General features: G+C 35.9%; 3 protein-coding genes and 1 pseudogene across 8 annotated transcripts; 2 read left to right on the forward strand and 2 right to left on the reverse strand.

Moving 5' to 3' along the window:
• Positions 1-1,459: 1,459 nt before the first annotated feature.
• LOC117713995 (prolactin-8A9-like) lies at positions 1,460-6,603 on the forward strand. 3 transcript variants are annotated; one of them, XM_034510571.2, is made up of 6 exons: positions 1,460-1,490; positions 2,755-2,933; positions 3,645-3,683; positions 4,493-4,600; positions 5,305-5,484; positions 6,415-6,603. In XM_034510571.2, exons 1-6 carry the CDS (start codon positions 1,460-1,462, stop codon positions 6,601-6,603), a joined length of 726 nt encoding a protein of 241 aa, XP_034366462.1. The 3 variants fall into 3 exon arrangements, with proteins under 3 accessions (XP_034366462.1, XP_034366463.1, XP_034366464.1); XM_034510572.2 differs by having other exon boundaries at positions 2,758-2,933; XM_034510573.1 differs by lacking the exon at positions 4,493-4,600.
• A 17,303-nt stretch (positions 6,604-23,906) lies between these two features.
• On the reverse strand, positions 23,907-29,384 carry LOC117713361 (prolactin-8A8-like). The gene is made up of 6 exons (XM_034509587.1): positions 29,354-29,384; positions 27,987-28,162; positions 27,232-27,270; positions 26,340-26,447; positions 25,105-25,284; positions 23,907-24,113 (listed from the first exon to the last, which is right to left on the reverse strand). Exons 1-6 carry the CDS (start codon positions 29,382-29,384, stop codon positions 23,907-23,909), a joined length of 741 nt encoding a protein of 246 aa, XP_034365478.1.
• A 19,524-nt stretch (positions 29,385-48,908) lies between these two features.
• On the forward strand, positions 48,909-54,502 carry LOC117714020 (prolactin-8A8-like). Of its 4 annotated transcripts, none has more exons than XM_034510612.1 (6): positions 48,909-48,957; positions 50,282-50,451; positions 51,201-51,239; positions 52,012-52,119; positions 53,166-53,345; positions 54,314-54,502. In XM_034510612.1, exons 1-6 carry the CDS (start codon positions 48,909-48,911, stop codon positions 54,500-54,502), a joined length of 735 nt encoding a protein of 244 aa, XP_034366503.1. The 4 variants fall into 4 exon arrangements, with proteins under 4 accessions (XP_034366503.1, XP_034366505.1, XP_034366504.1 ...); XM_034510614.1 differs by having other exon boundaries at positions 48,909-48,943; positions 50,280-50,451; XM_034510613.2 differs by having other exon boundaries at positions 48,909-48,939; positions 50,273-50,451.
• A 7,045-nt stretch (positions 54,503-61,547) lies between these two features.
• Positions 61,548-61,799, reverse strand: LOC117714409 (mitochondrial import inner membrane translocase subunit Tim8 B pseudogene; annotated as a pseudogene).
• Between the last annotated feature and the right edge of the window lie 10,290 nt (positions 61,800-72,089).

Genomic DNA, 72,089 nt, shown 5'->3' on the forward strand with positions numbered 1-72,089 from the left:
CATCAGTAATAGTGTCAGGCCTTGTAGCCTCCCCTTGAGATGGATCCCAATTTGGCCCAGTCACTGGACCTCCTTTCCCTCAATTTCTTCTCCATTTTTGTTTCTACAGATCATGTAGATAGGAAAAAATATGGGTCAAAGTTTTTAACTGTGGAATGGCAACCCTATCCCTCCATGATCTGTCTTTCTACTGGTTATGAACTCTACAAGTTCTCTCTCCTCATTGTTGGGCATGTAATCTCTTTAATTCCTGAAAGTCTCTTACTTCCCAGGTCTCTGGTACATTCTAGAGGGTCCTTCCTACCTCCCAACCCATTTGTTGTGTATTTCTATTTCCTCAGGGCTCCTAAGAACGCTATGTTTGTTTAATTAAATCTTTGTATAAGGGTGACAAGGAGATCAGACACTACTTCTCAAGAGATATTGGACAGCCAGGTTTCTGAAATCCCTCATGCCATTTTTGTGGCTGTATCACCTTTTAAATGAATATTAGACATGATAGATTTTCCAAAGATTTTTTGGCGGCAAGTACTCTATTTCAACAATATGAGAAAATTTTGGTGGCATTGAGTTAGAAGATCCATCAATGTTGACTAGCTTCCAGAGTCTGGAAGCCACTATGCAGTTGACTTTTGAAGAATTTTCACCAGTTCTAATACTAGAAGCAAGTGTGTGTATACAGTGTACCCATTAGAACAATCATGGCACAGTTGTTACTGGTACAGTTAACAAACTTCTGACATAATTAAAGCAATTGCAAGAAAATACCTTATATTTGTTATTTTAAAAGAATGTCCAATAATTTTTGAGAGATTATACTCTCTAAAGAGAAGTTAATAGAGGTTTTGAGTTAAATATATCTGATCTATTTCAGATTGACTTCTAATCACCTAATCTAAGCATGCAGATTATTATAATTGTCAGCATAGTTCATAGAGAAACATTCTTCAGAGTAGGCAGTGATTACTGGCAAAGATTCAAAATAACACTATGAATAATTTACTAATGCTTTGACATGGTAGTCAAATATTCTATAGAGAATTGCTCTTTGCCCATAAAGAATAGGAAAAAGATAAAACAAAATGTAAAATTCTAAAGAAAAGAAAGCAATCATGGGCACCAATTTCTTCATGGTTTGACATTATCATCCATGATCAGGCAGCTGAGAATGGCGTCAGAGATTTCAAAATTTTTCACAAGAATCAACATGTAGAAACAAGCAAAGAGAAATCATCAAGACTCATATATGCATGTTGTAATAAAATGCTTAACATTCCCTGGAGATACAAAGACTTGGTTTATGAATGAGTGTTTCTGTACATGACTTCTTGCTGTCTCATGACTGTGCGTGCCTTGGAGTTATCTGCTAGAATATATAGGAGCAGGAAACTAACTGAATGTATGATTCCATTGAAGCAGATTTCCAGGGACAGAGATTCTGCTTAGGATCTACTCAGTGATGGAGCTGCCATTGAGCAGATCTCACTTCTGTAAGTCTCTTTTAGTAAAGTCTCTCAGTAAAGGATTCAGTTCAGAGGTTCTATGAGTTTGTTCTAATGGAATTCTTTCTTTGGAATCCTTGATGTTCCAGCTGATTTGAAGAGATTCAAATGATTCATATGATTTGTGTTCATAGAGTATCAGGAGAAGAATTCTGCATAGATTTTATATTAACTTTTAAAATTATTTTTCTTGAAAGAAATTATACAAGGAAACAATAGACAATTGGGTTAGTAGTTCTCATCACCCTCCAAGACATGTTACAGTGTTCAAAGAGAGTCTGTGTTGTTTTCTCTCTTGAAGAAAGAGAAGAAGGATGAAACTGCTACTGGTATAGAATGAGTAGAACTGATGGAAATCATTAGGCAGCTTCCAATGCATAGGACACCTTCCAGAACAGAGAATGCATCTCAAATGGACAATGTTTTGGAGTTTTAGAAATTGGAAAATATCAAAGGTATAAAAATCAGAGAATCAAATTAATCTTATTTCAAGAATTGTGATTGTGAATAAAAAGTACTGATGGTTGGTGTTTTTACTCCTACCTTAGCTAATAATAAGTCATTAGAAACATGACTTGAACATGTAAGCCTTTTCCATTATAAATATATTCAGATTACATTGAGAATCTAATCTACTGACAAAATTATTGAGCTGATGAACTTTAGAGAGAATGATCTGAAGTTTTTGATGAACAAAATCTCTGATGGGAATTTATCATATGTTATCAGCTCTAAGATGACATCATATATTGGACTACATCACTTCTTGTTAGTAATCATTATAGTTTTATTTATTGTCAAATGTATAGAGAAAGCAAAGTGGTAAACTGTGTTACCCCTGTCTCACTTGTGTCCAAAATGATGATATCAGACATGAAGATTAAATATTAACTAGTCGTCAACAGTTTGGTAACAGAAAAGGAGCTTAAGTTTCAAAGGCACTAAGCCATCTAAAAATGACTTAAAAATATAAGTACAGAACTAATTTTAAGTTCAGATATTTGTAAAATTCAGAAAACTTTTGAAACAATACAAACAATGTAAAAACACCTGCTTCTCTAACTATTAATCAGAAAAATTCTATTACTTCCCTAAGTACTTAATGTTACTTTATATGCCATTCTAGGTATTGAATACCAAATCATACAGAAAAACAAAACACCTTTGAACAAACACAACTTTCCTAAGTCGATTGGGTCTAGGAGAACTCAGAGTAACACACCATCTCTAAGTGGATTTTGTTTCTATGTAGCAGGTGCACTCTTGCTGCTGGTAGTGTCAAACTTTCTGCTATGGGAGAAAGCTGCATCAATTCTTCCATGTCAGGCGGAAGAGGGAGGCTGCTGGAACCCACTTGAGGAAGCATTTAACAGTGCCATGCAGCGAGCTGAAACCCTTCGTAATCTTGCTGACCAATTTTACAAAGAGCTTGTAAGTACATCAATCTCTATACTATTACTTGACTGCACTAGAACCTGAGACATTAAGCATCATAACTCAAATATCAGAAAATACATCTTCATAGGCAAAAGATACCCCAACTACTGAAACAGGGACAGCGTCAATTGGACAGTGACATGAAATTTCATAGAATCTAATGATATTCTTATATTTTCTTTATTTTATTAAAAATAAAAACAACTAAACTGTGGTAGAAACTTTTAAAGTGTGACTGGGATATAATTCCTGTTGTTGCATTCAGGATCATGAATTTTCATTGGTCATGTTCATTTAGCACACTGCAGGTAAACACCATAGAAGATATGCATTACAATATACTTACTATATAGTTCTAACAGAGGTAAAGTAAAACATGTAAGGAAGCAAGAAAGAAGAAAAGAAAAAAAAGAAAGAAAGAAAAAGAAAAAAGAAAAGAAAATTTATCAAGAATCCCATAAATATTATAAATTGTGGTTTAAAGAGTTTTAGTGATAAAAGTTTGTCTAATATCAGGGCAGGAATATAAGTATATCCATTCCTTTCCTGGTATCTGTAGACTTTTAAGGTCAGAAAAGAAGAAATTATAGAAGCAGCAAACTTTCAGTAATATGGTCATCAAAAGAATGTTTTTCTGTTTGGAATAAACATGTGGTCATAATTTTATTGACTAGATGTTATTTTTCTACCCTTAACGTGACTCAGTATCGCAACAAATTCTCATCTGGACAATTTTTGGCTCTTGTAAGTACCTCACTTACTTTCAGCTGCTTCCCAATAAAAGCCTCATGTCAATGATAAGACTTTAGACAAGAAAGTATTTTATAGTATTTGTATTTCTTGTTCTTAATTTGACAGCTTTTCAGCTTCTTAACCTTCACAATTATTCACTAACCTTTGATGAATTAACTGATTATTTGAAATAAATAAGATATTATAAAGTATATATTTAAGTATACTAAATATTTTATTAATCATACAATGACTAATATAATACATGGCATTAATTAATATTTTTATGTTTTGTTGATGTTGAGTTTGCATAGAATTTACTGTAAAAAAGTTTATTTTGTGAGTCAAATTGCACACAACTTCATTCTAAAATGATAGTAAACATGCCAATCTATATTCTTTAGTATTAAATTAATGAATTTGTAATGAATATATAAGGAAATATCCAAACTTATTGATAGAAAATAGGAAGATTAATAATTATATGCCATAGTTTTATGAGGAAATGCTAAACAATGGTAATTACATCACTAGGTCTTCATAAATTTATTCCTTTCAGTGTTTGCATTCCATAGAGTAACCTTTGAAAGTGAAGAAGAAAAGAGAGTAAAAGAGGAAGGAGTTAAATATTCAAAAGTTAATGAAAAGCCAAGTTAAACTGTAGGTACAATGAATAGACACAGAATTACAGGACAGGCAATTTCTTATTTCATAATATCTGTATTTTATGAAGTAATTATTGTTAAAATTTACAAATCTTCTAAAATGCATTAATATTCTGGTCATGAAGCTATGAATTCTGTTTTTTGTTTTATTTGAAGAACTCAAAACTGATTAGGCGGGACAAGACTGTTGTCAGAGCTGGAACTTACTGCCATTCTACTCTCTCAAATCCCCCAGATAGGGGAACTGAGCATGCAGATATTGAAGTGAGTTTCCTTCATTGGTTTTTCACAGAACTCCAGAAGCAGTATATTGGGTTTGTGTACTGTCAATTATTATAGGCATTATGATAGATACAGCAATCATGTATGCAGAAAAATGAAAATAAACTATAGGAAATAATCACAATATGAAATTGATAAATTATAAATAAAATCAAATACCCAATAATAGTGTAGCAATGCTTAAATAGACCATTTAGAGGGAAGAATGAAGGAGCTTCATGATGAGAAGGTCTACATACCATTTTAGGATATTATACATGGTATAAATGAATACCTTATTGAAAATGATTTTAAACATTTACCCCTGCCTCTTTATATCATGAGTCAATCTTTATTTGTTCTTATTGAGTATCAGGAAGACCTGTTTTACAAATTGATAAACTAAACAAATAACCAAATAATAAAGATCTCACTGGAAAGGAATCTCTTCAACTTGCATAAGAAGAACAAGATATAATGACCTAACTTCAGATAACTGCTAATTGACAAGTCCCACAACTGTTTTATTTTGCAGAAATTACATAAGTTGTTTAAATGTTATACTTCTAAACTATGTAACATCTATACATGTGTCTTATATGCATAGTAAAAACATGTTTCAGTTCAGATTCTTTACATGAACATTATAGGTAACAAACCTGCTAAACTCAAATTATTTAATGAAATGGTACTATTTTGTTTCTCAGACTGAAAATTATTTAAAAACACTGATCAATTATGTGGGTTCCTGGATTAGCCCTCTATACCATCTAGTGATTGAACTGAGTACCATGCAAGATGTCCCTGAAACAATCCTCTCAAAAGCCACAGAGATTGAAGAGAACAAGAGAGAACTCCTCGATGACCTTAGGTGGATATTCAACAAGGTAAGAACTTCCCATTAGTTATTCTCATTCTTAAAACAAGTAAAGTGTGTAAATTAACAACACCAACACCAACAACTAAATAATTCTGAAATACCTCATCTTTCTAGAATGAAAGATAGGTATCTGATCTTGTTCACAATCTTCCCATAAAACAATGTTTCTCAAGTTGTGGGTCATGACTTCTTTGGGCATCAAAAGACACTTTTACAGTAGTCATATAATAGATATCTGCACATAAGATATTTAAATTACAATTACTGAAATTATCAAAATTAGAGTTATTAAGGAACAATGAAAATAATTTTATGGTTGGGGTTCCCTACAGCATAAAGAACTAAATTAAATGATCACAGCATTAAGAAGTTTCAGAACCACTGCTCTAGTAAGTTGATGGCATCTCCAACATTTTCAGATGCTTCTTATCTCTTCCCACCCTGGGGATCTGAATGAAACCTATTTGTTCCTCTTAGGACAACTTTATTGGTTGGAAGAAATGCACTCTGGTCCTTTGATCACAGCCATCCCTTCAGTCTGAATAATAAATCAATATCTGGTCCTTATCACATGTGAGATTTTCATACATAGACATTTTGGGTAATGGATTTCATAGAATAGTGGCACATGTCAGCTTCTGTGAAATACATATGAAAGGACATGTAAGAATTTCCTGAATGAGTAACTGATATGAGCTTTTCCATTGGCCCAGAGTCAAATAAAGATTTTCTACATTTCCTCTGCTTCTGAAAAAAAAAAAAGATTTTAGAAGTCCAACTACTTGAGAGTCTCTTAGTTTAGATAAATGAAAACTCATAACTTTGATGGAAGCAGCACATTTGTGAATGTAGTTCTCTGATTGGACACAGAATAAATAAGGAGAAAGGAACACTAATGATATGATCACAAGAAGCTCATTATCATTTTGATTTTCAGGTCTATCCTACAGCAGAGATAAAAGAAGAATTTTCCAGTTGGGAACATCTTTCATTCTTAAAATCAATTGGCAAAAATCATAAATTTTTGGCAATGTTTAACCTTTCCAACTGCATATACAAAGAAACATACTACATTTTATTTTATCTCAGAACATTGAGGTGCCGTATAACTGGGAAAGATTGCTAAGTGCACATCTACCCTGTCTATTTTTTAAATGTTCCACAACAATCCATTGCTGAGAAGTTACTTTTAATTGTATATCTTTTGGATGCAAATGTGGGTATAATGGGTCTCTTAAAAAATAAAGGCATTATCTTTAGAAATATCTAAATCTAAAAAGCCTCTTGATCTTTTGTTCATTGAATATAATACATATGAGGAAACTAGGATACCCAAATCAAATATATCACAAACAACAGATGTTAATTTTGCAAATAAAGTTAAAGTTTACTTCAATAAAGTCACAGTTATTTCAACAAAAGTAATGAAAGTCAGGTTATTAATATCAAAGTGTAAAAATCATTACATAATTCATGTACTCAAATCAGAAATATAATTTTTAATCCTTCATGAATTTGAGATTGTCCTTAGACAACCATGTTAATAGTGAAGGCATAGTCAATCCAATACAATTGCTACATGACTCCACACCCTCAATAGGACTTAGAGGAAAGGACTCAAGGACTGGAAGTGATAAAGATACAGTAAGTTCATTTGTGGAATTTCCAAAAAGCTGATTTTGAAAAATATAAAATTATTTTAGAATGTAAATGTCAGTTAGTGATGATCTTTTCAATATGTGTCATAAGCCCAACTATAACTTTGGTCCTCCATAGAGTGATCATAGATATATTCTGCATGTTTCAATTGTCTGTGTCTAACCAGTATTTAATGCTCTATGGTATTTTTAAAAAACAAGACACTTCATATGATGTGTATATTAAAACAATAAGAGTTTACAATGGACAATCCCTTGAGATGTCTGCGATAAAACTCTGATGAAGCAACCAGTTGTCTGTCATCCTGCTCAGTATGAAATTGGACCCATGCCATTTTTTATTATCAACTGGTTGTTTTTCTTCTTCAGTTATACCTTAAATATTTTGATAAGCAGCACTTTGATTTTTTTTTTGATCCTAGGAACTTTTGAAATTATATCTCTGCTTTTTCCAGTGACATGATTGATAATTCAACTTCTATGTATTTGTATAGATGGTGACATTTTCTTGATATTTATTTCTTGTTTTATTGTACCATGAACTCATAATGTACTGTATGATTACTACAGAAAATTCTAACCAATCAAAATACACACTTAGAGCTCAGTCCAAAATCATCCAACTATATAATGTCACATTAGCACTGGAGGTTCGGAATTCATTGTGGAATAATGGTGGATACATTGTAAGAGCCAGGCAATGAGGGCGTTGTCTTTGAAATTGGGTCTATTGGGAATGACAGAAGTTAACATCTACAAAGTATCACCAGTATGACAGCTGAAACATGAGCTAAAGAGCAATGGATGTACTGAAGCCAAGGACCCTTAAACCCACACAAAGGACTTCAGGCAACTAAAGGACTTCCCTTTTAAACCACCAGCCTGGGAGCACATAGGGAGGGATCCATGACTCCATCTGTACATGAAGGGGAGGATGGTCTTGTGGGGCAAAGGTGGGAGAGGAGATTCTTGGTCCTGTGAAGGATAAACACCGAGTTGTGGGGGGGAATTCGAAGGTGAGGCGGTAGCAGTGGGGGGATAGGTGGGGGCACATCCTCATAGAAGCATGAGTGGGGGGATGGGATAAGAGGTTTCTGGGTGGTTGGGGGAAGGGAGTTAGGGAATAAAATCTAAAATGTAAATATAATACCCAATAAAAATAAATTAAAAAAAAAGAAAATATTTGATATGTCCAAAGTTTCATGGCAAAAACAAGAGATAATATAAAAACTAGAGAAAAACTATTGAGAATTAATGTTGCATTACAAAGTGTGATATATATCAATCTTTAAGTTTTGTATATGTCACAGAACAACACAATATAGCACATTTTATTTGAAAATGCAATGTGGCCAAATTGTAAAATAAATATGGCTTGGGAAGCTGTAGTAATAAGAAAAGCTACAACAAGTAAGGGACTAGAAATAATTTTAAATACTGCTACAATACTTCCCAATAAAAATGGAAAAGGGCTCTGGAATAACATAAAAAGAATGTGAGATATCTTAAGACATGAACTATTCAATATTCTATAGAGGAAATGAAAGAGCAGAGGAATAAAGGGGACACAGAATTAGGACTGGACTCAGGAATGAATAAGATGTCACATGTATGGATGCAAAAAATATGAGAGGATTAAGTACATTGCACTTCCACAGAAATTAAAGTACAGTCAAGTGGATCTGTTTCTACTGTTGAAAGTACTAGTAATAATAGAGGCTTACTTACAAAGAAAAGATAGGTGCACTGGAAAATGTACCAAACCTAAAAAAAAAAAAGGCTAACACAAATCTTCTTCAAACTATTTAAACATGCAAAAAAAGACACAATAACCAAATATATTTTATAGAGCCAGCAGGACCACAATACCAAATACAAGTAGAGAAACAAAAAAGAGTAGCCATGAACTTGAAAAACAGTAATGAGAGATACAAAAGAGGGGCTGTACTGCTGAAGGAAAGGGGATATTATGTAATTATATTATAATCTCAGAAAAATAAAAACAATAATTAAAATCACAAATTATAAGTCAATATTTCTGGTGACCACAGAGACAGAAATATTTAATATACTACATATAAGCATAATTTAGCATATGATAAGATGATTGTTGACCATGATTAAGCTATTTTAATTAAGATTCTATAAAGGTCACTCATACAACCTCAAAGTTATGATACCATGTAGAAACCAAGGGATACATATGACATTATTGTCATTATCAATTAATATATTTATTTATTCACTTTACATCCTGATATCAGCCCACACCCTCCTCTTCTCCCAGTCCTACTTTTACACTTTTCTCCCTCCATTCCGCTTTCCCCTTCTCCTTGGAGATGGGGAAGCTCACAGTATTTACCACTCTTCCCTGAGACATTAAATCTCAATAGGACTAAGTGCAACTTCTTCCACTGAGGTGCATCCAGGCAGTCCAGCTAGGAAAAAAGAATCCAATGTAGCTTGCAATCAGAGATGGTGATACCTCTAGAAGTTCATTTATTATAGAATATCCATTTAACTATACTAGGTTTTTCTGATTTTCTATATGAAGCTGAGACTTGCACATTCAAGGTCCAAAATTCTGATGGAATTTTGTTGGGAATTGTATTGGCTCTGCAAATTGCTTTTGGTAAGATGACCATTTCTACTATGCTAAGCCTACCAATCCATGAGCATGGGATATCTTTCCATCTTCCTCATTGATTTTCTTCATAGACTTGTGTTGGGGGCCAACTTTTAGCAGAAAGCAGCTATCAGCTTTGCAGCCATCTTGAGCCATATACCCTGACATGTGACTTGTATTACAATAGCCTACAACAGCTGAGCACACTCCAATAATCTTGGTTTAGATACCTTGAGATTAAAAGTATGTGAGATTAAAGGTGTGTGAGATTAAAGGTGTGTGAGATTAAAGGTGTGTGATTTAAGAGTATGACTTAGAAGTATAGAGATCAGAGTTAGAGACAAGACCTAAGGGCATGATTAAAGGTGTAACTTAGAGGTGTGGCTTAGAATCAGACTATAGAAGACAGAACCAGACATCAGACTATAGAGGGAGAATCAGACAGGAGACACTTAGAGGAAGAGAGACTGAAGAATAAATGGGATTGAATCACACCCTGTCTGGTCTCCATTTTTTGAGTCTGCCCTCACCCTCGCCCTTGCTGAACCCCGACCCGCAGACCGGAGCAGCAGCTTGGGCCGGGATACAGTGGCCGCCCAAATGTGGGTCGGCCCAGGCCTCAACATTTTGCCTGGGCTGCAACATTTATTTTGGCCGCCCCAACGTGAGGCTAGTGTGGACCCCAACATTATTTTGGCACCCGAACAGGGACTGGAGCTTGGGCCTCAACAGACTTGAACTTCATATTTAGTTAGAGTAACATCAATATATTTTATAATATTTTGACTGCTGTAAAAGGTGTTAATTGCCTCATTTCTTTTCTGTCTTCTTTAAACACAAATCTGCACTCAAGTATCAGATTTCTGGACCTCTAGGTGACATGTCACAAAATAATGTACTTCATTCAGATTGAATTTTCTCTAAGGAAATGTCTAATTGCAACCTCACCAATAGTTTTTAAGAGATTAAGGGATATGGTACCTTTGCTTGAGGGCACAAAATCTCTTTACTATAGCAGAAGTTTACCTGGTTGACATTATATTAATATAAACCAACACTTATAGTCATTTGATCGACATTTGTAAGTAGGACACTAATCCTAGTAATACTCAAAACAACAGTAATACGTTAAATATTTGAGTTTTTTCAATCCAAGGGGGTTGTGTTTTGGTTAATGGGAGCTCAGCTTTACAAATTTATCTTAAGCATCTGAGGTTAGGAGTTCATATCATTTTCATATTTCCTTAAAGGAAACTGTGTTACAGAAGTTTACTTCCAACATTGTCAGTGATTGCAAGGATTTCCAGACAGTGAGTGTTAGTCACAACAGCATCCTGATAAATGAAAAATACAAAACATGAGTTGAAATGAAAGACTAGAATTGTGTAATATGGATCAAAAAAAGGAAAAGCTAAAGGGGTGAAATCAATAAAAAAGACATGGTATAGAAGATACTGTTCTTGTTAGATTTGATGAAGAAACTAAGTTGAGACAATTCCTCTTTAATATTGGATTGGAGGCAAGTCTATAGAACATTTTCTTGATTAATGGTTGATGTTGTCACATTAAGGCATATGGTCTAGGATATTATGCAAAGGAATTCTGAGCAAGCCAGTAAGCACTACTCCTCCATTACTTCTGAATCAAGTCCTAATTCAAGGTTTGTGTCATGAGTTCTTGACATGAGTTCTATCAATAATGAACTTTAAACTGTACCTTTAAATCAAACCTTTCCTCACTGAACTTCTTTTAGTCATGGAGTTTTGCAAAACAATAAAAACCTAGAAAAACAGAGACCATGACTTTAGGATACTAAACTAAACTGCACAAATACCTAAGTCTACTTTAAATTTTAGACACACATTTTAAGTTTTTATTCCATTTTCTTTCCAGTGACCTTTTTCCTCTCACTTGCTTTCATAACACTTTAATTGTATTAAAAGTAGTTCTTCATCCCTTGAGTGTTTATAGCTCAAGAAAAAAATCAAAACTACACCACTGTAGCAGTTTGAGTAGCTTTGGTCTTGATAGATTCCTGTGTTTGAATGCTTGGCTAGTAGAAAGTGGCAATCTTAGGAAATAAGATTGTTTATGTAGGTGTCACCTTTCTGGAGGAAGTGTGTCACTATGGAGGTGACCTTGGATGTTCAGGCTCTGCCTGATAGAACATCACATTTATAGTCCCAAGCACAGTAAAAGCAGAATGTGTTCCCATTATATGTAAAGAGCAAAATTTACCAAGAATTACTGATAATAGAAGACCCAGAAAGCTTAATTTTTATTCACTTCTCCTATTCTGTGAAACATTCATCTTTAAGATTTTTGACAATGACCAGTCTTGTCCTCAATTTTATGTTTTAGCAAATGGATAAAGGCTGACTATCAAAATGTCAACAATTCAAATCCTCAATGTGATAAAAGCATGTTTGTATCAAATAAGTTACTTTTTATTTAATTATAAAACCACTACAAAAGCATGAAATTATAAAAGAGTGTATCTGAACAAACTAAATGATGTGACACTTATCTTAAATGATGTTAGAAGACTCTGGTATGAAACTCAAGTAATGTTAGGAGTTTAGCTGGAAAACTGCCTATAGTAAAATACTCAAAATAATGTATTCCAAAGTTCATAGAGTATGTAATGTATGAAAACAAGAGTTTAATTGCAAAATTAAGTACATATAATTTATATAGGTTTTCTATACTGTTTTGGTTCCCAGTAGATCTCATGCCCATACCCATTCAGAAGCTATCTTTGGATCCACAAATGAAACAAACACACACACACACACACACACACACACACACACACACACACACACACACAGAGTTACTTTTTTAAAGGCCTTGGTCATCACAAAGGCTGGGCACTCTCAGCCTTTTTCTGTTATACCAGGCTCAATTGGGGAACAGGTCATTGACCACTTACCTGAAATCTCACAGGCTGGTTGGCTTTATCTCTGCCCCCTTGCTTCCAGTCATAGCAATTCTGCTCCATTCCTCTCTGCATCCTACCTGTGCAAAACTAAGTATCCCACTCCATGCCCAGCCATTTGGCCCCTGGCATCTTACTTGATTGATCAAAATCCAATTGGGGACAAGGACCTTCAGCATCTACACACAGATTTCTGATTGAATCAAAGCATCAGAAACAATGTCCAAACCTCCAATTTTCTGTTAAACTTAAAAAAAGAAAGAAAGAAAACCTTGTCTCTCAGACATAAAATGAGTACAACCATAATAATAATATAAATCATTGAGTATGATATACAATTAACATCAGGTCCCTTATAGTTATCAATTAGATAATTTAATTTACCATCATTACTAATAAAGTATTCTATACCTGGATTATGTTTGGATTTTAGTCTGTAACACCATGTGGATTCCATGTTTTAAACTCTATAACATGTCTTTTAATGTTAAACAACTTATCTTTGCCTATGGGATTTTAATTAGTCTTCAACACTATCAAAAATCTAAGAATGAATTAAATATTACCTGAGTATATTTAATATATAATATTATATTATAATATTGGAAGGACGCAACATTGCTTCTAAAATTTAAACAACTGTAGAGACAGAAGACTTGGATAGTCCCCTAATTTCTTATAATGTTGGAGCATCTTCCTTCAGCCTTTTGTCCCACAGCCATCTGGCAGAAACAGCAATGAAGTAGGAATATAAAGGACTAGTTCATCCATTCTTGGAAGAGCTTAGTAGTTGAATATCATACATCTGGGTGGGTCTGTGGTCTGTGAGAGACAGCTGGGTAGCTGGTCAAGCACAGGCTTTGAACCTCAAGCTCCTCAGGGAAGGTAGGATTTTGGCCTTGCTTCTGGGCCCCTGTCTTCTTTCACATAGCTACAGCCTCCCCCACCCCAGAGGTCTGTGGCCATTGGTCACATAGGACAATGCCCCTACTACCCTGCCACAGGTAGAGGGCATGATTACAGGCCACAGATCCTCAAGGAAGATCTCCATATTAATGAGATACCTAAAGGCCAGAGGGCATGGCCAATTAAGCATTCCTTCCCAGTCCCTCCTCCTTGCATAAGATATTTAACCTCAGGCCCACCCTGAGAATACCAGGGTTTAGCTGCATCCATTTTCCACCATGACAATAAATATCTTAAGACCATATCTTAAGACCATTGACTATTTCTCTTCCTTGGGGCCTACCGTGGGGAACTGTGGAGAAGGTATTTAACTGAAGAGCAGCTACCCTATAATCTTCCACCGCTGACCTCTCTATGGTCCAGCCACAGAGGCCATCATCTCAAGAAGTGAGCCAAAATCCAGCCCAAACCCAGCCAAGTGAGTAACCATGACCAAGAGTCTCATTCCCACAGGACACAGCTGGAGCTTCTCTCACTTCCCCCTTTGATTGCAAGTCCAACCAGCCTACATGCCCCTATTTTGGCCCTTCAGTGGCTTCTCAGCAGAGCCTAAGAGTCCAAGGGCTAGAGAACCTGTTGGTTCCTGGCCACCTCCTGGCCTGAGGACCCCCTAACTCAAGAGCTCTGCTCCCAGCTGGACAACAGAATGTGTTCTCTCACCCCCTGAGTGAAGCCCTTCAGGTTCCTACACCCCAGCATCTACCCAGAGCCAGAATGGAGTGAACACAGTCAACTTCCCATGCCTCTGCCTCTAGGAGCCGAGACCCTAGCCCCTTGGGGGCTGCAGACACAGGACCCAAAATTCAACCCACAAGACCTATGCCCACGCAAGCCACAGCCAAACAAATCTGTTTTCCTCTTGAACATTTTTTTTTTTTGTCTGTAAATGAAATAGGCAATTTCTGCCTTGTGGCTACCTCACCATAATAATCAAACTTGCTTAGAGGTAAACATGCTCACCATCTGCTTTGAGCTGTGAAGGGGGTTCTATCTATCAGGAGCAGCTATTTTTTAGTTAAGATTTCTAATAATAATGAAATGTTTAAATGTTAGCAACTCTTAGCCATTTATATTTGAGTAAATTGAAAGCACTTTATTATAATTAAATTAGAATCTAATCTAACCATGAGTTTAATATCTGGTCCTTACCTTTTGTTACTTAATCTTTCTATACAATTTGTAAAAGCCGTTATCACAGGACTGGACGCCTTGTGTTCTTAAATAAATTGCATAAGCACAATACCTATCTAATAGTAACAATATTAATTTCAAATTTTTGTATCAACATACAAATTTATACCAATGAGACTTTAATAATATAATGCTATATAAATTGGTTACCAATGTAAGAAATTATAAGTTCAATTTTAAATCAATTGCAAAGAGTTCTACCAATTAAGATTATGGCTACACGATGCTTTTTCATAAATAAATTTAGTAATTCATCCCATCTATTGCCTCCCTGTTTAAAACTATGACCATTCCCAAATTATCCTTGAAAATGATAACCTATAGATGATTTGTAAAATAACCATAACCAGACCTCCAAACCCAAGAAATTGGGCTGACACGTCTCCATGGCTTCTTCCTGCTGAATAGAGATATTGAGAAATCATTTAAAGGTGTGGGGAGGGCTAGGAAAATTAGAAGATTGGTTAGACTTAAGAAATATTGCTTTAGCATCTGTTATCTGTTGAGGCCCTCTCCACTCCATGCTTATCAGCCACTGTATCCCGGCCCAAGCTGCCCTGCTGGTCTGTGGTCTGGGTTCAGCAAGAGAGCGTGAGGACGGACTTGAAGAATGGAGATCAGACAGAGTGTGATTCAATCCTGTTTTTTCTTAAGTCTCTCTTCCTGGTCCAAGTCCCAAGTCTAGCTGTACTCTCTAAAGAGTCTCCCTAAAGAGTATATTTCTCTGCTGTCTGCCTCTGCCTTTTATATGTCTCACTTCTAAACCATGCCTCTAAGTTACACCTTTAATCATGCCCTTATGTCTTGTCTCTAAATCTGATCTCTAGGTCACACTCTTAAGTCACACACGTTTAATCTCATATACCTTTAATCTCACACACCCAAGGTATCTAAACCAAGATTATCAGAGTGTGCTCAGCTGTTGTAGGCTGATATAAAATAAGTCTCATATCAGGGTATATGGCTCAAGATGGCTGCAAATCTGATAGCTGCTTTCTGCTAAAAGTCATTTCCCAACAGTTATCCAATCTTTGTATGCTTACCAGACTCAGGTCTTGCCTTAAGTTCTTACTGGATCCATCTGACAGTTTCAATGAGGCAAGATCATGTGGAATCAGCAGCAATTCCTGAAGCTGTTCTGGAAGGAAGTTTAGGGACTGCATCAGGAAATACAGGACTGGATCAGCTGGTCAGTTCTGCATCTCTGAGGATGAATCTTGTCAAAGCTATAATTCTGTAATGAATGAATCTCACAACAAAAATTATAGTACCATTAAGTTATTCATAGGAATTGTGCAGGGTGCAAAGATTTCTTAAGGACAAAGCGTTGCTCCTTGTTTAAGCAGGGAAAAGAAAACTCTTCTTTATGAGTTGATTTTATCAATAACCAATTGTAATAAAACTTCATTCATGCTATATGAAGGCGGGCATGAGGAATCTTAAGGATTCCATAACCAACAAGATTTATTATCTAATTTTAGCTAAAGGTTGTGTTGGAGACATTATATGTCTAAGCACTTTATAGTGCTGTTTCCATATCTAAGAAAAAGGAAGAAAATTCACTTGCCTTTTTGATTTTCTTGAATACATCAAGATCCTCAGGAGAGCTTCCCTTGCCATATCTGACTCAGATCACTCTCTATGGGGTCCAGACCCTCTCCTCCTTTTCTGTCAATACAGAACCTCTCTCCCCAAATAGTCTTTGTTTCAGTAACTGAAAATCATTAAAGGTATATCATGACCTCTATTCAGAGAAATTTTCATATAACCACCAAACTTATAACCATACACATTTCAATAATTAAAATAATTCAAAGCAATTAAGGTAATCTAAACAAATATTAACTTTGAAATAGTGCTTATTCACAACCTCCTGCTGTTTGACCTATAATTTAAGTCAAAAGCCTCAATATTTTATACATCTATGTAAACTTAAATCTTCCTTTCCACTGGAGATTAATGCCTCTTTGAATATATATTATAGTATGACCCTTTATTTTTAATTCCCAAGGCCTAAGTTTCTACTGGCTGATAAGTTGGGTTTCTTACCCACTGCTTTCCATCTAATTATATTTTCAGATCAAATGCCTTTAACTTTAATTAAATTCCCTTTGACTTATTAAAAGCCTATTTACTGGCTTGAAATTTTGACACATAAGGCTGACAATCCCAGAAATCTTATGTTGACCACGTTTGCTCTAAGAATTTGCCCTTGCAAGACTTTTACATATCTTTAAAATATTCGTTCATGCATTCAATATGAATTTTCTCTTCTGTGGAGCCTAATATTTGCTGCATCTATCATGTGGCTATCTGCCTTTCATAGTCTTCCTCCTGGAAGCTATCCTGGTCTTTGCACCATAGGGTCTTCCAGCTTCTCAGCATAAGCTATTTGTATCAGTTTTGAACTATTGGAAGAAACTCCCAACTGTCTCATGCAAAATGTGTATATTCCCTCCTATCATTAATAACAATTAAACCTATTATAAGTAAGGCTGTTATGAACATAGTGGAGCATGTGTCCTTGATATATATTAGAGCATCTTTTGGGTACATGTCCAGGAGTAGTATAGCTGGGTTCTCAGCTCGAACTATTTGAGCTTCCTGAGGTAATATCAGATTGATTTCCAGAGTGATTGTACCAGTTTATAATCCCACCAGCAATGGAGGACTGCCTTTCTACATATCTGTTGTCTTTGTCCATTGTTATTCACATAAAAATTTTGGCCTAACGACAGACTGGTGCCACAATTAGCTTTGCCCTTCTTATGGCCCTGAACATTTATTATTATTGTCGATTTAATAACCTATTTTTTCTTAACTGAGATTAGTGTACATATGATTTGTATAGCAATTCCCAGACCCTAACTCTCCGAACCCTTCTACAAGCTAAGGCTGGTTCTTAGCATCTAGATACTATGTTTAATAATTATAATTAACCATCAAAACACTTATACATATGACACATACATATATAGACAGTGAATATCTGTTGATGATAATAAATTTTATATAGATAATATAGAACATAAATATGTGATTTATGATATATAGAAACAAGTGATAAATAAAGTAGATGATAGATATGACAGAGAGATAAATAATAGACTGATCGATAGATGATAGAGATGGATAGATAGATAAATGGTGGATAAGCAGAAAAATAGATAGATGGATAGACAGATAGATAAATAGATATAATTAATAGGAAAATAAACATAGATAGATGATACATAGATGGGGAGATATAATAAATATATAGAGCTAAATTCATAGATACATAGAAGATAAATGGTAGATAAGAAGATAAACTATAAAAAATAGAAGGATAATTTGTAGATAGATAGCTAGATGATTAATATGTAGGTAGATAGATAGATAGATAGATAGATAGACAGATAGATAGAGTCTTAGTGTTTCTTCCTATGATGAGAAACAATGACCAAGGCAAATCTTATAAATGACTACAGTTAGTTGGAGCTTGCTTAGAGGTTCAGAGGTTCAATCCTTAACAATATGGGAAGAAGCAAGACAATGTCCTAGCAGGCATAGCTCTTGAGGAGCTGAGAGTTCTGCATCTTTCTTAAAGGAAAACCCAAAACAGAATGTTGTCTGAGAAGCATCTAGAAATTTTAGTTTGTAATAGATAATTTTCTTAACATCTCACATGGCAAGTTGCTGGAAAGAGATACCATGACTACTGCAATTCTTATAAAAGGAAACATAAATTGTGGAAGGCTTGCAGTTCCAAAGGTTCAGTCCAGTATCATCAAGGAAGAAAGCATGGCGATGTATAGGCAGAAATGTGGCTGCAGGAGCAGAAATTCCTACATCTTGATTGACAGAAAACAGAAAGAGAATGTGTTTTGCACTGGGAAAAACCAGAGCATAGGAGACATCCAAATTCATCTCCACAGTGACAAACTTTCTTAACTAGGCCACACCTATACAAACAAAGCCACATTTCTGAATACTGCCACTCCCTACTGGCTAGGCATTCATACATAGGAATCTATTAAGACCAAAGCTATTCAAACCTACACAGTGATGTAGTTTTGTTTACCCTGGAGCTCTAGAAACTCAAGGGATGAAGAACTACTTTTAATACAATTAAAGTGTTATAAAAGCAAGTGAGAGAACAAATGTCACTGGAAAGAAGATGGGATAAAAATTTATAATGAATGTCTAAAATTTAAGGTAGACTTAGGTGTGCATGCAGTTTGGTATCCTAAAGCAATGTTAGTGATTTTTTATAGGGTTTTATTGTTTTGTAAAAGAACATGATTAAAAGACTCAGTGAAGAAAAGTGTTATTTAAGGGTACAGTTTATAGTTCATTATGGATAGAACACATGTCAAAAACTTATAGTGCAAATCTTGAATTAGGACATGAATCAGAAGTCATGGAGGGACACTGCTTACTGGCTTGCTCAACTTTCCTTTGCATAATATCCTAGACCACATGCCCTAATGTGACATCGCCAGTCATTAAGCAAAAAAATGTTCTATAGACTTGCCTATAATCTAATATTAAAGAGACATAATCTCAGCCTCAGTTCTTCATCCCAGATTACTCTGGCTTGTGGAAAGTTGACATCAAATCTAACAAGAACAGTATAAGTATTGATTTATATTAATATAATGTCAACCATGTAAACTTCTGGAAGAGAAAAGAGATTTTGTGTCCTCAAGCAAAGGTAACATATCCCTTAATCACTTAAAAACTATTGGCAAGATTCAATTAGACATTCCCTTAGAGGAAATTCCATCTGGATAAAGTACATTATTTTGTGGCATATCACATTGAGGTCCAGAAAACTGATACTCGAGCAAAGACTTGTGATTGAAAAAGCAGAAAAAAAAATGATGGAATTAACATCCTTTACAGCAGTCACAAATAATATAAAATACCTTGATGTAACTCTAACTAAACAATGAAAGTCCCATATGACAAAAAGTTAATGTCTCTGAAAAAAGATATTGAGGAAGATATCACAAGATGGAAATAACTCCCATGTTCATGGATTGGTAGGATTGGCATAGTAAAAGAGGACATCATACAAAAATCAAACTGGAAATTTAGTGTAATTCTCATAAAAATTCCAAGAAATTCTCAAACTGGAAAAAGCAATTCTCAATATGATATGAAAAAACAAAAAACACAGGATAGCTAATACAATCCTGTATAGTAAATGAACTTCTAGAATTATCACCATCTATGAATGCAAGCTATAATACAGAGCAACAGTATTTCAAACCACATGGTATTGACATAATACTAAACAATTGAATAATAAAATTGAATCAACTGAAAACCTTTTGCACAGCTAAGGACACCTTAGTAGGACAGAATGACAGCATACAGAATGGGAAGAGATCTTCACCAATCCTACCTCTGGCAGAGGATTAATATGCAAAATATATAAAGAACTCAAGGATCTAGAAATTGATAAATCAAATGATCCAATTTAAAAATGGAATACAGAGATAAACAGAATTCTAAACAGGAATTTCCAATGACCTAGAAGCACTTACAGAAATGTTCAACAATTTTAATCAACACAAAATGCAAATCAATACCAATCGGTGACTCCATCGAACACATTTCAAAATGGGTATGGCTAAAAATTCAAGGAACAGTACATGCTGGTGAGGATTTGAAACAAAGGGATCACATCTCCATTGATGATAGGAGTCCAAACTTGCAGAACCACTTTGTCAGTGTCTAGGTAAATTGAGAATGTATTTAACTCAAGACCCAGCTATACAACTCCTGGGCATATACCAAAAATACTCCCCATAATACATTAGGGACACTTTTTCAAACTATTTTCAAACCAGCTTTAATCATAATAGCCAGCAACTAGAAACAACATACATGTTTGTCAACTGAAAAAATGGATAAAGAAATTATAGTACATTTACACAATGGAATAATAATCTATGATTACAAACAAAGACACATAATTTTGCAGGCAAATGGATGGAACTTGAGAATATCATCCTGAGTCCGTTAATGCAGACAACAAAAGAAATGTATTGTTTGCTGTGGGGAGCCAACAGAAGGCGGCTATCATCCTTGCAGCTATCTTGAGCTATATACCCTGACAAGAGACTTGATTACAGTAGCCTACAACAGCTAAGCACACTTTGATAACATCTTGTTTTAGATACCCAGGATCTTCTATTGGGTGTGTGAGACTTAAAGGTGGGATTTACAGCCGAGACTTAAGGGCGTGACTTAGAGATCAGATTAGAGATAAGACTTAAGGGTGTGACAAAAAAGTGTGGCTTAGAAATGAGACATATAAAAGGTGAGAGGCAGACAGAAGAAATCAGTAGGCCTTAGGCATTGAGGAAGGCGACAGACACTTGAATTAGAGAACTTGGAAGGAGAATTATTATTAAGTATTAGGCTCTTGTAGTGGGCACTTGGAAGGGAGCTTGGGAAGAAGCTTGGAACTTGGAGGCACTAGGGACTAGGAACTAGGGACTAGGAACTCAAGACTTGGGACTTAGACTAGGAAGAGAGACTGAAGAGTAAACAGGATTGAATCACACTCTGCCTGGTCTCCATTCCTCGAGTTCATCCTCTCTCTCTCTCTCTCTCTCTCTCTCTCTCTCTCTCTCTCTCTCTCTCTTGCTGAACCCCGACCCATAGACCAGAGCAGCCGGGAGCAGTGGGGGCTCTAACAATTTAGCTCCCAAGGCTTTTGGCAGTGCAGGTTCCAACACTGACAGCTCGCTGGCAACATTTTGGCCCCCAAGTGTGGGGCAGCTAGGGCTGCAACAATTTGCAATCACTTAAAATTGGACATTAGCTGTAAAGTCAGCATAACCTTGATATAATCTACAGATCCAAAGAAACTGGATAATAAGGAGGAAACAAATGAGGATGTATGAATCTCACTCAGAAGGGGAAACAAAATAGCCTTTAGAGGTGGTTGAAGAAAGGGAATTGGTTGAGAAAGGTAGTGGGTAGTGGTATCCATACTTCCAAATGGCAATCAGATATGGTGTCTGGGGGATCCAAGAGAAGGCTGATAGTGAGAAAGGAAATCAGTGGGGAGCACTGAAAGAGTTAAAAATTTTTAAACCTTCCACAGATGGAGTCAAGAGTGCAGATCAGCTTGTTCTGCGCTCTGGGTCCTAGGAAACTAGCTATCCATAAGACAAAATAAATAAGAGTTCAGAGCTGGGAGTTCAGGACAGTGTGACCAAGCGCTATGGGTACCAGGAACTAAAAACTGACCATAAGATAGATTGAATAGGGTTTGAGCTGGGAGTTCAAGTTAGCATGCCTATGCACCCTGGATACCAGGAACTTGGCCGACCACAAGATAAATGGCTGATTACTTATAGACTCTTAGAGAATAGCCTGTTCTTTGTACCCTGTCACCAACTGAATAATGGGCTGGGACTTTCCACAGATGTTCTCCAATAGCCATCCTTTACTCCCCCTGGGTTGTGGTTTCGCCCCTGAGTTGTGTATTTGGGCTTTAAATTCTCTCTGTCTCCAAAGCCCGGGGGTCAGACCCCACTGCCCCTGCATGGGTCATGGGTCTTGACCTCAGTATACTGATTAAAATATGCCTCTTGCTGATTACATCAAGTTCGGTGTCTTGCAGTTAATGGGTGGCCTCAAATTCCCGAGGCTTGGGTGAGGTCCTTCATTCTTGGGGGCCTTACAGCACCACTCTTGCTAGCAAAGACACTGGAGGCCCTTGAATGTCCATGGGAGTCACCCAAGCTGAGAATCCTATCAATTCAGGTTATAGAGACTGAATTAGCCATCTCCTGTAGCCAGTTGTGACTTCCAGTGGAGGGAAGGGAACATCAACCCACCCACAAAACCTTTGAATGCACGCCCCCTCAAAAATATACTACAATACAAGATAGGGATAATGATGGAACAGAAATTGAGGGAATGTCCAACCAATGATTTGCCCAACATGGGATCCATCCTATTGAAGTAGAGCAAACCCCTTAGACTATTAATGTTATTCTGCTATGCTGCAAACAGGAACATACCATAACTCTCTCCCAGAAAATTTCATCCAGTAGCTGATAAAAACAGATACAGAGACCCACAGTCAAACATCAGGCAGAGATTGGGGAGTCTTGTGCACAAGTGGGAAAATGGGTGAGCCGAAGGGGTCAAGGACATCACAAGACCTACGAAGTCAACTAAACTGGGCAATGAGGTTCCATAGAGATTTCACCATGAACCAAAGAGTGTGCAGGGGCTGAACCTATGTATCCTGCATATTTATAGCAGATGTGCAGCTTGGTTTTCAAGTGAGTATCCATACAATTGGAGCCAGAATGACAGACCCTTGTTGCTTCATCAGAGTATCACGGCAGACATCCCAAGGGATTGCCAATCTTAAGGCTATTGTTTTAACACACACATAATACGAAGTGTGTAGTATTTTAAATAAAGTACCATAGATCAACAAAATACTTGTTAAACAAAGAGAAATGAAAACATGTAGAACATATCTATGATCATGCTATGGCAGAGCAAACTTAAAGTTGGACCTATGTCATCTTGGAGAGATCATCACTAACTGATATTTGTGTCCTAAACAAATTTTAGTTTTTAAAAATCAAGTTTTTTGGAAATCTCACACATGGCTCTGCTTTCACTGTTAACATTGCTTTTTAAGAACAATCGGAATGTCATGATACATTAAAAATTATATATTAAAAATTTTATAATTCTAATTAGGATAATGTATCAGTTAATGAGTTTTATACTTTGATTATAATAACTTGACATTTATTACAATTCTGTGAAATAAATGTTACTTAATTAAAGGAAAACTTAACTTTATTTGCTAGATTAACAACTATTATTTGTAATATATTTGATTTGGACAACCTAAATTTATTGATATATTTTATACTCAGTGATCAATAGATGAATAGGCTTTTTACATTTAGATATTTCAAAGAAGGATATTTTTATTTTTTTTCAAAACAAACACACTATATAAACATATGCATTTGGAATGTATATAATTAAAAGCAAAAGTTCAGTGATGGCTATTATGGAATATTCCGAGGAAAACAATTATCTGGAATCATGCGACACTCCACCATTTGGAGATGAAATAGAATGTCCTGTGCATCATGTCTTAGGCATCTGAAAATGTTAAACATTGCCAAAAATTTATAACTTCTGCTACTTGATTTTAAGGATGAAAGATATCCCCAGTTAGGAAATTCTTCCTTTTTCTCTGCTGTAGGATAGACCTGAAAATCAAAATGATAATCAGTTAATTGTTCATTTTATTGTTAGTGTTCCTTTGACCTTATTTCTTCTGTTTCCATTCAAAGAAATACATTCAGAAAAGTGTTGCTTCCATCTGTTATGAGTTTTCATTTATCTAAGCCAAGAGACTCTCAAGCAGTTAGACTTTATAATCTGTGGTGAAGACTCATGTGCGTTTCTTCTATCATGTAATTAATTGCAGAGGAAATTTGCCTTTTCAGAAGCAGAGGAAATATAAGAAATTTCTGTTTGATCCTGGGCAAATGTAAGAGCTCATATTAGTTATTCACTCAGAAAATTCTTACACGTCTTTTTATGTTTTTTTTCACAGCAGCTTATATACACCACTCTTCTACTAAATCTAACATCCATAAGTTCTATGTATAAATATTTTATAAGTGATGAGGATCAGATGGTGATTTAATACGCAGACTGTAGGATTGACTGTGATTGAAGGACCAGAGCTCTTTTCCTCCAACCAGGAAAGATGTCTTTTATCTGACTAAGAGGAACCTCTGTGTTTCATTCTGATCTCAGAGTAGAAAGAGATGAGAAGCATCTGAAAGGGTTGGAGATGCCAGCAACCTATTAGGGCAGTGGTTCTCAAACTTTCTAGTGCTGTGAGCCTTTAATATAGTTCCTCATGCTGAGGTGACCCCAACCATAAAATTATTTTCATTCCTAGTTAGTGAATGTAATCTTGTTAATTGAAGTAATTGTAATGCAAATAGCTGATATGCAGTATATCTGTTATACAACCCCTGTAAAAGGGTCATTTGACCACCAAAGGTCTAATGACCCACAGGTTGAAAAACACGGTTTTATGGAGAGATTGTGAACAATATCAGATATTTATGTTTCGCTTTGGAAAGATATGGTATTTAAAAATTGTTTTTTTTGTTGTTGCTGCTGTTGTTAATTTCCACAACCCACATATTTTATGAGTGAGAATAACTAATGGGAAATGCTCACCTGGGTGAATATCCATCGAAGGTCATCAAGTATTTCTCTGTTGTTCTCTTCGATCTCCTTGGCTTTTGAGAGAGTAGTTTCATGGACATTTTCCATGGCACTCAGTTCAATCACTAGCTGGTATAGAGGGCTAACCCAGGAACCCACAAAATTTATCATAGTTGTTAAATACCATTCCATCTGTGAAACACAATTGAACAATTGCATTAACTAATTTCAGTTTAGCAGGTTTGTTACCTGTAATATTCATGTAAAGAAGCTGAACTGAGACATGTATTTCCTTTGTTTATGTGACATATGTATAGATGTTACATAGTTTGGAAGTATAACACTTAAACAACTGCTATATTTTCTATATAATATATTATAAAAAATTATAGTTTTTGTCAGTTAGCATTTTTCTGAGGTTAGGTCATCATACTTTGCTCTCCCTATGCAATTGTACAGCTTTCTTTTCAGTGAGCTCTTTATTATTTGGTTAGTTGTTCATCAATTTATGAAATGGTTTTTCCTAGTACTTAATAGGGAATAATAATGTTTGATGTATGACAGAGGCAGGTGTAAGTAGTTATAATTCTTTTCAATAAGGGATTCATATATATTATGTATGAGGGAAGTACTACATCACAACCTAAAATAGAGCTGCTATGGTATGTAGACCTTCTCATCATGAATTTGGGCATTGTTGCATCCTAAGGAATATAAATTATTATTTCACAGTACTATTCTGCTACTTAGGCTTTCTGTAAAGGCATAAATAATAATAGAGTGATGAAGAGATAGGTATAAAAGAAATAGAACCCGGACAGATTTGGAAATCAAGAAGGGGGATAGTGTTCAGTAACATAGAATGCTATCATGCAGAACTAATTAATAACATATAATAAATACAGCAACATTATTATCACTAATGGAGAAGTAAGAATATATCCAATAAGTATATGAATAGTTTATTTAGCTCAAATAATTCTAAAAAATATATAGTAAGTAATATTTGAGTGTTTGGTCATTTCTAAAATACCATTCTCTAAATCTTGTATTTAAGCATTTCTTACACTTTTGTAGTTCATTTTATTTATAATTTATTAATACTATAATGTGATTATTTTTCATACTTCTTCATTTTTTCTGCATGTATGGATACTGTTTCTATCATAATGCCTGTAATAACTGACAGTATAAAAACCAATGTATTACTTCTGAAATTCTGTAGAAAACCCAGGAAGGGAACTCACATCAACAACTATGCTATCTTTGTCCAATCTTGGGAGTTTTACGAGACTAGAATGGCAGTAAGTTCCAGCTCTGAAAGCAACCTCTTCCTTCATCATCAGTTTTGACCTCTGAAAATAAAACAAAAACAGATTTCAGAAATCATAAATAACTACATGACCAGAATATTAATGCATTTTAGTGGATTTTTAAATTTTGAGATATATAATTCATAAAACACAGATATTAAGATATTAAGAAACCATTTGTCATGTAGTTTTGTCTCTATACATTGTTCCTGTAATTTAATTTGGTTTTTTATTAACTTTGAATACCTACCTCCTTCCTCTCATAAATGCTTATCTTCTTCACTTTCAAAAGTTAGGCTAAAGAAGGCAGACACTTAAAGGATTAAATTGATAAAGAAATAAGTGTTTTAATTATTACCATTGTTTAGCATTTCAACATAAAGCCATAGCACATATTTCTAACCTTTCTCTTTTCTGTCAATAAGTACTGATATTTCTTTACCCAGACAACAAAATTATAAATTCATTAATTTAACACTAAAGAATATATATGGACATGTTAATAATAGTTTTGGAATTAAATTGTATGCATTTTGACTCACAGAAATGAACAAAATGAACTATTTTATGGTAAATTCTATGTAAATTGAAAGTCAATAAAATATAAAAATTATTAATAAATATGAATTAGTTTTGAATATTTTATTTATTTCAAATAAGCAGCTATTTCATGAAAGCTTAATGAATAATTGTGAAGGCTAAGAAGTTGAAAACTCTCAATTAAGAACAGGAAATACAAATATTGTATAATGCTTTCTCTTCTAAAGCACAGTCACTGACATGAGGATCTTAGTGTGAAACAACTAGAAGAAAATAAGGTACTTACAAGATCTGCAAATTGTCCAGCTGAGAATTTGTTGTGGTACTGAGTCATGTTTAGGGGAGAAAAATAGCATCTAGTTAATAAAAATATGATGACATGTTTATTCTAACCAGTGACAAATTCTTGTGTTGCTCATCATATTGACAGGTTGCCTGTTTTTATAGTGTCATTTTTTTTTTCTTTCCTTGAGAAATGACAATCACCAATCAGGGAATGTATACACTTTTATTCCTACCCTGAAGCCACAATTCCTCATATTTATGGGCTTCTAAAAAGGTTAGATTCTCTCTCTCTCTCTCTCTCTCTCTCTCTCTCTCTCTCTCTCTCTCTCTCTCTCTTCCTTTCTTCCAATCCTCCTTTCTTGCCTGTTTACGTTTTACTTTATCTCTGTTACAAATATGTAGTTCAATGTAAAGCACATCTTTTACAGTGTACTGCAGTGTGCTAAATGAACATGACCAATAGAATTTCATGATACTGAATGAAAAAATAAACAGGAAATGAGAGTTCTTCCCCCCCCACCACCACATTTTAAAAGTTTCTACCATTGTCATATTTTAATTTTTAATAAAGTAGAGAAAAAATTAATATTGAATTCTATGAAATTTTATGACCCTGTCCAATTGGCCCTGTCCCTGTTTTAGCTGTTGGGGCATCTTTTATCCATGAAGGAGAATTTTTTGAAGTTTCAGTCACAATATTTAGTGTTTCAGGTTCTAGTGCAGTTCAAGTATTTGTATGGTGGTTGAGGTACTTACAAGCTCTACATAGAACTCGTTAGCAAGTTTTCGGTTGGTTTTCGCTCTCTGAATGGCACTCTTAAGTGTTTCCTCAAGCGGGTCCCAACAGCCACCCTCTTTTGTCTCACATGCAGGAATTGATGTAGCTTTTTCCCACAGCAACAAGTTTGAGACCACCACCAGCAGGAGTGCCCCTGTTACAAGAAACAAAACACAATTGGAGATGAAATATAAACCTGAGTTCTCCTAGGCCCAGAAATGTTGTATCTGGACAAAGATTTTTTTAGACTTGTTTTTTTTTTCCTGTTTGTTTTTCATTTTTTTCCTGCATGAATGTGTATTGGATATGTGCTATGATGGCATAAAAAGGTACTCTAAGTACTTCTGCACATAATTTTTCTGAATAACAGTTTGAGGAGGAGGTGTTGTCACAGTTTTTGTATTGTTTAAGAACTGCTTTTTAATTTTACAAAGGTATGAAGTTAAAATTAGTTTTATCCTTGTATTTTAAGGCATTTTTAGATATTTTACTATCTTTCAAATTTAAGCTCATTTTCAGTTATCAAACTCTTGAAGAATATTCAATTTTTAATCATCATGTCTGATGTCAATATTTTGGATACTTATGGCACAGGGATAGCACAGTTTACCTCTTTGCTTCCTCTATACATTGGTCCATACATACAATCACAATGATTACTAACAAAAAGATGAATAGATGTTGTCCAATGTATGATATCAACTTAGAACTGCTAAGATGATAAAACTTTATCAGAGATTTTTATCACCAAGAACTTCAGATTACTATTTTTAGAGCTAATCTGCCTAATAATTTTTCAGCAGATTAAACTCTCTTAATATAATCTGACCATATTTATGTTGGAGAAGCATTACATGTTCAAATTGTTTTTAAAATAGTTTACTATTGTTTAACGTAAAAGTCAGAACACCAACCATCAGTACTTTTTACTCGAAATTCTGTTTCTTCTGCCTTAAGATAATATTAAATTGATCCACTGAATTTATACCCTCAAATTTTCCAATTTCTAAAACTCCAAAACATTGTCTATTTGAGATTTCTTTTTGTTCTAGAAGGTGTCCTATGCGTTAGAAGCTGCTTAATAATTCCTATCAGTTCTACCCATGGAATATAAGGAACACTTTCATTTTCCCTCTCCTCAAGAGAGAGACAACACAGAATCTCGTTAAACATTGCAACATGTCACAATTTAAAGGATGATAAAAACTACTAATCCAATTTTCTCTTCACACCAAATAGAACATCAAAGATTCCAAGGAAAGAATCCCATTAAAATAAACTCATAAATCCACTGAACTGAATACTTTTACTAAGAGAGGAATAGGGGTTGGGGCGATTTACTTACAGAAGTGAGGTAGACTCGATGGCAGCACCATCATGAGGAGTTCCTAAGCAGGATGAGTTCTGTCTCTGGAGATCTGGTTCACTGGATTTGTATATTCAGTTAGTTTCCTGGTCCTATATATTCTAACAGATAACCTCAAGGGCATGCACAGCCATGAGACACCATGAGGTCACATACAGAAATACTCATTCATGATGCATGTCTTTTATCTTCAGGGAATGTTAACTGTCTTATTACAACATACTTATATGTGTCTGGATGCTTTCTTTTTACATGCTCCAACATGTAGATTCTTGTGTAAATTTAGTTCGCAATCTCTGAAGCCATTCTTAGCTGCCTGACTAAAGATCACCAGACCATCAGAAAATTGTTGTTCATGATCACTTCCCCTTCCTTTGAATCTTACATTCTTTGTTTAATTTTTTCTTCATCTTTATGTACAGAGAATGATTCTTCATTGAACATTTGACCACCATATGACAGCATTAGTAAATTATCTATACTGGACATTCATTTAAAATAACAAATACAGGTTGTTTTCTTGCAATTGCTCTTAAACATGTCTGAAATTTGTTAGCTGCACCAGTAACAATTGCACCATGACTGTCCTAATGAGTATATTTTTATACACTTACTGCTAGTATTAGCACTTGTGCTATGGTACCACTGGTGAAAAAATTTCAAAACCCAATGTCTTAGTAGCTTCAAGACTGTGGGATCTAGTCACCATTTAGGGATCTTCTAACCCAATGCCAACAAACTGTCCCCATAATATTGAAAGAGAGTACTTGTTTCTTAAATATATATACAAATCTTACATTTCTTTTTAAAAATTATTTTTATTTATTTATATTCCATTTCCATTCACCTGTCTAAAGTTCTTGGTTCCTTCCCTCTTCCCTTTTGCTTCTGAGCAGGGGGTCCCCACATTCCCACTCTACCTACCACATCCCAGTCATCATCACATTTCTCTGGAGAATCGAGTTTCTACAGGTTTAAGCACATCTCATTCCACTCAGTCCAAATAAAGCCTATATCAGGTACATATATGCCAGGGGCCATGGACTACTCCATGTATGCTCCTTGGTTGGTGGTATAAACTATGGGAGAGCAGAGGAATACAGATTAGTTGTTACTTTTGTTCTTTCTTTGGGGTTGCCATCCACTCTAGCTCTTTAATCCTTCCTCTAACTCTTCCATAGGGATCCAGGACCTCAGTCAAGTAGTTGGATGTAAGTATCTGCATATGTCTCAGTCAGATGCTGGTAGAGCCTCTTAGAGGACAGCCATGTACTCCTGTCTGTAAGCACAAATTGGCATCAGTGATAGGGTCCTGGTTTGGTACCTGTGCATGGAATTGAATCCAAGTTGGGCCAGTCATAGGATGGCCTTTCCTTTAGTCTTTGGTCCATTTTTATCCCTGAACTTCCTTTAGGTGGAAACATTTCTGTTTCAAATATTTTGAAAATGAGAGGGTGGCTCCATGCCACAACTGGGTGCCATGTCTATCTACTGTAGGTGGTCCCTTCAGGTTTTATCTCCTCACTGAAGGTCATTTCAACTAAGGTTACTCCCATTGAGTCCTGGGAATCTCTCACATCCTTGGTCTCTGGGAGACTCTAGGGGTTCCCTTTGCCCCTCACTTCCTACTGCTGCATATTTCCATTCATTCTCACGCCTTCTGGGTTTCTCTTCCTCTCTCCCCATATTTGATCCTTTCTCCTTTTACCCTCACCAATTCCTCTTCTAGAAAGTTGTTTCCCTCCTTCTGCCTTCTGGGATTATTTTATTACTACTTCAAAGTGGGACTGAAGTATCCACACTTGGGCCTTCCTTCGTATTAAGCTTCATATGGTCTATGAGTTGTATCATGAGTATTCTGTGTTTTTTGCTAATATGCACTTATTGGTGAATATATAGCTTGCATATCTCTTTGAGTCTGGGGTATCTCTCAGTGGTTAAGAGCACTTGCTGCTCTTCTAGAAGTCCTGAGCACATTGTCACTTAAAACCATCTGTTATGGAATCTGATACTCACTTTGGTGCATCTGAAGGCAAAAAAAACCATACTTACATATATAATCTACACTGTCACAGATTCTTTATGAGATGACTTTAGTATACTTTTAGGTTCTTCACCAAATGATTAAATGTTTAGATTTTAAATTTATGAAATGGAAGCTTAACAGAAGTACAACACTTTTGTAGACCTACTGTTACCTGCTTCAAGACACCATAAATTGACTTGGTGATTCTGCATCCACATGGACATTAGTCACAGGTTAGCAAAGGTATTAGACAGTACAAACAAACCTCCTGGTTATATGAGTTATTTTTCCCAAAGCATAAGACTGTGTAGAGTAGCACAGATGACATCATTATACTTTTTTGCAAGCTTGTAATCTAAATACAATCTTTTGTACTGTTTGGGTTGTTTCACTTTAGACTGACATATGTTCAGTAAGAGGTAGCATCCTGGTATGGACCACGAAGAATTGGGGTCCATTCAGATCTGCCAAATCTTTTGTCCCTTAATAAGTGTTCCAACTTTTCTCATGCTTGGTCTTATACTCTCCTGTTGTTTATTTGCCAACAGTGTTTTAGAAAAGGACTCTGGACTTGGTTAGTAATCTCCTCCCCTATTGCCAACACACATGTTCAAAACAATTTTCATAAGCTAGTACAAAACACTAAAAACCTTATGTGCAACCTGTGCAGTTTCTGTCCCACACTTTCTCTTCCTATTTGCTCCCTTGAGCATTATGTTACTTCTTCTAAGAAGGAAGGAAGCACCCACACTTGGTCTTCCTTCTTTATGAGCTTCATGTGGTTTGTGAGTTGAATCTTGGGTATTGCGAGCTTCTGGGCTAATATCCAATTATCAGTGAGTGAATACCATGTGTGCTCTTTTGTGACTGGGTTACCTCACTCAGGATGATATTTTCTATTTCCATCCATTTACCTAAGAATTTCTCAAATTCATTATTTTTAATAGCTGAGTAATATTCCATTGTGTAAATGTACCACATTTTCTGTATCCATTCATCTGTTGAAGGACAACTGGGTTCTTTCCAGCTTCTGGCCATTATAAATAAGTCTGCTCTGAACATAGAAGAGTCTGTCCTTGTTATATGTTGGAGCATCTTCTGGGTATATGCCTAGGAGTGGTATAGCTAGGTCCTCAGGTAATGCCATGTCCAATTTTCTGAGGAACCACCCGACTGATTTTCAGAGTGGTTGTACCAGCTTGCTATCCCACCAACAATGGAGAAGTGTTTCTTTTTCTCTACATCCTCACCAGCATTTGCTATCACCTGAGTTTTTGATCTTAGCCATTCTTACTGGTTAGGGAAATTTTCCTCTATAATTTTGTTGAAGATATTTATTGGCCCTTTAAGTTGGGAATCTTAGCTTCAGAAGGTTTAGAATCTTGTCCTGGATTTCCTGGATGGTTTTGATTAGTTTTTTTTTTTTTTTTTTTTTCATTCTGTAATTTTTGACAGTTGTGTCAATGTTTTTAGTTTTTTTTTTTTTTTTTTCTTCCCAAGACAGGGTTTCTCTGTATAGCCTTGGCTGTCCTGAAATTCACTCTGTAGATGAGGCTGGCCTTGGACTCAGAAATCTGCCTGCCTTTGCCTCCCAAGTGCTGGGATTATAGGCATGGGCCACCACTGCCTGGCATGTCAATGTTTTCTATGGCATTTTCTGCACTTGAGATTCTCTCTTCTATCTCTTGTATTCTGTTGGTGATGCTTGCATCTATGACTCCTGATTTCTTTCCTAGGTTTTCTATCTTCTGGGTTATCTCCATTTGTGGTTTCTTTATTGTTTCTACTTCTAGTTTTATGTCCTGTATCATTTTGGATTAATTCCTTCAACTGGTTGTGTTTTTTGTAGTTCTTTAAGAGATTTTTGTGTCTCCTCTTTAAATGCTTCTACCTGTTTACATGTGTTCTCCTGTATTTCTTTGATGGAATTATTTATGTCCTTCTTAAAGTCTTTCATCATCATGAGAAGTGATTTTAAATATGAATCTTGCTTTTCTGGTGTCATGGGATATTCAGGACTCGTTTTGGTGGGAGAACTAGGTTCTGATGATGCCAAGTAACCTTGGTATCTGTTGCTTATGTTCTTGTACTTGCCTTTTGCCATTTGGTTATTTCTAGTGCTACCTTCACTCAGTGTCTCTGACTGGAGCCTGTCTGTTCTGTTTTCTTGGTTTTGTCAGAACTCCTCACAGTCCAGCTGTCTGTGATGCCTGGGATCCTGAGATCCTAGCTGTGATAGTTCCTGGGAGTGAAGCTGCTTCTGGGATCCTGAAATTCTGGTGTTCCCAGGCTTCTGAGATCCTCTAATCCTATTATCCTATGTTCCTGGGCATGTTAGAGCTCTTGGGAGTCCAGCCTACCCTGAGTTTGGGGGGGATTGTTTGCAGACCTGTGCCCCAGGTCTCCTTTGAGCACAGGTGCAAACAGGAAGGTCCTGTACCCCTGGACTTGAGGGAGTTCCTGTGTCCCTGTGGGTCCCACTTACTCCCTGGTTTTGTTTCTGGGGGTGGGTGCCATGTCCTTCTCACTTACGCTCCTGGGCATGTTAGATCTCCTGGAAGTCCAGCTTCCTCTGTGTTTTGGGGTATTGAGTACAGAGCTGATGCCTTAGGACTGCTCCAGGTGCATGCACAACTGGAAGCCATAGTTTTCAATATGGATATTTAAAATTGTATACTGAAGTGGATATAGTCTTAAAGTAGTTACATACTCCATAATGTGAAAATATAAATTAATAACTTATTTTATGATTCTGAGTTACATAATACTTACTTTAAAAGACCAATTCTTACATTGTAAAGCCACCATTATATTTTATTAACAATTATATTAAGAATTATATATAATATTGTGGCTGTATTAACAGTTTTTCATAGAATAAATTATTAAGATAGAAATACGTCAACAATTTTTGGTATAAATAATCATACACAAGATTAAAGATTCTCAGTGTAAAATTTTTAAAAATAATCGTGAGAAACTTGGTGGCTTCACAGCAGCTGATGACCATCAATTCTCAAACTGCATTCCTGTCTATGTACTATACTTTGTTGTCCACACAAATATATACTGCAATTTCTAATAATCTACCTCTAGTGAAAGTTCATTATAGAGTCCAAGGTTGAGCCATTTGATATTTCTCTGCTTATCTTTCATACTGATGTAGAGCCTAGGGTCATTTTTTGTTCATTATTAGAATAATTTATGTTACTTCTCATGAAGCACAATTGTGTTATCACTATATAATACTTTATAACAAATACCTGTTAAACATTAGGCAAGATTTGGTCAATTCCAGTTTTTGGTGAAATTTTTAAAAAATTATTTACAAGCACAGCTTGTGATGTCTGTATTGTACTCTCATGTTTCAAAGTATTTTTATCACTATATTTATTAATTTTTTGAGAATTTACTACAATGTATTTCATACATCTCTTACTCCTAGATCAATCTCACAATTTCTACCCTTTTACCACTGTGTTCTCTCTCTTTATTGCATATCAAGTTCAATTTGTGCAACTCTTATATTCTTTGAAGTGGAGCCTTCCACTGAATTATGATTGACTTTCCAAAGACAACACTATTTACCAAAGGGTAGGTGAAAGAATCTCCATTGTTAGCTTTAAGAAATCCAACTGCAGTTCAGAACAGACCACTCCAGACCACGCGGTTCCAAGGGGGAGGAGGTTTATTCAGGGGATAGGCCAAAGGTGGGGAGAGGAAGGTGGAAGAGATAAGAGAGCGAGTCAGGGGGGTCCTGCCTGTTTTATATGGGCGGTGACGTAGTATCTCCCAGGTAAAGGTGAGGTAGCCAGGTGGATTCTGGGAGTGCGCGGCTGTTGCCTTGGCAACGATGTGGGGGTAGCCTAGATGTGATGTCACTGGGTTTGGAGCCTGATACCAACATCCATCTCCTCATAAATGTCAGTTTCCAATAACTCCTCATGTAGGGTTGATACTTTATGATCAACTTCCCTCTTCATGTTAGGATGAGGTCTGTTATGGTCTTGCACAGGACTTATACATTTTATCACATTCACTATAAACTCATATGTGCAGTTTTTAGGCTTTGTCCAAAAGAGCCCTTTCTTTCTTTCTTTCTTTCTTTCTTTCTTTCTTTCTTTCTTTCTTTCTTTCATCTTCCTTTTTTTCATACATGAACTCATTTGGCCGCCAATGATCTTCAGGCCATGAAAAGAAGGAAAGTAATTTATAGATCACATTTAGTCCTGAGAATTCTGTAATTTCTTATTCTTTCTACCTTTCTTCAGGTGTAAGTTTCTGTTAATTACCACATCTTGCAAATAGAAGTATTCATGATAATAGTTAAGAGATGCCATCATTTATGGGTAGAAAGATAAGTCAGTAGGATTTGGTTTTAAATTATGGCCATTTAACAGAATATTACAAGTAGGTTCTCTGTGCCCTTCCCCCACAGCCTTGAGCTGGCCTGAGATTTGTTTACCACAATAAACCAAACAACAGTAGGACCTGGGAGGCATTGCATTGCTGGCCTTTGTGCCCTGCAGTCTGCTACAGGAACTAAGAAGAATGGACCACTGATCTTGCCTTGACACCTTCAGACTGCTATCCCCTCATCCAGCTTCTGGAGAAGAGACTCTGGGGGATGGGGCTTCCCTTTAATATGTGAAAGCAAAATATTAAACTTCGGTCCTTGATCAGAATACATTGTCTTTGCCGCATGCTTCTCTAGCCCTCCATTCCCTTTTCATTCCCAGCCTCCCTCTCAGGTAAACCCGGTTCCCGTAGCTGCTGGTGGCTACATATTGGCTCCTGACCGTGGAACCTGAGAATGGAAGACCAGCTGAGGAACACTGTCTTGGTGGAGCTCCATGCAAAATGGAAAAAGAAACAGAGAATCCAGAGTACTTGTTGAACAGCAAACAGCACTGATGCTAGCTAAGTTATGGCTGTGTTTGCAGAAAGTGTGCTTAAGTGGGATACGGGTGTAGATTGAGTGAGCCTTGACTCGATGCAAGCTCATCTAGGAGATGACAGTAATTTGGGGATAGGAGAATATTAATCGGCATCTGCCCACAGCCTAAGAGCTGTCTCAGGCGAGAGGAGCAGGGTTTGAAAGAATTGGAAAACTGAAAAGGGCAGAGCACTGAGTAGTATCCATAATTCTGCCTTCTTTGTTTATTGTTTGTCCTTGCTGTGCCAATGTCCACTTTTGTCAATTGTCTGGTTTTTGTTTTGTTGTCTGAATGATCGGTGTTCTATGTTTTATGGTGTTCTATGTTTGATGTTCAAAAGATTGTTAAAATTGCTTGATCCAACCCTTGGTCTAGTTTAACTTGGTTTCAAAGGCAGTTTTAATATGCAGAGCAGTGGCTGATAAGTTTTCTTAACACTTGTAGCTAAGAGTCAAGCTGAGCTGGAAAAGCTCTTCCAAAAGTTGATTGTCAATATAAGCTGCTTTTAAAGGGACCAGCAGTGTTTTAGATTCTATAAGGAAGCTAAGAGTTGTTTGTCCTAGAAAAATCTCTGTGACAAGGTGCTTTTATCTTGAAATTACAGCCAGAAAAAATTGTTTCTGACTGTGTTTAAGGTATAAATATGTTCTGCATGTCTTAAAAAAGTTTTTAAAAAGTTTAAAATAAAACGACTTGCAGCACAGTACAGGCCTACAGGCCTAGTCTTTGGGTCAGGCCTAAGAAAACAGGCCTGTTGAAGATTAAGAACATTTACATTTGAATTAAGACAATGCAGACTGAGCTCAGCAGAAGCTTAGGTGCCAAACATTCCTTTTGTCCTGGGTCTTCAGGACCAGCTCCTAGAAAGGAGTTTTCTAGAATTTGTTTTTTGACTTGCTTGTTTCTTGCAGGGGAGGAGGGGTAAATCTAAGACCCAAAGACATTCACAAGAGTCTGTGGGCCAAGAATTATAATGATTATGCTGGAAAAATTAAAATTATGCCTGCTTCCCTCCATGACTTTATAACTGTACCTGCTGGCAAAAGAATTATTCAATTGTTTGGTTTCTTTGCATCTGCTTCCTTCGAAATTTGTTAATAATGAGAATGAGATGGCTTTGGTTCCTCTAATGTATATTGGATTCAATTTATTATTAGCAAGAGACTTAATCTTAAATTATGTAACAATTATTAGAGGACAAGTTTGCCTTAAGCTTGGCTTTTATCTGATACTCTCACTCAGCTAAAAAAAAAGATTGGTTATTGAATTAATCCAAAACTAAGTTCAAACATAAGATTTATGAAACTAATGGGGCATTACAGCCTAACTTACCTACTCCAGTTGCCATTCCAGTAAATACATATAAAACTATTATAGATCTAAAAGTTGTTTTTATACCATTCCTTTACATTTCTGGTAAAGGTGGGAGGTTTGCATTGAGTAAATTTGTTCACAATTTTTGAGAGCCCATGAAGTGATATCATTAAAGAGGTTTGCCTCTAAGAATGGTTAATTGCTTTAATATATATTATAATATAATATATAATATATAATATATATATAGTTGTTGTTGCTGAGTTTGAATCCTTTAGTATATATAATTCATTGTATGATATTTTATTATCTGATCTCTCTGAAAGAGTTTTCTGCAAGCTGCTCCAGAAAAGATTCAAAGGCAGTATCTTTTCAATATTTGAGACCTCAGTTATATCCTAAGCAGATTGTGGCACAGAAAATGCCAATAAAAATAGATAGTTGGGGCTAGAGAGATTGCTCAGCCGTTAAAGGCTAGACTCATAACTAAAAATATAAGAGTTGAATTTCTAGAAATGGCGTGGTGGCTCATAACCATTTGTGGTGGGATCTAGTGCCCTCTTCTGGCTTGCAATTGTACATGCAAAAAAAATGGCTTGCTTTTAATTTAATTTGTGTTTAATGATTTTCAAAATTGTTAAGAGATATTAATTAGCTAAAACCTTATCTTAAGCTTACCATAGGAGAATTTGAACCTCTGTTTGATATTCTCAAGGGGGATGCAAGTCCTAATTCCCCTTGACAATTAACTAAGTAAGCAGAGATAGCTATGCTGAAAGTAGAGTAAGCTGTTAGTTATCAACAGATAAATTTTACAGACTATGAAAAATTGTTGGATGTTTGTGTTATTATTACTCATATGCCCACAGCAGCCCTTTGGCAAAAGAAACCATTAATATAGATTTATCTTTCTTCATCTACAAGTAAAGTTTGAACATCCTATTATAAAATTATTATTGTGTTAATACAAGATTATAAGATAGAATCCTAAAAGCATTTTGGATAAAAGGTTTATTCCTTATTCCAAATAGCAATTAAATTGGTTATTGAAAAGTAATGATATTTGGCATATTTCATGGCAAACTTTTTAGGCAAATTTGATGATCATTATCCAAAAGACAAGTTGTTACAATTTTTTTTATGCATGCTTTTATATTTCCTAAAATTTACTATGCATGCAGCCCATAGAAAAAGATGTTTGCTATATTTAACATATATACAGATGCCTCATCTATTGAGAAGACAATATATGTAATTAGATCACATGTTTATTTTCTTGAGTTTCCCTGCTTCAACAAAATTAAATTATGTATTGTAGCCACTGTTTGAAATGCTAAAAAAATCAAGCTTTCAATTTATATACTCATAGACAGTATATGGCTCATAATTTATAATTGCTTAAAATTGTTTCTTTTTTAGATATTGCTGATTCTTAAATTTCATAGTTATTTATAAAAATAAAACTTAATTTAAGAAACATGTACTGTTTCTTAACTTTATAAGACATTTAAAAGCTCATTGGATTGCCTAAACCCAGGACAATGCCTGAGCAGATTTGTATACTTGGCCCTACAATCTTATTCTTTACAGCATCAAAATAGTAATAGCTTGAGACAATAATTTGACATTTCTAAAAAGTGTGCAATTTAAATTGCAAAAACTTGTTTTCAATATCTTCAATTTTTTCATAATGGTGTTAAGCCATGAGGATTTATCCATAATCACTTTTGACAAATAGATCTTACTCATTTTTTATTTAAAAATAATAAAATATGTACATGTGATTTGACACCTTTTAGGCTTTCTAGTTGCAACTACTTTAATAAGAGAAGCAACTAAAAATATAATTACTTTTTGCCTAATTTATTTATATTATATATTATATATTTATTTTATATTATTTTCCTGTGCTAGCTGTTTCATATCAGACTAAGATAAGTAATGGAACTGGATATTACAGTTATTTGACTACAGTCAAACATTTGAGATGTTTGTGGACACTTTAATATTACTGATATCTCCTTATTATCCTCAAGGACAAGAAATTGTGAAAGAGAGATTATGAAACTTTAAAATAATATCTTCATATCTCTCTAAATATGGGGAAAGTAGCTAATGGTGCTTCTTCCCTGGTTTTACAAAAAACTCTTTAAAAATTGCCTTTTTTTTAAAACTAGAAAGGGGGAATTATACCCCCAAAGGTCACAAAAAGCACACCTTGCTTTTGTCTTGTTTTAAATTTTCTGCAAACTGATGCTACAGGTCAGTCTACAGTGGATTGCCACTGGCATCGGGTCACTTCCAGCTCATTTGCCAGGGTCTTGTGGAGAGACCCCTTAACTAATACTTGTTGTGGTCCCAATCTTGTTTTAATTTGGGGTCGTGGTTCAGTCTACATTTTTTTTCAGAAAAAGAGAATGGAGCCTGATGGCTGCCTAAAGACTGGTCCATCAAGTGGACACAGATCTTCAGCCTAATAATTATGATTCTAATGATGATGACTCAAAATCTTTATCAACCAGCTGATTTAACTTGTCATATAAACCCCACTCTTACTGGAGAGTATTTTTACCATTACTTAAAGCCACCCACTATATACCTGGTGGCTAGACTTATGTCTGATCCCTGCTAATTATCAGTTGGATTAAATACTGAAACATTTCCATTCTCAACCTTATTTTCTACATTGCTTGCATAATCACATTGCTTTTAACCTTTGAACCTTATATTTTAAGCAGATTGATTGCCCTCACACAGGATTGCTTTCAGCAAGCTCAGCCATTCATCCTGGCAGTTATACATCACTGTGAAGAATTGCATCTAGCACATGCCCACAGGTCCTTTGGTCTAAATGTGGTTTTGGTCTAAAGAGTGTGCCAATGATGGCCGGTTAGTCAACGATGTGTAAGAGTGTTTTGAGCTTCTATAGACCTAAGACAGAGGCATGCATCAATATGCTATGTATATTTTCCTCAACAACAGGTAATATAGGAGTAATATAAATGCCAACCTAAGCCAGACACGGTTGCCCGGCCACTTGAGACCCTAGATGGAATGAAATATTGTGCCCCATCCAGATATTGGCACTGCCATCTTAAAAAATTAAGGGGGGAAGTGTGCCCTTCCCCCACAACCTTGAACAGGCTTGTGATCTGTTTACTACAATAGACCAAACAACAGTAGGAACTGGGAGGCATTGCATTGCTGGCCTTGGAACCCTGCAGTCTGCTATGGGAACTAAGAAGAATGGACCACCTGCTGAGCTTGTCTTGACACCTTTGGGCTGCTATCCCCTCAACCATCCTCTGGAGAAGAGACTCTAGGGGTGGGGCTTCCGCTTTAGATGTGAAAGCAAAATATTAAACTTCAGGCCTTGATCAGAATACATTGTCTTGGCCCCATGCTTCTCGCACTCCATTCCACTTTCATTCCCAGCCTTCCTCTCAGGTAAACCCAGCTCCGATAGCTGCTGGTGGCTACAGTTCTCCCCTATGAGCTATGACCTATCTAGGTACAAGATTTTGGCTCTGAAATTGTACAATGTATGGGTTTCATCATGTAGAGTTATACTTGAATATATTCAAATAGTGGTTGGCAACGACATGTTGTTTATGCCACTATTGCATCAGTGGGCATACCTGCATAGGTCAGGCATTATAGTAGCTTGCAGTTGTTCACAGCTGGACAAGACTATTGTTCCTTTTATATTCTGGTAGAATGCACAGCATCTGCCAGCACTATGAAAATTAGCCAGTCAGTACCAGGTTGATATCTCTATGCTGTGTTACATGGTTTCTTCTGTAATGAGGTTTTATTATCAAGTATTGGTGAGAAAAAAATATTGTTGTCAATAGCCTGTAATATTTTTTGGCTCTTTGGGAATTTATTTGTTTGCCAAAAACTCTGAAAATGTTAACCCACATACAGTATTGGATTTTTTATTTGTCAAAGTCTGGTGCTTTGTATTGCTGTTATCTTCATATTACAGGGTACTTCAATTTTAACAACATGTATACTTTTGCACACACACACACACACACAAGCTTAAATACATTTTTATGTTTATATTTTCTCTAAATGTACATAGGTGCACCATGTTTATAATGTATTGTCAGAGGCCAGAAGAGGGCATTTGATATCTTTTAACTAAAATTACAAAAAATTATTCACTATTGTGAGTCTATAGGCACCCATAGTTATATGGACCAGCTAGTCCCTATAACCATTCAGCTATTTATGTAATTTCTCAGTTTTTAATATAAGAAACTTATTGTCATGTATTCATAGATAATCACTGTCAGTTTTTAAACTACATGGTTATTCGTCTTCATATATTTGTAAAAATTGAAGGCCTTAACACTTCCCAGTTTAAAAATATTTTTATTATTATTCATGTTTTTAGAAATTTATGCATATATGCAGTAGAGTATAAACACATCTCATAAATGTATAGCCTTCTTAAATTTCTCCTTATCTCTTCTAACATGTGTGCTTTCTAATTTCCTGTTTGTTTGTTTTTCAGTAACCCACCAAGTTCCATAATGCTGCCCACAAATGCATAGTGCAGTCCACTACAAAAAAGGAAAATGCATCAGTGGATATAACCTCAAAAAAGAATGATTTCTTCCTTACACAATTACTCTCAGTTGCCAACAATACCTCAAGGAGGGCTGTGATCTAGAGATCACCTAGCCTCTCTATACTGGTATTTTGTCTTACTTGATTTTGTGCATCTTAGTGTGTTACCACAGCCTTTGTGAGTTCATGCTTGTGATAAAATATCCAGTTTCTTTGTGAAAAATTTGGTAGCATTTGGTATAACTGCTTCCTGTAATTATGATGAACTTAGCATAGATGATACAAATATGTGACAATTGAGAAAAGAAGGTAGAATTGTATCATAAGCAGTAAGATATATACCAGTTTGGCCCAACAAAACCTAAAATATTAATAAAAGCAGATATTTATATACTATTGCATTATACTCAGTGAAAGCTGATGCTAAAATTAAGTGTTTAGCTTTTCTTTCATACAGCAAAATTTAGGATGGGTGAAGACCTTAGTAAAAAGGGGGATTGGTTAGAAAGTCAGATGAAACATAAAATATGATTACATATGGAGCAAGAAAAAGGTAAAACAATCACATCCTTAATTTTTAAACTACAGATTATATGCACTACTTATTAAAAACAAAACATCTAACCAAGTATGTTAGTATTCTGATCATTGATTCATTAATTCAGAATGTGAGCTCAAACTAACTGAACTTTTCCATCATTTACAGGTTACAGACTAAAAACGATTGTCATACTTCTTCCTTTGCTATGCCACACTGAAATGAGTCATAAGCTTATGTTTATGCAAATTAATTGAAGAGTGGCTTTGCTGTACTATAGGTTATGTAGGCAGCAAAAGAAATCATTTAATTTTTCATTATGTAAGAAACTTGAGGTGAACATGACATACTACATCAAGTAAACATATAAGTATATTTGCAAAAATACCAGTATGATTGTATTATTTTTTAATAATTTGCATATATATATATATATATATATATATATATATATATATGAATATTTTGCCTCCACTGCATGCCTGTCAACTGAATATGTCTTTGAAGGGCTGGAAGTGGAAAAATGAATGGTTATGAGATATCAAGTGTTTCATGAGAACCAAACCTATATCTAGTGAGAGCAGCAGATTAACTTTCATTAAGTTCCCTTAATGAAAGGCACATTGCTCCAGAACCCAGTTGCATTTATTATATATTACAAATTGCCCCAGGGTTGGAAGCCTTGTATCTCATTAACCTCCACATCAAATATTCTTGTCATTATAGACTCTCTATTTTATATCCACTTCTTATGTATTCTAACTTGCTGTCTTTACTGAAAATACTGAAAGAAAATATTCTTGTAAAATAATATGTCATATCTCTCAGAATGTAACTGGGCCCTCAGTGGTGGAAAGACCTTTTATATATCAAATAAGCTTAATGTATATTTGCTATCATGTCTTCCTTGTGGTTCCTGCGAAAAACTACCATGATTTATGTTAAATAGTATTTGATAACAATAATGGGAAATGAGGACAAACAGATAGAGCAAGTAATGGCGTTTCTTGAGGGCTACTATAGTGCTCCAGAAAGCACTGTTCTGGCACTGCTACTTTTGATCCTTACAAAAGCAGGTGTAGATAAGAAAACTGTGGCTTTGAAATATTCCAAAGTTTTTGTACACATTACATGATGCATGAGAAAGGGAATGTAGGCTTAGTCTTAATCATATGCCGCAAGCTTTTAACAATCTATAATAATCACCCTTTGACATGTTCCTGTTCTCAATATCCTTTAGACATGTCCTTTTTAAGGCTTATACAGATCCTCTCTTATTTTCCCATTTATTATTACTAAATAACAGGCACCAGCATATTAATTATATTAAATTAGAGATAAGTTTCAAGTATGATCCTTTTAGCAAACATACAATGGAGAATCAAAACTTCATAGTAAGCTCCATTGATATTTTTATGAAAGCCAAAATTGTGTCATTGTTCTTCAGATGTAGGTGCCAAAAATGGAATGCTTTGCTAGAGCCTAGGGGGAAAAGGTCATGTAGAAATCATGAAATTACATTCATGAATGCATTTTGTTTCCATTGTCTTTTACAAATATTTGAAAAAAATTTAAAAATAAAAAATGTATTAGTGGGTAACTTGAGTTGTTTGTACATGTGTATTATTTAGTAAAATGATTTTGTTCATTTGCAACTGACAATATTATCATTCAGTTTAAATGTGTCAGGGTCTATGAGTACCAAATGAGTTCCAGTAAAAGGTTGATTCCTGTGAAAAAAAAAGCAAACAATCTATCAGAAAAGATTTCACCTGGAAGGCAGGTGACAGAATTGTGATGAGAAAAAAAAATGTGATCACATGACCTTCTTATTAGAAAAATCAGTTTTTTATATAATATATTCTCTTTATTTCAGTAAACTATTCCTCAATCACTTTGATTTTCCATTTTAAAATGTATATTATCCATATAAAGGTGCTAGGCAGCCACAGTAAAAATAATGGATATTTACATTCAGCCTCTTTGAGAAAAGATCACATGTAACTAACAATACATTATTCGTGTTATTTTAATGTTAGGGTAAATTGTACAACTTTGTTAGAGAGGAAGAGATAGTCACAGAGAAAGAGCACTGGCATGAGTAAATATGTTTGTAATAGGTACATTGTAAGGTTTACAAAATCTAGAATGGAAATACATAACAGAAAAATAATACTCAAATCTAAGAAAAGAAATAAGATTTTAAACACACAGGAGACTTTTCAGAAGACAGAAAGAGTCAAGTAGAAGACACCACTTTAGGCATGTCAAAATTAAGTCCTTTGACTTTTATTGGGTAGTTTTGATCTTAACTCCTGCATTTCTGAAAAACATATTTACTTTTTTAGAAGAGATGACAATCTGATCTCCAAAATTGTGACTACACAGTTTGTTTGATATTTTCTCACAAGTCATGATTCACCATAAATTACACTTGAAGTAGAATGGGCTCTCTAGAAAAGAACTTAATGGAATATGACTTAAATGTCCTTGAAAAGTGCTAATACAATAAACACACACACAACACAAAATATATGAGAACTGGGATGATTGGAAGTGAAATGTGGAAAGATTTGCCCTGTGACCAATCTGGACCTCCAACAGAAATGTTAAGCAGATCAAAGCTATGGTATATAAGAGCAGGAGAAACTGAATAACAGTTCTCCATGGAGTAGAAGATGAGACAGGGCTTTCTACCGATTTCCCTGCATCAGGAAAGCAATCTCTTAAAGGGACAATACATATTTTAAAATCAACAGATTGAATTACATTGTCTTTCTGCCTTGACATTACAGAGGACCCGAGGACATCTTATAGGAATCTTCAAGAAACTGTAGACATTAATTTGTCAAGTAGACTAGAGTTCATGGCTATTCAAAATCACTAGGGGAAAATCCATCCAGTGCAAAATCCAGTGCAATAATGAGATGATAGATCAAGGAATATAAAAATGATACAGGTAGCCCCAGGGGTATGCACTTAACTCTCTCTCATAGAGAATTCTGTATACAATTGTCTAATGTAGATAGGAATCTTGGGTATGGATGTGTAGAAAGGATGTAGGCTGTATATCATGTTTGTACTGTTTTATTTGATGTTATTAAAATTATGATGAACTTGTGTTGTTGAGAATAGGAGAGTCTGTGGGGAAGAGACTACTAATACCGGACAAAGTCTGTTTCTAAAACACTCTTGACAAAGAACCAAAAGCATAAGTCCAAGACTACTGAAAATTGGAAGACTTCTGAAGAAACAACAGATTTAGCAGATCTGAATGGGCCCTGCTCCTTCTTGGCTCTTAGCAAAATGCCACCTCTTACTGATCATATGACAGTCTAAAATGAAGCAACCTAAACAGTACAGAGGTCTTTGTTTAGCTTATAAGCTTGCAAAAGAAGCAGTGATCCCATCCATGCTACTCTACACAGTCTTATGCTTTGGAAGAAACAACTCATATGACCTTGAAGCTTGTTCATGATGTCTAACACCTCTGTATGTTCAAGTGGATGCAGATTCATCAAGTGTATTATGGTATGTTGAAGCAGGTAACAGTAGGTCTACAAAAGTGCTGAACTTCTGAGTTTCCATTTCACAAATACAACCTCTACGCATTTACTCATTTGCTGAAGAAACTAAAAGGCTAATGAGTTCAGTTCTTCTGGAATCTGTGAGTTTAGACTATATATGTGATTATATTGTCTGTCTTCAGATACACCATGGGAGGCATCAAATACCATTACAAATGGTTGTAAGTGACCATGTGCTTGCTAGGAACTGAACTCAGGACTTCTGGAAAAGCAGTCAGTGTTCTTAACCTCTGTAAGGTAACCCCAACACTAAAAGACATGTAAGGTATTTACTCACTGATAAGTGCATATTAGCCAAAAGAATAGAATACCCATGATACAACTCACAGGCAATATGAAGTTTACCAAAAAGGAAAGCACAAGTGTGGATACATCAGTCCAATTTAGGAGCACAAAACAATCATAGAAGGCAGAGGGAGAGAGAAACCTGGGTAGGAGAAAGAAGGTAAGGCAAAAAGTAAACAGAGTCAAATAGGGGGTTGGGGTGGGGGAGACAGGAGAGAAGACCAGAAGGCTAGGAGAATGAATGGAAATATTCAGCAGTAGTGAGTGGAAGCAGAGGAACAAAAGAATATACCAAAGATCTGAGATGTGAGAGACTCCCAGAACTCAGTGGAGGTGACCTTATCTGAAATGCCCAAGAGTGGGGAGTTGGAACCTAAAGGGACCATCTCCAGTAGACAGATAGGCATCCAGTTGAGGCATGAAGCCATCCACTCATTTTCAAAATATTTAATGCAGAATTGTTCCTACCTAAAGGAAATGCAAGGACAAAAGTAGTCCAGAGTCTAAAGGAAAGGTCATCCAATGACTGACCTAACTTGGGATCAATTCCATGCACAGGCACCAAACCATGACACTATTACTGATGCCATGTTGTGCTTGCAGACAATAACACATGGCTGTCCTCTGAAAGGCTCTACCAGCATCTGACTGAGATACATGCCAATATGTGCATCCAACTATTGGAGTGAGGTCATGGACCCCTTCGGAAGAATTAGGGGAAGGATTGAAGGAGCTAAAGTAGATGGCAACTCCAAAGAAAGAATAACAGTATCAACAAACCTGGACTCCTATGACCTCCCAGATTATAAGCCAACAACTAAAGAGCATACATGGGGTAGTCCATGGCCCCTGGCACTTATGTAACAGAAGATGACCTTGTTTGGGCTGAGTGAAAGAGGATTGCCTAAACCTGTAGAAACTTGAAGCTCCAGAGAATTGTAATGATTGTTTGGATGAGGTGGGAGAGGGAGGGTGTGTGGTGAAACACCCTCTCAGAAGCAAAGGGGAGGAAAGTGGATGGAATTATGAACTCCAGGACAGGGAAATGTGAATTGGAATGTAAATAAATAATATAATTTAACAAACAAGGAAATGAAAAAGTATCTGTTAAGGTATACATACATGTAGGAAAAAAGATTCCTGAGAACAATATGTTTATGGAATTAAGTTGCTGAGATGTGGTGGTCCTGAAGGAGAGAGTTCACTTCCCATAAGATATTGTAGAGCTAGGCTCTAAAATCCCTCATGACATACATACATGTAGCTGTATATCCTTTTGTATGAATATGAGTCTTAACTGATTTGTGTACATTTTAAAGCAGCAATTACTCCCTTTCATCATTATGAGGATACTTTGTTTGTATTCAGTTAGAAGATCCCACAATATTGATTAGATCTCAGAGTCTGGAAGCCACTATGGCACTGGATTTTGAAGAATTTCACCAGTGGTGCTATAGCACAAGTGCTAATACTAACAGTAAGTGTATGAAAATACACCCATTAGGACAATCATTGTGCAATTATTTCTGGTGCACATAATACACTTCTGACATGCTTAATAGTACTTGCAAGGAAACAACCTATATTTGTTATTTTAAAAGTATGTCCAGTAATTTTTGAGAGGTTATATTGCCTAGAGAGAAGTTAATGGAGTTTTTGTGTTAAAAAAATATATTATTTATTTTAGACTGACTTCTGAATACCTAATTTAAGCATGTAGATTATTGCAATTGTCAGCTTAATTTGTAGAGGTGCATTCTTCAGAGTATCCAGTAATTACTGGCAATGATTCATAACAGTATACATGATTTACTAATGCTGTTGTATGATGGTCAAATATTCAATGAAGAATCATTCTCAGTCCATAAAGATAAGGAAAAAAGATGAAACAAAGAATGTAACATTCAAAGGAAGTGGAAGTAATCATGAACAATAATTTTCTAATGGTCTGACATGATCATCTTTAATCAGGCAGTTGAGAATGGCTTCAGAGATTTCAAAAATAATTTACACAAGAATCAACATGTAGGAGCACGTAAAAAGAAACCATCCAGACACATAAAGACTGTTGTAATAAGACAGTTAACATTCCCTGAAGATAGACAGGTTTCATGAATGAGTGTTTCTGTATGTGACCACATGGTGTCTCATGGTGTGCATGCCCTTGAGGTTATCTGCTAGAATATATAGGACCAAGAAACTGAATGTACAACTCCAGTGAACCAGATCTCCAGAGATAGATCTAATCCTGTTTAGGAACTCCTCAGTGATGGAGCTGCTATTGAGTCAACCTCATTTCTGTAAGAAAATTGCCCCTGATCCCTATTCCTCTCTTAGTAAAAGTATTCAGTTCAGTGGTTCTATGAGTTTATTTTAATGGGGTTCTTTCTTTGGAATCTTTGATGTTCTATCTGGTGTGAAGAGATTTTTGTTCATAGATTAGCAGGTGTAGAATTCTGCATAGACTTTATATTATCTTTAAAATTTTTTTTCTTGAAAAAAACTGTACAATGGACAAAGGGAAAATTGGATTAGTAATTAGTAGTTTTCATCTTTCTTTAACTGTAGACATGTTGCAGTGTTCAAAGAGATTCTATGTTATCTTGTCTTCTCTCTTGAGGAGAGAGAAAGAGGGTAGTGTTCCTTGTATCCATGATTAGAACTCATGGGAATTATTAAGCAGCTTTCAATGCATATACACCTTCCAGAGCAAAGAATAACATATATCAAATGGTCAATGTTTTAGAGTTTTAGAAATTGAAAAATATTGAGGATGTAATTCAATGGATCAATTTAATCTTATCTCAAAGCAGAAGAAACAGAATTGTGAATAAAAGGTACTGATGGTTGGTGTTCTGACTTCTACTTTAACCAATAATAAATTATTATGTAAACAATTTGAACATGTAATGTTTTTTCAACTTGAATATGTTCAAATTACATTAAGAGAGTTTAATCTGTGGAAAAAATTATTGGGGAAGATCAACTCAAAAGAGAATGATTGGAAGTTTTTGATGAAAAAAATATCTGATGGTTTTATCATCTTAGCAGTTCTAAGTTGATATCATATATTGGACAATATCTTTTCATCTTCTTGTTACTAATAATAGTGGTTGTATTTATTGTCCATTGTATAGAGGAAGCAAAGAGGTATATTGAGCCAAACCTCTTCTATAAGTGTCCCAAACATTGACATCAGACATGATTAAAAATGGCATATTCTTCAAGAGTTTGGTAACTAAAAATGAACTAAAATTCCAAAGATAGTAAACCATAAACAAATGCCTTAAAGTACAAGAAAAGAACTAATTTTAATTTTAGATCTTTGTAACATTCCATTATTAAACAACAAAAAAATAATGTGAAATGACCTGCTCCTCAAACTATTATTCTGAAAATTTCAATTACTTTCCTAAGTAATTAGAGTGACTTTATATGCCACCATTTTACATATCCAATATACAGTCATAAAAGAAAAAATTTAAAAATAAACAAACAAAAAAACCAAACAAACCCCCCTCCCTCAAAAATCCAAACTCCAAAATCTATAAAAACCTTTGGCCAGATACAAATTTCCCTGTCCTAGAACTCAAGTTAATAAACAATGTCTAATTGGGTTTTGTTTCTATGTAGCAAGGGCACTCCTGCTGCTGTTGTTATCAAACTTGTTGCTGTGGGAAAAAGCTGCATCAATTCCTGCATGTCAGGCAAAAAAGGGTGGCTGCTGGGACCCACTTGTGGAAACATTTAACAGTGCCATCCAGAGAGCTGAAACCCTCCAAAAACTGTCTAACCAATTCTATGTAGAGCTTGTAAGTACCTCAACTACCATATTAGTACTTGAACTTCACTAGAGCCTGACTCACTAAACATTATGACAGAAACATCAGAAAATTCACCTTCATGGATAAAAGATGGCCCAAACGAAGAAACAGGGACAGGGCCAACTGAAGAGTGTCATGAATTTCATAGAAGCTAATGATATTAATATATTTTCTCTACTTTATTAAAAAATAAAAAATAACTATGGTAGAAACTTCTAAAATGTGCTTGGGGAAGAACTTTCATTTTCCTTTTTTTTTTTTTTTTTTTTTTCATTCAGGATCATGAATTTCTATTGATCATGTACATTTAGCACACTGCAGTACACACTGTAAAAGATATGCTTTATATTGAAGTATATTTTTGTAACAGAGATAAAGTAAAACATGTGAAGAGTCAAGAAAGAAGGAATAGAAGAAAGGAAAAAGAGAGAGAAAGAGAGAGAGAGACAAAGAGAGAGAGACAGATCTAGCCTTTCAAAAGCCTATAAATACTGGAATTATGGTTTAAAGGTTTACAGTGATAATATTTTGTCCAATATCATGGCAGTAATGAAAGTGTATATATTCCCTGTTTGGTGATTGGCATTTCTCAAGGTCAGAGAAAAAAAAAAGACACTATAGAAACAGCCAAACCTTCAGTATGATGGGCATCAAAAGAATATGTCTTTGTTTGGAATAAAGTTTTCATCATATTCTTATTGACTAGTTGTTATATTTCTTCCTTTAACATGACTTAGTACCACAATGAATTCTCATCTGGACAATTTGCAGCTCTTGTAAGTACCTATCTTTCTTCTAGTTGTTTCACACTAAGATCCTCACGTCAATGATTGTGCTTTAGAAGAGAAAGCATTATACAGTATTTGTATTTCCTGTTCTTAATTGACAGCTTTTCAACTTCTTAACCTTCACAATTATTTATTAAGCTTTTATGAAAGAAATTTTTATTTGAAATAAATAAGTTATTCTAAACTAATTAATATTTATTAATATTTTTATATTATGTTGACTTTGAGTTTACATAGAATTTACTGTAAAATAGTTAATTTGTGAGTCAAAATGTATACAATTTTATTTTAAAACTATTATAAACAAGCCCAACTTTATCTTTAAGTGCTAAATTAATAAATTTTTAACTTTTGTTTTCTGGGTAAGGAAATATCAGTACATATTATTTACAGAAAAGACAAAGATTAATAAATATGTTAGATGGCTTTATGCTGAAATGCTAAACAATTTTGATAATTAAATCACTTAATTCTTCATCAATTTAATCTTTGAAGTGTCTGCCTTCCTTAGAGTAACTTTTAAAAATGAAGAAGAAATGCACATAAGAGAGGAAGGAGTTAAATATTTAAAAATTAATGAAAACCCAAAATAAATTGCAGGTATAATGTATACAGACAAATTTGTGACAGTTTTTAAATTTCTTAATATCTGTATTTTATGAATTACTTATTTTAAAATTTACAAATCCACTAAAATGCATTAATATTCTGGCCATGAAATTATTTATGATTTCTGAACTGTTTTTTGTTTTATTTTCAGACTGTACAACTGATGAAGAAGGATGAGGCTGTTTTCAGAGCTGGAACTTACTGCCATTCTACTCTCACAAACCCCCCAAATAAGGGAATTCAGTACATAACTATTGAAGTGAGTTTCCTTCCTGGGTTTTCTACAGAACTCCAGAAGCAATAAATTGGTTTTGTAGTACTGTCAGTTATTACAGGTATCATGATAGATACAGTATCCATGAATGCAGAAAAAAATGAAGATAAAGTATAAAAATAATCATATTACAGTATTGATAAATTATAAGTAAAATGAAATACCCAAAGACAGTGTAGCAAATCCTTAAATACACCATTTAGAGAATGGTATTTCAGGAATTTGAAACTAGTCAAATTTTACTTACCTTTTTTTTTAAGTATTATTTGAGCTAAATTGACTATCAATGGATATATACTTACTCCTTTATCAGTGATAACAATGTGGCTGTTATTATATGTTACTAATGGGTACTGCATGATAGCATTGTATGTTACTGAACACTATTCCCCTTCTTGATTTTTAAATCTGTCCTGGTTCTATTTCTTTTTTACCCATCTTTTTATCACTCTATAATTATCAGTGCCTTAACTGAAAACCTAATTAGCAGCGTAGTCCTGTGAAATAATAGTTTATATTCCTTACAATGCAACAATGTCGAAATTCATGGGGAGGTCTACATATCATAGGAGTTCTATTTTAGGTTGTGAAAATTCTTCCCCTGCACATGGTATACATGAATCCCTTATTTAAAATGATTATAACTACATATTCCTGCTTCTATCTGTCATAAGTCAAACCTTATTGGTCCCTATTGAGTACTTGCAAAACCATTGTATTAATTGATGAACAAATAACCAACTAATAAAGAGTTCACTGAAAAGGAAGCTTGTAGAATTACATGGGAGAAGAAAGTATGATGACCTAACTTCAGAAAAATGCTAATTGACAAGACCCATAATTTGTTTTAGTTTTTTAGAAAATACAGCAGTTGTTTAAGTGTTATACTTCCAAACTATATAACATCTATACATATGTCATATACACATAGGAAATACATTCCTCAGTTTAGTTTCTTTCCATGAACATAACAGGTATCAAACCTGCTGAACTAAAATTATTTAATGCAATTGTTCAACTGTGTTTCACAGGTCGAAGATTATTTAAAAACTTTGATCAATTATGTGGGTTCCTGGATTAGCCCTCTCTTCCATCTAGTGATTGAACTGAGTGCCATGCAAGATGTCCCTGAAACTATCCTCTCAAAAGCCAAGGAGATTGAATTGAAAAACAGGGAAATTTTGGGTGACCTTAGGTGGATACTCACCAAGGTGAGCATTTCCCATTGGTTATTCTCACTCATAAAATAGGTGGGTTGTGGAAATTAACAACACCACCAAAAAATTTTGAAATACCTTACCTTTCCAGAGTGAAACATAGATATCTTATATTGTTCACAATTTTTCTATAAGATTGTGTCTCTCAAACTGTGGGTCACTACTCCTTTTGTGGTCAAGTGATCCTATTTTGTGGTCAAGGGGTCCTATTACAGATATACTACATATCAGCTATTTACATTATAATTACTTAAATTATCAAAATTAGTGTTATTAAATAGGAACAAAATAATTTTATGGTTGGGGGTCACCACAACATGAGCAACTATTAGAAAGTTTGAGAACGACTGCTTTAATAGGTCGCTGGGATCTCCAACCCTTTCAGATGCTTTTCATCTCTTTTTACTCTGAGATCAGAATGAATCACAGAGGTTCCTCTTAGGCAGCTAAAGGAAATTTTTCCTGGTTGGAGGGAAAGAGCTCTGGTCCTTAAATCACAGTCATTGCTAGGGTTTGCATATTAAATCACCATCTGATCCTCATCACTTGTGAAATTTTTATACATAGACCTCAGGTAGGTTAGGTTTAGTAGAATAGTGGTGTATGTAAGCTTCTGCGAAATAAATGTGAAAGGGCATGTTAAAATTTTCTGAGTGAGAAACTGATATGAGCTCTTCCATTTGGCTAGAAATAAAAACATAAATTTCTTACATTTTCTCTGTTTTTGAAAGGGCATACTTCCTCAGCAATTAAGCACATGTTAGTAGAAATGTACATGAGTCTTCACCACAGATTCTAAAATTGTAACTGCATGAGAGCCTCCTGGTGTAGAAAAATGAGAACTCATAACATTGATGGAAGCAACACATTTCTGAATGTATTTCTCTGATTGTACACAGAAGAAATAAGGAAAAAGGAGCACTAGCAATCAACAATTAACTGATTATCATTGTGATTTTTAGGTCTATCCTAAAGCAAAAACAAAGGAAGAATTTTCCAGCTGGGAACATCTTTCATTCTTAAAATCAAGTAACAAAAATAATAAATTTTTGGCAATGTTTAACCTTTCCAACTGCCTAGAGTATGACACACAGTTCACTCTATTTCATCTCAGATTATTGAAGTGTCGTATAACTCTAGAAGATTGCTAAGTGAACATTTACCATGTCTCCTTTGGAGCTGCTCCACAACAGCCATCACTGAACTTTTGCTTTTAATTGTATACATTTCAAATGCATGTGTTTGTAAATGTGTACCTTTTAAAAACAATAAAAAGCATTCTCTTCAGAAATGTCCAAATGTAAAAAGTCTATTCATCTTTCATCCATTGACTAGAATATATATCAACAGTTAGATTGTTCCAATCAAATATATCAGAAATAGTAGATGTTAATCTGGCAAATAACATTAAAGTTTTCCTTAATTAAGTCATATTTATTTCACAGACAAGTAATGAATGTCAAGTTATTATTATTATTTAATGAAAGAATAAAACTCATTAACTGATGCATTATCATAATTAGCATTATAAAAATTTTAATGTTTCATGACATTCAGATTGTCCTTAAAAACAATGTTAACAGTGAAAGCAGAGCCATTTGTGAGATTTCCAAAAACTTGATTTTTAAAAAATAAATTTCTTTAGGACACAAATATCAGTTAGTGATGATCTCTCCAAGATGTGTAATAGGTCCAACTGTAAGTTTGCTCTGCCATAGTATGATCATAGATATATTCTACACATTTTCATTTCTCTGTGTTTAACAAGTATTTTTTTTTGCTCTATGGTATTTTAAAAAACTACACACTTCATATTATAGTGTGTTAAAACCATAGGAGTCTTAATATTGACAATCTCTTGGGATGTCTCCCATGATACTCTGGTGAAACAACTAGTGTCTCTCATTCTGGTTCCAATTTTATGGATACTCACTTGAAAACCAAGCTGCACACCTGCTATAAATGTACAGGGTGCATAGGTTCAGCCCCTGCATAGTCTTTGGTTCATGGTACAGTCTCTATGAACTCCCATAGCACAAGTTAGTTGACTTTGTAGGTCTTGTAATGTCCTTGACCCCTTCAGTTCATTCAGTCTTTCCACTCATCCACAAGATTCATCAAGCTCTGCCTGATGTTTGTTTGTGGGTCTCTGAAGCAGAGAATGCTTAAAAATTGTCACTCTGTCCTGGACAGACGCCATGGCTCTGGCTATCTAGAAGCACCGACCCTGGCACTCTTGAGACATTATTGTGGAGGCTGTCTCTCCTAGTCAGCTCCATAGTGACCATGCCCCAAAGCATAGATCTTGGACCAACCCCGTCATGCTCATTGGTCTCCGCTAAGCCCCAGACAATACCAGCCATGTTTGCGGAATCTGATAGAACAAAGGCTCTTTTTTGAATATTTTATTTATTTGAATTTCAGATGCCATCCCCTTTCCCCATTTCCCTTCCCAAGAAAACCTCTATCTCATCACCCCTCCTCCTTTTTGCCTTTATACCATTTTAATTACATGCAAGTATTAAGGTCAGTTTTAGGTTAAGGAACTACCAATACAATACATGCAAATAGTCAAGGAACAAGCAATACAATAAACACAAATAGTCAAAGAACATGGAAGGCAATATATTTCCTGCCTGAAATTACTTCTTTGTTCTAGTCTAATGCCATATTCTTGCCTGAAGCCCTTTTCCTTGTCCTTGGCCAATGTCATATTCCTGCCAAGCAGCCCTTGTCCTTGTCCTTGGCCCATGTCAAGTTGTTGCCAAGCAGCCCCAAAGGCTCTCCGACTCTCCTTCTTTTTAATTTCATAAACAAGACTGAGCCTATCGTAGGTCATTCTGACAAGAATGCCATCATTACCCATTATGGAATATGCATTATCAAAAGCAATGCACTTCTGTCTTAGGTTAGTAATTCTCTGTGCAGAAACTTGCCTGTCGTTAGCTTGCCAGCGTCTTAATTTAATAACCCTGTCTGGGGGTCCATTTAGAGGTTCAAGCCATGTACTTTGGCTGCCTACATGTTGATGTTGTTAAAGACATGCTTTATATGATAGGCAGGAATAAAAGTATTGGAAGGACAAGAAGGGATAGCATGATCAAGCTATATATGCCATTCTTGAAGCTTGACCATAATAGAAGCACTGACCTCAGGCCATAAGTAATTTTATCAGCAGTATCTACTGCATCAATGCTCAGCAGAGCAGCATTCTTTAAATTCATAAGCTCACTATACAAAGTTAAAACATCCAGAGAGGTGTTAGAATAATGCCAAATGCACTGCAAGTGTCTTTAAACCTTTCCCTAATTATAATGACTACCACTGTAAATTTTAGAACCAACTTTTATGACACTTGAGATATCTCCTTACTCTTTTTTTTGAGACTTCACATTTATTAACTGGTGTGATACAAGTTGGAATTACTGAATTCCCATAAATAAAATTTCACTTTTGAACATTTGCTCTCTTACTTTTTAACACCAACAGACACGTTGACAAGTCTTTCACCACTAGCTGTTGGGGACCGCACTAGTCCCATGTTGGGGTGGCCAAAAATAAATGTTGCAGCCCAGGCAAAATGTTGAGGCCCGGGCTAACCCACGTTTGGGTGGCCACTGTATCCCAGCCCAAGCTGCCGCTCCGGTCTGCAGGTCGGGCTTCAGCAAGAGCGAGGGTGACGGCAGATTCTACCTAATGTCTGAGATTCGTCTCTGATGATCCCTCTATAGTCTCTGATCTCAGTCTATATTCTCTGATCTCTGGTTCTGTCTTTTATAGTCTGACTTCTAAGCCACACCTCTAAGTTACACCTTTAATCATGCCCTTAGGTCTTGTCTCTAACTCAGATCTCTCTACTTCTAAGTCATACTCTTAAGTCACACACCTTTAATCTCACACACCTTTAATCTCAAGGTATCTAAACCAAGATTATTGGAGTGTTCTCAGCTGTTGTAGGCTATTGTAATTTAAATCTCATGTCAGGGTATATGGCTCCAGATGGCTGCAAAGCTGATAGCCACTTTCTGCTAAAAGTAGGCCCCCAACAGGTCCCCCTTTTTAAATTTTTTATTAAAAGGGAAGGCTGGAAAAACTTACGGAAACCGTGCCTGTCCTAGGTTGGAGCAAGGGACCCCAGCCTCCCTTTCCCGTCCTTGGATACTCAACAGCCATTGGTTGAGCTCCTGTCTTAGGATGGTGAGGCTTCCCTTCTTTTAGGGGCAAGGGTCTCGGTATGCTCTCTTATCCTTCACTGACTATCCGGCTTAGCGCGTAAATTAGGGGATATACCTCATTAGTCTTGATGACAGAGGTTTTACAGTCCCTTACTTCCAGCCTGTAATAATGGACCTATGTGGGTTTCATTTGAATAGCATCTCATACAAAAGCCATCAATTTGTTGAACCGCATGGACCCAAAAGACAAGAGACTTAACAATGCCTGAATAGTTAGTATGACAGCAACACTTTTTTTTAAGGGCAACATATAACTCCCTCTATCAGAGGAGTAAAAAGTATAAGCCTCTTCTATTCTGTTTATAAATGTCTTATATCAGAATCTAAATCTATATAAATACAAAACTGATCATAGCTTTGATCTAAAGAAAACTAAGGAAATCCCTGTTCCTGCTCTAGTCAATCTCAAACCCAAAAAATAAACAACTATAGTAACTGTGGTAGTGGGTTTTCTCCTGGGTCTAAACAATCTAAATTCCCACTAAATCTAAAACAATCTAGTTCCCCACTAAATCATAAGTCAGGGAATCAAGAGTCCAATAGAGCCACCCTGGAGATTCAGGTGGTGATGTCTTCTTCAGCACTGATAACTTCCCAAGTCAGGTTTACTCGTTGATCTGTTCCAGTTTGAAGGCAATTGTGAAGCATCTTTATGTTTCCTGTGAAGAAAAAATACGCTTCTCAGGGGGTTTCTCCTCCCTGGATTTGTTATTGTTGTCTATTTGTTTAATCAGTCTCTCTGGCAGCCAATGTGCAGCATCTGCAGTTTGGGAATATATGAAAACAGAACCTCTTCCCCAGATAAGCACTGGATCTGGCCCATTCCAGGTTCCAGTTAATGGGTCTTTCCAGAGGACTGTTGCAAAATTCTTTTTGGTATCAGGATGCCAGAATCTATCTGCAGCAGATTTTCCTTCAGAATCCAAATTTAAAAAATTTAAAATGAAGAGTGCGTGATGAAGGATATTTCTGGGGGATCCCTTGGTAGGGTACCATTCCCCCTTTTTAATTTTTTCAAATTGACATTTAATGGTTTGGTGTGCCCTTTCTACCATACCTTGGCCCTGTGGATTATATGGAATACCCGTTTTATGTAGTATTCCCAATCTTTCACAAAATTGGTGGAAACTGGAGCTTGTATAACCTGGGCCTTTGTCAGTTTTTATCTGTTTAGGCACACCCAATACAGCGATTGTAGCAAGCATATGAACAATCACATGCTTGCTTGCTTCTCCAGTTTGTAATTTTGCATAAATGAAACCACTGTATGTATCTACACATACATGTATATATTTTTGCTTGCCAAATTCATTATAATGAGTAACATCCATTTGCCAGATACTGTTTGGTATCAGTCCCTTTGGATTTACACCCAAATGAGGAACTGGTAAAAGTTTAACACATGATTGACATTGTTTGACAATTTGTCTAGCTTGTTCTCTGGTAATTCTAAACATACCTTTTAAAGTTTTAGAATTAAGGTGATGTAACTCATGAGCCTTTATGGCCTGATCCAAGTTAGATTGAGAATCTAATAAAGCTACTTCAGTGGGTAAGGCCTGAGGTCCCATTTCTGGGGTTAATACTGTGTGGGTGGCAGAACTGAGGTCTAGTCCTGCGCTTCCTGGTGTTGCTCGACTGAGTTCAGAGAGGGATTGGTGTTTGTTGGTAAGAAGCTGACTGCTCCATAAGCCTGTTTTGACACAGGGGCCTGGAGCTGGCCCCTGTTCCCATTTCCCTGATTATGGGAAAGGGTATTACCTTGTGCGTCTTGTTTAGACTTACAATCACTAGCCCAATGCCTTCCACGTTTGCAAATTGGGCAGAGCCCAGGCTGTTTTCTGGGCTGTCTCTGGCTTAACTCATTTTCTACTTTGCAATCTCTTGCAAAGTGTCCAGGCTTACCACATTTAAAACATGACTTTCTTTCTTTACTCGATAAAAAATCTCTTACTGATTTTCCTTGCATAGCAGCCACCATAGCTAAGCCCTGTTGGTAAGAGGAACCTATGTCAGAACAAAGTCTGATGTACCCCGTAAGGTCTGTCTTTTTCCTATAAGGTCTAATGGCCGCTTGGCAGACAGGATTAGCATTTTCATATGCAAGTTGTTTCACATAGTCTATACCTGCCTCTGCATTACCAAAAATCCTTCCTGCTGTTGTCATTAATCGATGAACAAAGTCAGAAAATTGCTCATCAGGCCCTTGCCTGACTGTTGTTAAAGATGCACCAGGGTCTCCCTTTACCGAAGTTTACGCCAAGCCTTCATGACTGCATTTTGAATTTGAGCAAATAAACCTGGGTCATATTGCATCTGGCTATCACTAGAAGCAAATTGCCCTTCTCCTACTAAGGCATCAAAGGACCAACCATTGCCTGCCTGAATGTTTCTCCTAGCTGTTTCTTTGCAATTCTCATGATACTCTGATTTCCAAATTAAATAGTCTCCACCAGTAAGAACTGCTCTTGCTAACGTATTCCAATCACTAGGAGTTAGCCACTCCTCTGCGGCAGAGTCTAAAATTGCAAGAGTAAAAGGAGCAGTGGCACCATATTGAGATACTGCATTTTTTAATTCCTTAATAATTTGAAAATTAAAACCTGTGTGATGTCTCCAAGCAACTCCTTGATTGTCTCTAGTCTCGGATACAGGGAAAGCCTCAGCCTTTCCCTCCTCTGGCTGATCTGTGGCTAATCTTAAGCTAGGTGATAGGGACTGCCTTTGGATTCCTGGTTGAGGAATGCAAGGAGCCAGGGGATTTTCACAGTTTACCTCTTGAGACATCTTTCCTGTCTTTAATTTTTGTAGCTGATTAATTAAGTCCTGATACTCTTTTTCTAGCTCTATTTGTTGTTTAAGAACAGATATTTTTTCCTGTAACTCCTTTATGGGATCTATAACCACCATCTCCATTGGGGGAGCACTTGGAGGTGGAGGTGCATAGGGAGGGGGCATTTCAGCGTCATAAAATTTGACTTCCTCTTTCTCTTGGTCAGCACAATCTGGCTCTGACAAATTGTCATCAACCTTTGGTTGTATTTTGGATTCTAACTTACGCTTCCTTTTATTTTGAACAAAAAAGACAGCATTCAAGAACAAAAGCAGAAAATTAACACATATGAGCAGCAAACAACAAAACCAAAACAGAGAGCTGAATTTAGGCTGACTAATTTCTTGTCCCATTTTCATTACCTTTCTCAAAGCAAACCAAAACAGAGAGTTGGATTCAGGCTGACTAATCTCTTGTCCCATTTCCTTACCTTTCTCTACGAGGCAGATTCCTGCGACAATCAACAGATCCTTCTTCCAGTAAAGTCCGTCACTGGGTCTCTCGTTCTTGCTGCCCCACGTTTGGGCACCAAAATAATGTTGGGGACCGCACTAGTCCCATGTTGGGGTGGCCAAAAATAAATGTTGCAGCCCAGGCAAAATGTTGAGGCCCGGGCCAACCCACGTTTGGGCAGCCACTGTATCCCAGCCCAAGCTGCCGCTCCGGTCTGCAGGTCGGGCTTCAGCAAGAGCAAGGGTGACGGCAGATTCTACCTAATGTCTGAGATTCGTCTCTGATGATCCCTCTATAGTCTCTGATCTCAGTCTATATTCTCTGATCTCTGGTTCTGTCTTTTATAGTCTGACTTCTAAGCCACGCCTCTAAGTTACACCTTTAATCATGCCCTTAGGTCTTGTCTCTAACTCTGATCTCTATACTTCTAAGTATACTCTTAAGTCACACACCTTTAATCTCACACACCTTTAATCTCAAGGTATCTAAACCAAGATTATTGGAGTGTTCTCAGCTGTTGTAGGCTATTGTAATTTAAATCTCATGTCAGGGTATATGGCTCAAGATGGCTGCAAAGCTGATAGCCGCTTTCTGCTAAAAGTCGGCCCCCAACAACTAGCCATTCAATCTGCTTAGTAACAAGTCTTTTGGTCTTCTGTCATTCTAAGGTATGGTCTACTGCCCTCCTTTCTGTACAATCTGGGCAAACCAACCGGTGATAGTAAGAGTAGTGTCAATAAATCGATCCACACAGCTAGAGAGGCAGTTTTCAGTGCGGGAGTCTAGCCTACTTCCTGGCTTCTCCACGCACTTATCACAACATAGTTCCATGAAGTGATGCACCTGCACAGTGAACTGCACTTTATGCTGCTAGGAGGCCACAAAGTGTTGTAACTCTGCTTCATCCACTTCACCAAGCTCCACCATTGTCAGCGACAGGGGCTTCACTGAGGCACGCACCATCTCCTTACTCTTAAACTCTGAATCTCCTTCCAATAACTTGAGTAGGATAAAGAACATTAATTCATTGTTTAAAATGCCTATCTAAATCCTCTTGTATATTCAACACATTAGTAACATTTTCTGCTAAATGATTAACAAATGTAACTGTCTTAAGTTCTTGTGTCAAAGTAATTGCAGAAGCAGTGGTGCTAGCAATTAATGTAATTAAAGTTATTATAACAGCAATAATCAAGCCCCCTTTCTTCTTGCTTCTGCTTAATGCCTGACTCACTTCTTTCAGTATTTGTAAGCTTTTTTTCAGAAGTCCAAGGTTTTTTGATACTCAGGGCACTAAAACAAAAGCTTGTTGATAGACCTCCATAATTGACATGCTGGATTTCAACACACTAAGACAATTAGAAAGTGTACAATCAATTCAACTTACATTAAATACTGTAGAAGAAACAAAAGTATTTTTAAGTTGACAAATGAAAGAGCCTTAACACATTTACTAACACTTGTTTGAAATCCAGATCTTGTCACAACTATATCTCTTGCTAACTTAACATCATAGAGAACTGAAGCTAACTTCCAAATATGTCTCTGAAAATGTCCAGAACCAACCTTACAAATGAATATTGTTATTTCCAATATTGGATTCATGTCTAGACCAGTACATGCATGAGTCCAAATGAAGAATCTCAATGCTTATCCAATGGATTTATGTATTTAGAAATGCTCAATACACAAGATGCCCAACTAATTACAATTGTTACCTTTTGATACAAATTGTTACCTGGGACTACTAGAGAGCCACAGTTCTTCCTCCATGTTGCTTCCTCTCCCTCTCCCTTTTTCTCCTCCCTACCTCTTTTCTTCTCCCAGCTCCTCCTCCTTTTCTACTGCCCAATCACTGAGCTCCACTACAAATACAATGTAGCAGACATATATCCTGCTATAGGTCTCTGTATTTGTTTTCACCAGCTACTGGATGAAGTTTCCCAGGAGACCATTATGGTAAGCTCCTATCTGCAAGCATAGCAGAGTATCATTACTACTGTCAGGGGTTGGCTCTCCTCCAATAGCATTGGTCTCAAGTTGGTCAAATCATTGGTTGGACATTCCCTTAATCTCTGTTTCATCATTATTCCTATGCATAATGTATGCAGTATATTTTGGGGGATTAAAGATTTTGTTGGTTGGTTGACTTTCCCTTCCCTCCACTGGAAGTTCCACCTGGCTACAGAAGATGACTAAGTCAGTCTTCATAACCTGAACAGCTAGAGTTCTCAGATAGGGTGACTCACATAAACTCCCAAGAGATTCCCTTGTCCTAGGTATTCTGCTAGCAGGAGGGTTGCTCCCAACTGACTTCATTTATCACCCCCAGGACTCTCTTGAATCTCCCATCCCACACCTGATTACCATTTCTATACAACTTTCCACTACCTTTCTCAACCAATTCCCTCTCTCCATGAACCTTTGAAGACTATTTTGTTTACCTGTCTGAGTGAGATTTACATATCCTCATTTGTTTCCTCCTTATTACCCAGTTTCTTTGGATCTGTAGATTGTATCAAGTTTATCCTGCACTTTATGGCTAATGTCCAATTTTAAGTGATTGCATGCAATACATTACTTTTGTGTTCTGCATTAACAGACTTAAGATAATATTCTCAAGTACCATCTATTTGCAAACAAAATTAAGTATGTCTTTGTTTTTAATAGTAGAACATTATTCCATTGTGTAAATGTACTATATTTTCTTTATCCATTGTTCAGTCGAGAACATCTATGTTGTTTCTAGTTGCTGACTATTATGAATAAAGCTGCTATGAAAATAGTTTGAGCAAGTGTCCCTGTTGTATTGTGGGGAGTATTTTAGGTATACGCCCAGGAGTTGTATAGCTGTGTCTTGAGTTAAATACATTCAATTTTCCTAGAAACTGACAAATTGATTCCCAGAGTGGTTGTGCAAGTTTGGACTCCTCTCATCAATAGAGAAGTGTTCCTCTTGTTTCACATACTCACCAGCATGTGCTGTTCCTTGAATTTTTGATCATATTCATTTTGAAGTGTGTAAGATGAAATCTCATATTCATATTGATTTGCATGTTGTGTTGATTAACATTGTTGAACATTTCTTTAAGTGCTTCTACATTTTTGTTTAGAATTTTCCGTTTATCTATGTATTCCTTTTTTAAATTGGAGCATTTGATTGGTCAGTTTTTAAGTCCTTGAGTTTTTTTTTTATATATATATATTTTGCATATTAGTCCTCTGTCTAGTGTTTATGTCGATCTTTTCCCATTCTTTGGCTGCCATTCTTTCCTACTGATGGTGTCCTTAACCTTGCAAATGGTTTTCAGTTCCATGAGTTTCAATTATTAATGACCTTAGTGTCTAAGTCATTAGTGTTCAGTTCAGGAAGTTGTCTAATGGAAAACTCTGTTCAAGGCTGTTCCCATTTTTCTTCTATTAAATTTATTTTTATCCACATCTTTGATCAACTTAGACTTAACTTTTGTGCAGGATGTTAGATAAGAGTTCTTGAACAAACTTACCTACAGACATTCTTTTAGATCAACACTATTCATTGAGGATGGTTTCTATTTTAATTATTATACTGTATGGTTTTGAAAAATCAAGTGTTCATACATGTGGGGGTTTAATTCTGTGATTTTGATTCTATTTCATTGATGAACTTGTCTAATTTTATCCCAATACGCTGTTCTTTGAAATACTGTTGCTTTGTAGAGTAGCTTGCATTCATAGATGGTGATAACTCTAGAAGTTCATTTATTGTACAGGATTGTTTTAGCTGTCCTGTGTTTTTTTTCTTTTCATATGAAATTGAGAATTGCTTTTTCCAGTTTGAGAATTATCTTGGAATTTTGATGGGAATTTCAGTGAATCTGCAGTTTGCTTTAAGTAAGATGGCCTTTTTTACTATGCTAATCCTACCAATCCATGAACATGAGAGATGTTTTCATCATGTGATGTTTTCCTTGTTTCTTTTATTATAGCCTCTATGTTTTCTCATACAGGACTCTCAATTGTTTAGTTAGAGTTACATCAAGATATTTTATATTATTTGTGACAGCTGTAAAAGGTGCTAATTCTTTCATTTCTTTTCTGCCTTTTCAAACACAAGTCTTTGCTCAAGTATCAGTTATCTGGACCTCTATGTGCCATTTCACAAAATAATATACTTCATCCAGATTGAATTTCATCTAAGGAAATGTCTAATTGAATCTTGCCAATAGTTTTTAAGTGATTAAGGGATATGTTACCTTTGTTTAAGGACACAAAATCTCTTTGCTCTTGCAGAAGCTTACATGGTTGACATTATATTAATATAAATAAACACTTAATAGTTATTCAACCAGACATTGTAAGTAGGACATTAATCTTAGTAATATACAAAACAATGGTAATATGTTACATATTTGATATTTTTCAGTCTAAGGGAATTTGGATAGTTTAATGGGATCTCATCGTTACAAATTCATCTTAAGCATGTTAGATTGGGGGTTCGTACCATTTTCATATTTCCTTAAAGGAAACTTTGTTACAGAAGTTTACTTTTAACACTGTCAGTGATTTGCAAGGATTTTCAGACAGTGTCAGTCCCCAAAGCATCCTGACGAATGGAAAATGCAAAATATGAGTTGAAATGAAAGACTAGAGTTGTGCAATATGGTGCAAAGAAAGGAAAAGCTAAAGGGATACCAGTAAGAAAGACATGATATTAATCCTGTTCTTGTTAGAGTTGATGTCAACTTTCCACAAGCCAGAGTAATCTGGGATAAAGAACCTAGGTTGAGAAAATGTCTCTTTAATATTGGATTATTGGCAAGTCTATAGAACATTTTCTTGCTTAATGATGGTTGATGTTACATTAGGGCATGTGGTCTAGGATATTATACAAAGAAATGTGGAGCAAGCCAGTAAGAAGTGTCCCTCCATGACTTCTGATTCAAGTCCTAGTTAAGGTTTGTGCCATGAATTTTTGCCATGATTTCTATTCATAATGAACTGTAAAATGTATCCTTAAATAAAACCTTTCCTCACTGAACTTCTTTTAATGGTAGTGTTTTGCAAAGCAATAAAACCCTAAAACAACAGATAACATGCCTTTAGGATACCAAACTGTATGAACACATAAGACTACCTTCAATTTTAGACACTCATTATAAGTTTTTCTTCCATTTTCTTTCCAGTGACTTTCTTCTCTCACTTGCTTTTATAACACTTTAATTGTATTAAAAGTAGTTTTTCATCCTTTGAGTTTCTAGGGCTCCAGGGAAAATAAACAATACACCACTGTGGCAGTTTGTAAGTAAGTAGATCTATGCACTAATGTCAGTTATGGCAGAAGAAATCAACAGATTTAAAATTTTTTTTAAAGATTCTATATTATGTGTATGAATAATTTGTGTGCATGTAAAGACACATGTAAAGTTCATAATAAGGAAGCAGATACTCTGGTTTTGGAGGCATGAAAGTTTTTGAACCACCATGTGAGTACTGATATTAAACCTCAACCTTCTCCACAAACAACAAGTACTCTCAATTACTAGGCCATCTTCCTAGCTCAGAAATACTCATTCTTTAATGAAAAAAAAAAATAGATCTTGTTTTTTATTCGTATAATATATACTGATTAATGTTTCCATTCCCTGTTCTCCTCCCAATTCACACTTCTCTTTCACTTTCACTTTTTGTCTTTCATTAGAAAACATTCTTTTAAGTGATAATAATAAAATAACATGTAATAAGATTACTTATTAAGGGACCTCCAATGAGGAAGGCTGAAAGCTGCCATAAGTAGCCCAGGGCTTGACAGAGAAAGCCACCACATAGAAATGACAAACAATCTTTAGAGACTGAGAGTTGGTGAAATACCAAAAAGAGAAAATCCAAAAGATGAAAAGCTGAAGCCAGTTAATTTTATGACCAATGATCATTAACTTTATTTCCTGTATACCACTGATTTTGAACCAAAATTGATCAAAGCATTGTAACTTAAAACATCACTAAACTTTTTTGACTGAAATGATCCTAAAATATATATACTGTGCCAGGAGGCAAGAAGTTGTATAGAGTGTTGGCCTGATGCTGCTTGTATTCTAATGCAAATAGCTTTATCTCAAGACCTGGTTGCCTCAGAGATGAGAAAGTCCATAAGTTGAAGTTATGTGACCTTGCTCCCAAGTTATTTCTGATTGTCAAATAAAGATGCCAACAGCCAATAACTTGGTAGAAGAGACATAGTCAGACTTTAGTCTTCCTAAGCCTGGAAGTCAGAGAAGAACCACAAAAGGAAGGAAGAAGGAGCAGGAGAAGGAAGGAAAAGACCCATGGATTAGGTAAGTCATGAAAACGTGGCCCTGAGGTGGGAGCAGCCCAGATGAAACAGAAAATAATAACTTGGGGTTATCAATATGAAAGTAGATCCTCAGAGCATAGAGAGTAGATATCAGTGCTGCTCTTGTGCTATTTAAGGCTTATTGTAAACATAAAAGTTGTGTGTATTTTTTATCTGGACACTTAATGGTCAAAATTAGTATACAAATACCAGACTGAAAATAAATAATTTCCTTTTTTCCCACAGATCTTTGGTAATTTAATAAGAAATGCTATCAATATTGGAAAAAACAAAACAAAACCAAAAAACCATGTGAAATGGCATTCATTTTCCCAGAAACTACTGGAAGATTTCAGCAGTCCTGAGATGGTATGAACAAAGCCCTCTTCTTGAAACACAATCTTCCTGAGTTGTTGAGTACAACTTCTGTGTACAACAAGCCAATTCCAGCATCTGCTACCAACCATAGCAAGAACTTCAAAGATACTGTGGATTCAAAGGGTCTCTTTGTTGAGACAAGAAGCTTCTTGGTGTTCAGTCCTGATCAGATTTGGTAAGGGAACATTTTATCAAGATACCTCCCCTCTAGCTGGGCCTCTAGTCTCTTGATAGGTGAATCTTCTCTAACTGAGTCCACATCCAGCAGTTCTCTGCTGTATATGTGTTGGGGGACTCATATTAGCTGGTGTATGCTGCCAGGTTGTTGGCCAAGTGTCTGAGAGATATCAGAGGTCTACGTTAGTTGAGAGTGCTGGTCCTATGGGGTCTCTCTCCTCCTCAGCCATCTTTTCCCTAATTCAACTGCAGTGGTAAATATCTTCAGTTAATTGGATAGGTATAAATAACTGCATCTAACTCTTTCAGCTACTTGTTGGGTCTTTCAGAGGGCAGTTATGATAGGCCCCTTTTTGTGAGCATACCACAGTTTCAGTAATAGTGTCAGGCCTTAGGGCCTCCCCTTGAGCTTGATCCAAATTTGGGCCTAATGCTGGACCTGCTGGTCCTCAGGCTTCTTGCCATTTTTGTCCCTGCATTCCTTTTTGACAGAAAATATGGGACAAAGTTTTTGACTGTGAGGTGGTACCCCATCCCTCACTTGATGACTTGTCTTTCTACTGGAGGTGGGCTCTATGTATCAACTCTTTCCACTGTAGGAAATTTCATCTAAGGTCCCTTCCTTTGACTCCTGAGATTTGCTTACCCAGAAGGTCTCTGGCACATTCTAGCAGGTCTTCCCACATCCTACCATCCAAGGTCTCCTGTTTCCATTCTTTGGGCTGGCCCTCAGGACTTCAGCCCTGTTATCCAGACCCAATTATTTGGAGCTATCTTTTCTTGAAGTTTGCATAGCCTTGTTGGAGATATTTTCAATGGGAAACAGAATTTGAGGGTTCACGTGTTCTTTTCACACCTGTCAGCTCACTGACTCTTCTTGATTCCTGTGGACCCAAATGTAAACCTCTTAGTTACCACTTTTGTACTATATCTGCCTGCATGCTGACAGGTTCCCAGGCATGATGATAATGGACCAGACCTCTGAACTATAAGGGAAACATTTTCCAGCTCCAGGAAGCAGAACTCAGTGGCTTTAGCCATGTATCTCTGGCTTTAGAGTAAGGAATAGAAGGGGTTACTAGGGAAATTGATAGTGGTTAGTCAGAGGAAAGAAATTCACAGTGATTAAGAAGAGACCACCATTACTGAGGTAAAGTATTTGGAGAGCACAGAACAAATAAGCTGTGTTCAAGATATAGCCATATCTTGGTATATCTTGCTATATCTTGATATAGCATTATCTCATGCTGCAGCTGGACTTGGTAATGTGTAAGAATCACCTAGATAGTATGAGTTTTGAAGGCACAAATGGGTCATGGAGTGCAGCTGATGTTTGGTACTCTGTAAGACCAGGGAAGGATATTGAAGAAGGTGAAGCTTGGGTTGTGGTCAATGACCCAGGGCTGAACAGGTCATGCAAAGAAGTTGAGGCTTGTCATAATGTAAAGAGCCTATGAGAGGTTACTGGTGAAGCCTAGCTACAACAAAAGATTCCAGGATATTCAAAATGCCAGTACTGTTGGATAATCGTGAAGAACAGGAGCGGCAGTGGTGTGGAATCAATCAGAGACTAGAATTCTGCAAAGAGTAAAGCAGGAAATGTGACCCAAGCAGCTTGAACAAACCTAGAAGATCTTGTGTGCATATCTGACACTGGAACAAGAAGCTGTAATGTTGAAGTTGCTTGGAAACCCCAAGATGTTTGAGGGGGTAGTGCTATGGGATACTTGCTGGGGAAAGCAGCTAACTGGGAGTGGAACCAGCCAAAGAGAAAAAACTGTACTGCAGTTGACAAAACGGAAAATAATTGAAGACCTGAAGAGTGCTTTAGCAACAGACATGGAGATGCAGAATTTGGAGTTTGCCTAGATGACTTTTGGTGTTACTTTGGTCCCGTATTTCCTCACTATGTCAATTTGATATGGCAATTATATTCTGCAATTTTGGACGCATGTGATCTTCTTTTTAGTTTTGATTTTATAGGGTATTACAGTTAAGTTGAACATCAGAAGAGATTTGAGCTATGGACATTTAACATTGTCATAGAATATGGAGACTTTTGAAGGTGGTTTAAATGATTTAGCATCATGATATGGCTAGGTATGGTCCCAAAGGCTAGTGTGTTTGAACAAGACTTTGGGGTCAAGTGGATGGAATGTGGTGGTTTGAGTATTCTTGACCAAGGAAGTGGCACTGTTAGGAAGCATGATCTTGTTGGAGTGGGTGTAGCCTTGGTGGAGGAAGTGTATCAGTTTGGGAGTGAGCTTAGCTTCCTCCTAGCTGCCAGAGAATGTAAGTCTTTTCTAGTTTGCCTTTTGAAGAAGATGCAGAACTCTCAGTTCCTCAAGTGATATGACTGCCAGGATATTGCCTGCTTCTTGCCATGTTGTTAAAGAGTAAACCTCTGAACCTGTAAGCCAACTCCCACTAAGTGCAATTCTTTATAAAATTTGCCTTGGTCATTGTATCTCATCATAGGAATAAAACACTAAGACTCTATCTATCTATCTATCTATCTATCTATCTATCTATCTATCTATCTATCATCTATCTATGTATCTACCTAGAAATTATCCTTCTATCATTTATAGTTTGTCTACTAATCTATCATTTATCATTTATGTATCTATAAAGTTAGCTCTACTTATTTATTTATTATCTGTATCACTAGCTATCATATATCTATCTGTTTGTTTGTCTGTTTATCAATCTATACCTGTCTATCATCTGTCTATCTATCTGTTTGTCTATCTATCTGTTTTCTACTTGTCTGTCCATCTCTTTATCATCTATCTATCAATCTATTAATCTCTCTGTCATATCCATCAACTATTTTATTTATCATTTATTTCCATATATCATATTTCACCAATTTGTATTCTATCTCTATAATCTATCAAAAAGCTATCTATCATCATCATCATAAATCTACTATCTGTATATGTATGTGGCATATGAATAAATATTTTTAATAGTTACTTTTAATTGTTATACTTACAGAATCTAGATGGTAAGGAGCAGCCTCAGCTTGTAGAGGGGTTCTGAGAGTTAGGATCTGGGAATTGCTATACAAGTCATATGTACACCAGTCTCAGTTTTTAAAAATAGGTTACTAAACTGACAATAGTAATAGATGTCCAGGACCACAAAAAGGACAAAGCTAATTATGGTACGAGTTAGTTCTCAGGCCAAGATTTTTATGTGAACAACAATTTACAAAGACAAGGATGTGTAAAAAACAAAACAAACAAACAAACAAACAAACAAACAAAAAAAGACCAAGCAATTTTTCATTGTGGGTAGAATTACAAGCCGGTACAACCATTTTGGAAATTTTGGAAATGAGTCTGGCATTTCCTCAGAAAATTCAAATAGTTCTACCTCAGGACCTAACTATACCACTCCTGGGCATATACCCAAAAGATGCTCTAATATATAACAATGACACATGCTCCACGATGTTCATAACAGCCTTATTTATAATAGATTTAATTGCTTTTAATGATAGAAGGGAGCATACAGATTTTGCATGAGACAGTTGGGGGTTTCTTCCCAGGGTTCAAGACTGATAAAAGAAGTTTATGCTGAGAAGATGGGAGACCCTGTTGTGCCAAGAGCTGGACGGCTGCCAGGAGGAAGACAATGAAAGGCAGAGAGCCAGATGATAGATGCAGCAGATATTAAGCTCCACAGAAGAAAGATTTTAGGTTAAATGAATAAACAAATATTTTAAAGATATGTAAAAGACTTGCAAGGGCAAATTTTCAGCATCTTTCAATGTGGTCTACATGGGATTTCTGGGATTGTAAACTGTGTATGTAAAAAATTAGAGCCTGTAAATAGGCTTACACAGTAAGTAGAAGGGAATTTAATTAAAGGTAAGTACAGAAATGTACAAGGGTTAGGCATTTGATCTTTAAAATGATTAAATCGAAAGCAATGTGTAGGAAGTCTAACCTACCAGATAGTAGAAGCTTAGGCCTTGAGAGCTAAATAAAGATAAAGGGTCATACCCCAATAAATACTCAAAGAAGTATTAATCTCTAGTGGAATGGAGGAATTAAGTATACATAGATGTATAAAATATTGAGGCTTTTGACTAAAATTATAGTTAAAAAGGCAGGAGGTTATGAAGAAGCACTATCTCAAGGTTAATATTTGTTTATATTACCTTAATTGCTTTGAATATTTAATCATCAAACTGTGTGTGGTTAGGAGTGTGGTGGTTATATTAAAATTTCTCTGTGAGAGAGCTCAAGATATACCTTTAATTATTTCCAGTTACTGGTTCAAGGATAGCTATTTTGGGAGAGAGTCTGTATTTTTTTGTTGACAGGAAAGGAGAAGAG

This window comes from Arvicanthis niloticus, chromosome 8, assembly GCF_011762505.2.
Source record: "Arvicanthis niloticus isolate mArvNil1 chromosome 8, mArvNil1.pat.X, whole genome shotgun sequence".
In the NCBI taxonomy this organism is placed as follows: Eukaryota; Metazoa; Chordata; class Mammalia; order Rodentia; family Muridae; genus Arvicanthis; species Arvicanthis niloticus.

Excerpts from the sequence above, each read along its gene's own strand:
- LOC117713995 (XM_034510571.2), top strand. The coding sequence starts at position 1,460 with ATGGAGCTGCCATTGAGCAGATCTCACTTCT. Across the intron at positions 1,491-2,754 it reads ATTGAGCAGATCTCACTTCT|CAGGTGCACTCTTGCTGCTG; the intron begins GTAAGTCTCTTT and ends GTTTCTATGTAG. Across the intron at positions 4,601-5,304 it reads CTGAGCATGCAGATATTGAA|ACTGAAAATTATTTAAAAAC; the intron begins GTGAGTTTCCTT and ends TTTGTTTCTCAG.
- LOC117713361 (XM_034509587.1), bottom strand. The coding sequence starts at position 29,384 with ATGGTGCTGCCATCGAGTCTACCTCACTTCT. Across the intron at positions 27,271-27,986 it reads ACGAGTTCTATGTAGAGCTT|TACCACAACAAATTCTCAGC; the intron begins GTAAGTACCTCA and ends AACATGACTCAG. Across the intron at positions 26,448-27,231 it reads CTGGACAATTTGCAGATCTT|AGGTCAAAACTGATGATGAA; the intron begins GTAAGTACCTTA and ends TTTTATTTTCAG.
- LOC117714020 (XM_034510612.1), top strand. The coding sequence starts at position 48,909 with ATGGAGCTGCTATTGAGTCAACCTCATTTCTGTAAGAAAATTGCCCCT. Across the intron at positions 50,452-51,200 it reads ACCAATTCTATGTAGAGCTT|TACCACAATGAATTCTCATC; the intron begins GTAAGTACCTCA and ends AACATGACTTAG. Across the intron at positions 53,346-54,313 it reads TTAGGTGGATACTCACCAAG|GTCTATCCTAAAGCAAAAAC; the intron begins GTGAGCATTTCC and ends TGTGATTTTTAG.